At 37.2% G+C, this 72,089-nt stretch overlaps 1 protein-coding gene across 1 annotated transcript; it reads right to left on the minus strand.

The window, feature by feature from the left end:
* Nucleotides 1–16,764: 16,764 nt before the first annotated feature.
* Nucleotides 16,765–55,198, minus strand: LOC310633571 (gamma-aminobutyric acid receptor subunit alpha-1; the record flags this gene model as incomplete). The annotated part of the gene is made up of 10 exons (XM_083351332.1): nt 55,083–55,198; nt 52,721–52,809; nt 48,213–48,325; nt 30,683–30,750; nt 26,356–26,576; nt 25,250–25,332; nt 24,659–24,802; nt 21,354–21,506; nt 18,801–19,003; nt 16,765–17,079 (listed from the first exon to the last, which is right to left on the minus strand). The coding sequence occupies exons 2-10, from the start codon at nt 52,786–52,788 to the stop codon at nt 16,765–16,767; spliced, it is 1,368 nt and encodes a 455-aa protein (XP_083207458.1). The 5' UTR covers nt 52,789–52,809; nt 55,083–55,198.
* Nucleotides 55,199–72,089: the final 16,891 nt, after the last annotated feature.

The following is a 72,089-nucleotide window of genomic DNA, read 5'->3' on the forward strand; positions in this document are numbered from 1 at the left end:
GTTGCCTACCCCTGGGCTAGGGCCACAAAAGAAAAGGAAAAGAAATAGGACACAGAGATAAGAATGGTTAAAAAAAACTACTTCTAGGTTTTGGACCAGGGTTATTAAGTATGTTAATCAAGTAGTACAACCATTGTACCACTTAGAAAGACCTACTGCATTGTATAAGAAGTTTCAACAGATTTTCTTGAAGAAATATTAGGAAAATGTATGTACTATATGTATATGTCTGTGTGTCTGTGTGTATAGGTTGTTAAACGTAGTTGTACCTGCATACATTATATTTTAATGCTTTTAATGCTTTAACTTTGTATATATGGATGTGATTTAAATTTGGACATATATCCACATGCATCTCTTTTTTTAGAAGAGATAGTTGGGAGGGTACAACAGCAAGGGAACTACCCAACTAAAGGATGGTGGTAGCCTGTAGTCTGGATTGAAGCCTTTCCAGACTACTGCCAAGGTGTCTCAGACCACTGTCCTATTTTTTTGCCTATGACAACAATGGCCTATGGGTTAAGTCTTCTCAGTGAAAGCAACTTTCATACAAGGAAGCCTTGCAAACATTAAATTCCACTCTTTTTTCTTTCTTCCTTCTTGTTTACTTATGCTAAACTCCCCAAGACTCTTGGGAAATTTACTGATGAATTAACATCAATAAATATGTGATGCTTTCCCCAAAATTATTGTGTCCTGGATTTTATTCCTAGTTATTACTTATTTACATCCATGCAATAAGGAGTTTGCAGAGAGTGTGAATGTCAGATGGAGAAGCTGATTTAATTTTTTTTTCTTTTTTAAAATCTATTCAGTTTAGGATTGGTTTTTTTTTTCTGTTGCATTTTGAGCAGGAACATGATTCCAGAGGCAAATTCCATTCATTTTAGCTATTGTTACTTTATGGAAATCAATCTTCATAGATCTCAGGTTTTCTTCTTTTCTCCCACAGTAATGAGTTTCAAGTCTCTTTCATTCTCATCCTCACAATGTTTTGCCGCTTGCTCATTACAGCATTTCCTAGTATACCAATAACTAGTGCATCAACTCTGCAGTCCTTTTGCAGATTTCATGTAGCCCTACAAAAACTCTGTCGCATGCATTCACTGTATCCTTCCTTTTTGTTCAGGGTCTTCTCTGCTAGGGTCAAGAGAGACTTCTGTAGCATTCCTTTGCAAAATTTGTCATCCTAAATCAGCACCATATTTTTTCCCTCTCAGCTGAGTTAGAAAAAAGTTAATGAGCTGTCCCCTGGGCCCATCTACCAAGTCAAATTATTTATCCTCAGCTGTTGATTTACTGCTCAGCAACTCAAGGGACTGTGTAGGGATTTTACTTTCCCGGAAGGAGACCTACACTTGGCAGATGTCCTGCTGAATTCAATGGGACCGGCTTCTAAGCAAAGCAGGCAGAGCAAATTGGATTCTGGGCTTAGACAATAAGGTGAACTTAATGACTTTAGATGGCACCAAGCTGGGTCAGTGAAGATGGCAGTTTCTGCCTAAAAGGAGCAGCAGCTTGTGCATTTAATCTGCAACCTTTTGGAAGCTCCCTTGAGGAAGAAGAAGAATGCAGTGAGTGGGACCAGGACATCAAACAGTTGTAGTCATATTATGCATAGCTTAAATATGAGTATTTAGGCTAACATTGTCTCCATGCTGCTTGTATGTTTGAATCCACAACCACGGTTCTGCAGGCAAGTCCCTTGTGGCATGAAGCCACCGCTGAATTCGACCTGGCGTTTTTTTGTTTCCATCCTTTCTGCAACCTTCTTTTTCCCTTACCATCAATAAGATTCTTGGGTATTGGCCTGAAACAGCAGACTTAGAAAAAACAGAACCATTTTAAATTCCATTAGGAATAGAGAGCAGAGGGACAAAAAAGCCTCAAAAATGAACCAGGCTTACCATAAGAAGGGAGATGGGGACAGCTAGCAACCTCTGAAAGCAATTTAAACTACTCTCCCAGGAAAAAAAGAGAGCAGGAAATACGATGAAGGACATTATGTTAATGAAAAGAGAGAAAAGCCTGAAAGAAGTTGGAACTTAAAAAAGATGGAAAGCAAATTTAGAGCCAGCAATAGTGTAGAAAAATAAAACCTGACATGGCTGGAATCTCCCTCAAGAGAACACCCAAGCAAATGCAAAAACCAAAAACCAAAAACCAAAAACCCAACCCTTGGCTGCGTTCCCAGTCCTCTCACCACCAAAGGGAATTGTTAGCCCTCTGGCCGATCAAACAGCTGAATAAATTTACGTTTGTCTATTTCTCAAACAATGCAAGGGGAGGAGATAACTACCTATAATGCTGCAAGGGCATAAGTGGATGATATATTTCTCCGGTGGAATTTAGAGAACCAAGGTGCTCTGAGGTGCTTCTTCAATCCTCACCAGATTAGGACTGCAGATCACCTATGTGAGGCAATCTGAATTATGGAGGAATTCTTGGCAGCCAGGATGTCCAGGGCTTTAGAAGTAAAATCCCCAGAAGAGTGATTAAGAGAACTGAATGTCTTTAGCTTTAAATAAAATGGTGAGTTGAAAAAAGAAGGAACAGAACGTGCTTAGCTTGAAAAGACTTGACTGAATGGTTGACCTGAATGGTTGTACAATCCCCCTCCCCCCAAAAAGACAAGACCCAGAATATAGGGGACACCCAGAATAATGATCTTTAAGATACAGGAAATCAGAGTCTGGTTAAATATTAGGGAAATGAATAATAAGCAGATGAAAATGAAACCAATTAGCTAGAGAGTTCATAGTTTCCCTTTCATTGGACAGGAGGGACTAGAAAGGCAGTTGTGGTGGATGCTTTGACCTGATGACTTAAACAGTTCCTGTCACATTCTAATGTGATAACTTTTTATTGAAATCAGTCAACATAGCTTAATATTGCCCACATCAAATCTCCAAGGCTTCAGCTATGAATACTTCCCAGGCATATGTAAAAATGCCAGAGACCTAGTCTTTGACCTTCAACATGCCATGCATTGGCTTTATCACAACTCTTGAATCTTGAATCTTCCTTGAATTGGTTTAGTGTGGATGAACAGGTGGTCCTTGGCATACGACCACAGTTGAGCCCAAAATTTCTCTTGCTAAGTGAGACAGTTCTTAAGTGAATTTTGCCCCATTTTACAACTTTTCTTGCCACAGTTGTTAAGTAAATACAGTTATTAAGTTAGTAACACCATCATTAAGTGAAGCTGGCTTCCCCGTTGACTTTGCTTGTCAGATGGTTGCAAAAGGTGAACACATGACCCCAGGAGACCACAACCATCATAAATATGGGTCCGTTGTCAAGCATCTGAATTTTGATCATGTGGCCATGGGGATGCTGCAACAGTCGAAAGTGTGAAAAACAGTCATAGGTCACTTTCTTCAGTGCTGTTGTAACTTCAAATGATCACTAAATGAACTGTTGTAAGACAAAGTCTACCTGTAATGAAGCTCTGCCACCCATTGGCATCCAAGTCATTTTCAAATAGCAATAGCTTTTCTGCATCTTTTCATTTGCAACTTGATGGAAATCTTGTAACATTTTCTCAGATAGCCTCCCCTACTGGCCATCCTGATTGGAAAATAAAGTGAGTTGTAATCCACTGTAGTCTAACCTCTTAATGATAATTACATTGAGTTAAATATTTGATTTGTGAGGATTGGGGATCTGAGTTTGATGTGTTTTGGAATGTTTATGTTATTTTTGTTCTAATAATGATTTAGGGAAAGAAGAAAGAAGAGAGGTGTCTATTAATTTTATATTTTGCACCAGTTCCTTTCTATAGTTCAGCTGTGGTTAAAAAAAAGTGGTTGATATTAGCCCATTGAGTCCTTATAAGTTAAATTCTGGGATCTGGCTGTCTCAAAGCTAGACCATTCTGATGCTGACATAGGATGCCTTGAGCAGATTGCTCTTTGCCTGAACCCATTTCAGCATTCAAAACCCTTATGGCACAAACAATTATTATTTCCGTTTAATGTTTTGCCTGTTTCTTGACTCATAACAGTCTTTGGCAATAGTGACAGATAGATAGGTGTGCGTAGAAGGCCTGTAAGATTAATCTAGGGACAAATCATCATGGATAAACATCTATGTAGTCTTGAAGGCATTATTTATGTTCACTGTTCACCACCCTGAGTTCTTAGGGAGAAGGGCGGTATACAAATCAAATAAATAAATAAATAAATAAATAAATAAATAAATAAATAATCAATCAATCAATTAATCAATCAGTGACAATTATGCTGATTCTGCATTTGCTATTTGCTGCTCTGATACATTCCACATAATGCATTTAAAATCTTACTCATGATCATTGTACATTAGGTTATAGCAGGTCATTGCTGCTACTAGCAGGACATTTTCATTATTTTCAATTCACAAGACCTCAAAATCCTGCCAATTCTGTTTTTCCCCATTAAGTAAATTCTCCATTACTTAATTCATTTTAAATTAATTGTAGTATTTATAATGTACCACATATTTCAAAAGAGCCAGTTTGGTGAAGAGGTTAAGGATCAGACTAGAAACTAGAAGATTTTGAGTTCTGGGAAAGGGCAGCCACTGAGGCACTTGACCGGGTTGTACCCTTGCGGCCCCTGACCCGGTGCAGATCCCAGCGAGCTCCATGGTTCTCCGTGGAGCTCCGGGAGATGAAGCGTCGGAAACGGGGCCTAGAGAGCTGTTGGAGGTCTAGCCGATCCGAACCTGACCGGTTGCGGTTAAGAACCTATATTAGGTCTTATCTCGCAGCGATGAGGGTGGCAAGGTGTAATTACTTCTCCACCCTCATCGCGTCCGCAGATAATCGCCCGGCCGCCCTGTTTAGGGTGACTCGCTCACTTCTTAATCAGGAGGTGAGGGAGGATCCCTTGCAGGGTCGTGCCGAGGAATTTAGTCAACATCTGTCGGATAAAATCGCTCGGATTTGGACCGGTTTGGACTCCAGCTGGGCAGAGTCTGGCGATCAGGACACGGACGGTCTTGTCAATGTTATCTGGGAAGAGTTTGATGCTGTGACCCCTGATGAAGTGGACAGGATTATGGGGAGGCTGAGCTCCACCACATGTTTATTGGACCCGTGCCCTTCCTGGCTGGTTTATGCAGCTAGGGAGAGGACACGAGGCTGGCTCCAGGAGGTTATATCTGCTTCTCTGAGTGAGGGTTATTTCCCCACCGTCTTGAAGGAGGCGGTGGTGAGACCTCTCCTCAAGAAGCCTGCCTTGGACCCAGCTGTATTGAACAACTTTCGTCCAGTCTCCAACCTTCGCTTTCTTGCGAAGGTTGTTGAGAGTGTGGTGGCGCATCAGCTCCCTCTGGTCCTGGATGAAGCGGATTATTTGGACCCCTACCAATCGGGTTTCAGGCCCGGGTACAGCACGGAGACGGCATTGGTCGCTCTGGTGAATGATCTCTGGAGGGCTCGGGATAGGGGATATTCCTCTCTCCTAGTCCTATTAGACCTCTCGGTGGCTTTCGATACCATCGACCATGGTATCTTGCTGCGGCGTCTCAGGGGATTGGGAGTGGGAGGCACAGTCCTTCAGTGGTTCTCCTCCTATCTCCTGGGACGCTCGCAGTCGGTGTTGGCAGGGGGGCAGAGATCGGCCCCTAGGTCTCTCGTTTGTGGAGTTCCTCAGGGGTCGGTTCTCTCGCCTCTCCTGTTCAACATCTACATGAAACCGCTGGGTGAGATCATTCGTGGTTTTGGAGTTGGGTATCATCAATACACTGATGATACCCAACTTTTCTTTTCGACCCCAAACCACCCCAGTGATGCCCTCGCTGTGATGTCCCGTTGCCTGGAGGCGGTTCGGGTCTGGATGGGGAGGAACAGACTTCAACTCAACCCTGACAAGACTGAGTGGCTGTACATTCCGGCATCCCGGGACATTCAAAATATTCCATCTCTTTCTATGGGGGGTGAGCTTTTACCCCCCCCCCCCCGTGGATAGGGCTCGCAACTTGGGAGTCCTCCTAGATTCACGGCTTACTCTGGAAGATCATATAGTGGCCGTGACTAGGGGGGCTTTCGCCCAGGTTCGCCTGGTGCGCCAGTTGTGGCCCTATCTGGACCGGGATGCTCTGTGTACGGTCACTCATGCGCTCGTGACCTCTCGCCTTGACTACTGTAATGCTCTCTACATGGGGCTTACCTTGAAGACCACTCGGAGGCTCCAACTGGTACAGAATGCGGCCGCGAGAGTTGTCCTGGGAGTTTCCCGGTACTCCCATGTTACACCTTTGCTCCGCGAGCTGCATTGGCTACCAGTTGTCTTCCGGGTGAGGTTCAAGGTCCTAGTTATGATCTTTAAGTCCTTACATGGCATGGGTCCGGGTTACCTCGGGGACCACCTGCTGCCGGCGTCAACTTCCCTCCGCCCTGTACGTGCCCACAGAGAGGGCCTCCTCAGGGTGCCTCCGGTCAGGGAATGTCGACTGGTGGCCCCCAGGGGGAGGGCCTTCTCTGTGGGCGCTCCGGCATTATGGAACCAACTGCCGGTTGAGCTCCGGATGGCATCTGACCTCCGATCCTTCCGTCGCGGGTTGAAGACCCACTTATTTGAATTAGCTGGTCTGGCCTGATGGGGGAATATGGGTTTTTAAATTGATTTTTAGTATTTATTATTGTTGTTTTAACTGGGCACTGGTTTAATTTCCTTTTAACTTTTGCATTGTTATTTATATATGCCCTGTGAACCGCCCTGAGTCCCTAGGGAGAAGGGCGGTATAGAAATCAAATAAAACTAAACTAAACTAAACTAGTCCTGCCTTAGGTGTGAATCCAGTTGAGTGGCCTTATGCCAATCATTCTCTCTCAGCTCTAGGAGGAAGCAACATTAAGCTACTTCTGAAGTCTTGCCAGGAACACTGCAGGGACTTGTTTAGGCAGTTTCCAGAAGTCATCACTGACTCAAAGACACCAGACAAACAAACCATATTCTTCAAATTGACTAACAATTTTTAAAACTGAAAAAATAAAAATATTAAAGTTATTTAAATAGTTAAATAATAGACAAGCAAGTATCAGAACAGAAAGAGAATTGGATCTCTTTCAAGAAGATGCTATCAAGTCAAGTTCAGTTCTTGATGTCATGTGGACAGACTAGTCACAGTAACAAGAAAGATGCTTGCCATCACCATCTTCTAGGATTCCCCCCTTCTTTTATAAGATATGCCTCTTACTTAAAAATTATATACGGTTTCCTATGTTTTAATATTTTACTTTGCACCACCCAGAGTCCCTCCGTGAGGGAGATGTGTGGTTTATAAATTTGATAAATATGCCTGTAGGATTGCCTGATGATCTTTCATGCAACTAGTATATCAGCCTCCTCAAATCTAGTGAGTTCCATAAGTCCCTTAATTTGCAACCATCCTAGATCACTGGCTTGGAGAAGAATAGTTTCTAGCAATTGCATTTTTGTTAAACTAGATCAGATTAAACAATTAAAAGTTAGAGAGTACATAGATGTAATGATAAACTGACAGGCTTTAATGTAAGGATACCTGACCTTAAGGCTATGTTGTTGTTGTTTTCTGGCAGTATATAGAAACTTGGAAAACTCATGACAAAATGCATTAGCTTCCAGTCTGAACTGAATATACACACACACACACACACACACACACACACACAGAGAGAGAGAGAGAGAGAGAGAGAGAGAGAGAGAGAGAGAGAGAGAGAGAGAGAGAGAGAGAGAGAGTTGTAGTTTGGTGAGAGGCAGGTGATAGATAGATAGATAGATAGATAGATAGATAGATAGATAGATAGATAGATAGATAGATAGATAGATAGATAGACAGACAGACAGACAGACAGACAGACAGACAGACAGACAGACAGACAGACAGACAGACAGACAGACAAACAAACGATAGATAATATACTTATTATGGTGTGCCTAGGAAGCTGCACACACAATTTCTAACTACTTTAGTTAATGTTTCATATTGTTAGCCTAACCCCAGCATCTCCATCCTAGTAGATGCAAGTAAAACTTCAAAAAACTGAAAAAAAGAAACTTGAAAGGAATTATTTGCATGTTTGGGTAATATGAAAACTAAACTTACAATTCTTGATTACCCAGAAGATTTTAAGCATATTCAGATTAATGTTGTGAAGATTCACCTATCCAAATTCCCACTCAGTGTAGATTTTGGTAGGACAAATATGTGACATTCAGGGAGGTCTTGGGTTGTAATTGCATCATTTCCTAGTGAAAAAAATATAGCTGCTACTTTTTGATTTGTTAGGTTTATATGCTTTGAGCAAAAAGTTACATTCATTGAATAATTCTCCCAGTTCAGCTGTGGTTATGTTATAAAGGCACATGAATTTTCATTTCCTATTTGTATTGAACTTCATTTCCAAGCCCATAAGTTTACCTTATCTATCAAGTGAACTTTCTTGGTTAATAGGACAGTAATGATAGTAAAACAAAAGTAATAATTGATAAAACCCTTTGTGAGTTCAGGACATATAGGGATAATAGCTTGTCTGACATTCTTTAGAGCCAATATTTACCTTTATGGCCTCCTGAGACCCATCCATTGTGTAATTCCCATTAAGAGCTGGTAGTAAAACAGCCTGTTGTCTTACTATTTTTCCCATTAAGAACACCAGTAGTTATAAATAGCCTGTCTTACATATAGATGTATAGCAAGCATATGTTTTTAGGACTTTCACTTCTTGATTTATAGGTCACATTCTTTTTTTTTCTTTTTTTAATTCTGTTTTCCTTATTTCCATGTTATTCCACTTCCTTCTTTGCACTAGACATTCCCTAGACGCTCACCCAATCTCTTTTAATCCATTTTTCATTATCAACTTCAACATTATATCTTTTGAGAATAGTATTTTGTCATCCATAATTTGTAAACAAGTATTTCTAGACTTCTGGTGTCTTGGTGAACTAACAAACATCTAGGTCAGACTCTATAAAAACTTTCCTGGCTGGGAAAATATCTATAAGTTTATGGCAGCAATAAGCAAATCATTTATATAATGATTGTCATAGCAGATTTTGAAGAAAAGATCTCTATTCCTTTTACTTTTGAGTTGTTGAACTGAAAATCTCAAATTTTCTAATCTTGACTTCTTCTTTTTTTCATGCTATTATTAATCAGATTCACCATGGATGATTTTAATAATGTTCAAGTCCATTCCTTTCCCAAGCATTTCATTCACTGCTTCTTTTCTGCTTATTTCAAGGCCTGAGTTCCTCATGTATCTCCCCAAACGCCCATTGCCAATTTTCCATAGTAACTACAGATACAAACTCTTGAGTTTCCAGTCCCATTCAGCAGACTAGGGGCAGGAAAAACCGATAATGAAATAATGGAGGAAATTCCTTCATCCTGGATTATAATTTGCATTAATCCATTCTTTGCCCAAAGGGCTTGCTGACAAACATTGAGAGACAGCATTAGAGCTATTCAGTCATATCCCCCCCAAAGAGTTTCAATGCAACCCCATTTACTTCTGACTTCCATTGCTCAGTATTACAGCCATTGATGCCCTTCCACCTACTATTTGGTACCAAGGACTGACAGAGCATCACTTCTGTAGGTTTTGGATTTTGGAGCCCAAGTTCTCTAAAGGCAAAGGCAGAAAATGTGATGGCAGTTGTTACTGGTGGTTCCTGGTGCTGTACATGGAAACCACTTATAACAATTAAGCAAAATAAACAATGTGATGCATAAGAGGAAAGGACGGAATGTGGAGAAGAATAAGGAGGTGTTTCAACAATTAAAAACAAATTAATGTTTTATTTTTAATTATTTTTTTTTTGCCCAGATGCCTGGGAAAATAAATAAATAAACAAATACATACATATGTAAATACGTAAATACATAAATAAATATTTTTTTAAAGAAAAAAAACCACTTCAACTTGCAACAGAGTTATGGCTCCAGCCAGTGTAGGACAAAGAGAGAGAAAATGGCTAAGTTTTCTGTACAGTTAAAGGAAATATTACAAAAGAAAGAAGGTAATTGGATCGGGAGAATTTCAGCTCCTATAAAATACGGAAGGACTATAATTCTCCCTTTAGTCCCTGAAGATAATAGTGTTCTTAATCTTTGGGAAACTTCCTTTTTTGGTGCCCAGGTCAAGACCCACAGAAGCAGGGGAATAGGATGTTGCATAGGATAGCCGAGGGCCTTTGTTTGTTTAGTAGTGAGTGCCTTCATTATTAAACATTTAGAATGTTTGGGGGGGGGACTTTCAGATTTATATGAAAAAAAGCTGCACGGTGTCCAAAGTGTCATGCAACAAATAATCAGAGTTAGAGGAAGGTAAAACTATGTCTACATATCAAATAAAAGATACTTAAATCAGTAGGAGCAGCTAAACTTGATCAGACAAGCAGAAATACTAATTACTACCTTCATTCTAAATTCATTGCCTAGAAGTTACCAAGTATGTTAATTTTGAGATAAATTGTTTACAAGACCATAATCTAAATAATTCTGAAGGAGGGGATGCCGTTCTCATCTGAAGAATTCATTTGTAAGGATAGGAAAGGAATGCTTCATTCATAATGGTTTGTTGGCAACTCAGAAAAGTTGAGGAGTAACAAGGCATTTGCTGTACCAGTATATAAAGAAAAAGGTCAGAAAGAGACACACCAATGAATGCAAGAATGAATCTGAGAGAGAGACTGTCTTGAGGGGAGGAAATTTGAATCAAAGTGCAGGGGAACAGAACTATAAGTCCCAGCAGCTCATAGGGGGAAAAGGAAGAGGCAACCCCTGGAGGACAGACTGGAAAAAGGCAGGGGGGAAAAGGACTGAGAGAGGCAGAGACAGTGTTGTTCTGAGGCAAAAAGAAAACAAACAAAAAATGCTGGTGAGGTGAGGTGACAATCCTAATCAAGAGGTGGAGTTTACAAAAGGCTGTGTTCCTGATCCTGAGTTTCCTGATTTATCACCTCTGGCTAGAGAGGATTATTACCTTAATTAAAGCCCCACAAATTTCGCAATGTCTGTCAATGTCAGGCATATGAGAAGAGGGACAGAAGGACCTAATCATCAGAGGTTCATTCGGGGGGTGAGCACTAGACAGTTAAAGTTGGTAAGATTTTTTTTTTAATAACTCTTCACTTTTCCCATTAATTTCCATATCAGGATATATTCAGGAGTCTGGATGATACATTTTGGATGGGTTTTCCTGGCAGTATGTAAGCCTCCCTCTGAGTCCCAGCCAATGTGTTATGTATTGGGCTTAATTGTAACACCACGTGGTAAGCTGGAGCTAGCTAACAGCTCCCAGAAACTCAGACACCCCGTTTCCAGTGCTGCTATTGGCTGCCCCTAGGTGGCATTGGGTTGCTTTAAACCTATTAGCTGCCGCCTAGGGGCCAGGCTATAAATTGCTGCAGGCTGCAGCTCAGTTCCTCAGTTCAGATCCTGCAAGCAAATAAACAAGACCATTGCTGAACTCACTCGCCTCGTCTTCATTCCTGCGCAACGAACTCACTACACAACACAATGTATCTGCCATCCAATTTTGAAACCAGATAGTTTGGCTAGAGAGATCACACCAACACACCCTGTTTTTTTGCTAGTTTGCTATGAAAATTTACCTTCTTTGGTATACCCACATAGAGGAACTACCCATTTCATAAGCTAATATTTCTGTCCAAGACTACAACTGATAAAGTAGGATAAGCTATTTAAATGAATTTCTTCAATATCTCTAACATACTAAGTTATGCTGCATTTTCTTGGTTTTTGGCAAAGACTATTTTATACATTTGGTCAAAGGACAAAGCAAAATCTATTTTTGTCTGTTTTGTGTAATCCTGGATCATAGTTCCTCTTGATCTTTGATTCTCCCAAAGATGTTTTTTCATGAGGCAACTAGACTTTTCTTTTCTTCACAAGAAAGTCCAGTTGCCTCATGAAAAAGCATCTTTGGGACAACTGTGATCTGGATGACTGAGAACCTACAAAGATCTTTGATGGGTTAAGCTTAGAATCCATCATTGGTTTTATAGGGTGTTCAGTAATCAGCACCATTTCATGCCTACTAGACAACATTATAAAAGGAAAAAAAGTAAAGCGAATTTAGCTCTTCATTGAAAACTCTGTAATCAATAACTATGTTATGAACACACAATCTAGTCTGATGTTTCAAAACTCCCACAGCAGTTCAATCAAATGAGTTTATCACCATCAGTGAAGTTAGTCTGTCTATTTAGATAGGCCTACACCAAGACAAAAATACCACACAATACCTAAAGGCTCTGACATCTTTTAGAAGCTTTTATTTTACCATTTCATTTGAATGGAAGAATTCTCATTTGTAATTGAATGTGCCAAGACAATCCTAGGGTAATATTTCTAATCTCCACCGGAAATCTTAAGAACGCTTATGCCATTCCCTTTTATCACATTAATTTGATATTTGTGAGTGACAAAAATGTATCCTTCCACAGTCATATTTTAGGTTTATAAGCAGTTTTGAGTATTATTTTAAAATCAGTGGGCATTAGGAAAGAAGCAATGATGGTTGTACCCCTGAAAAGAAGGGAAATAGAGATGTGTTGGTGGAAAATTGGGGTGATCTGTAAAAAAAAGACGAAAAAAACCTATATACAAATAAATAGACCAGTTGAGAAGATGTTAACAACTAATGTACAATTGAAACCAGAGACTTTCATTTTGGGATTAATGAACAGCTAGAAAAAAGCCATGGAAATTTAGTTTTTTATATGACAACTGTGGAGATATATGTTCAAAAGTGGAAAAGTTCAACAATAAAGGAATGGTTAGTGAAATGATGGAATTTGCAGAGGTGGCTAAACTGATTTATTTGATTAGGGGGAAAAAGATAAAATATATGTATATGATTGACTGGAAGCCCCTTATAGACTTTGTTTTTGCATGAAACAGCATTTATGACTTAAAGTTTTGATGATCGAAAAATTGAATAATAGAAGAAAGTGAGCTTTTTTGTGAATATATAATTAACTTGTAATTATATCTGCATTTACTGCACATAAAATCAAAAGGTTTTTTCTTTTATCTTTTCATGTTTGGTTTTATCCTTTTCTTTCTCTTTTCTGTTTATTCTGCATTAGTTTGTGTTAGTTTTTATGTTCTCTTTTAAAACTCATAGTAACATTTATATATTAAAAAAAGAAAAAAAACAGGAATCAAATTAGTATCACTTAGATCAGGAGTGTCAAACTGCCAGCCCACAGGCCAGATGCTTGCTTCATGCTGAAAATACTCCCGCCCCAATGCCTGCAATGGAAAAAAGTCACGATAAGTCGCGACACGTCACATGATGTTGCGAGTTTGACACCCCTAGCTTAAATGGACCTTGGAAGTATTGTTCTTTTAAAACAACACCTTTAAAGTGTAAAAATGATAATATATCAGTTATCTACTCTATGAGTGGATCAAAGTTGTAGCTTATTTCATTGTGGTTTGCATTTCATCTAGACAGATACACAGATGGCTTCATTGTAGCTATGTAGGTTCGTAGTTCAGTGCAGGATTTTGGATTAACCACATATAATTTGATAAAAAGGACCAGAAAAAGTACATTCTCAGTTAGTATTGTGGAAGAGTTCTATGTAAGAGAAAAAGATGAAATATAAGGAGATTGATAACTATATTTATGATAAGCCTTCCATTTCTGCTACTGCTTTATTTTTATTAGACCTTGTGAGAATGTTATGTAGTAGATAAGAAAATGTCTTCAAGTCATTCACTGTTATTGGACTGGATTTGAAAGGCCGGAATCAAAGCATCTGAAGGAACACTCACCAGTGCTTTATGCTTTCATTTGGGCTGTTCTCTTCTTGGGTTTACAATGCATTTAATGGTCCATCTCAAGCCATAAAGCATGGGTCATAAATCAAAGGAAACACATCAAACAAAGACTAGGTTGTACAAAAAAATATAATAATGCTTCAAACAATATGTACAAACAGCAGGAGCTGGTTTTTTTCTTCTCACATTTCTTGTCAAATTTTCTCTGACATATATTCTAAAAATCATTCAACCTTTCGTATGTAGCATAGCAAAAGGGACATTGGCTTGCAATGGTCATATATAAACAAAAATAAGCCAAGTAAAACATTCACTTGTGTTACTCGTAGTTTTTGTTTTAAACTTTATTAGTATAATAGAATTACAGTTCAACATAAAATAATGAGATTTTGCTAAACTCTGTAAAGCATTACATGCATCTGCCATAAACAATCTCTGTTATAGATTTAGGTCTTATTGCCACATTGCTGCACTGAAGTGCAATAAACATTCAATGTCATCTTCTTTTAAATTATTCCAGGAGTAAACAAAAACTGACCTCTATAAGAGTGTATCATTATTTTCAAGGAAGACTTACTATTATTACATGGTTTAGCAAAGCATTGTAAAAAAGCTACACAGAGAGTACCTTGTCTTTGATAACTGTGCAATCAGATTTATACAGGATACTGTTCACAGAGACTAACAAACTAAGAGGTGAAATAATGCATCATCGCATAGCAAAATAAAAAAAAAAGCAGACTACTTAAGTAATATTCAACTCTAATGTGCCAAATGCAGGTTGAAAGGAGCCAAATGGATAATTCTGAAGGTCAAATGCCCTTTATGAACACACTAGATTAAACGCCAAAATAACAAGATAAACAAATACTGAAGTGAAATTCATATTTTATTTTGATTGTTTTTCTATACATATATCTACACATAATACCAGAAGATAACACATCCTCTTTAGTAAGCCTCAGTCAGATTAGCTCATCAAATTTAGACAGGACTAAATGGTAGACAATGAAGCATTAGGGTGTTGTTGTTTTTTAAAGTCACCTTTTCGAAAGGAAAAGTAAACTATTTCATTTGTAGATACTAACTGTGCAGCAACCTTTTGATTTATTCAGAAAGAGTATATAAAACATTGCCTGTAACATGTATAGATGTCGATCTCACTATTGTGTTAGCTATTTTGACTGAAGGTCCATACAACTTTGTTTTTAATATGCATTCACTACCATGTATTATGAATTCTGAACCCTTACATTAACACCTCCCCAAATCCATGCTTCAAATCTATTTTTTTTTAAATATCCATCTTGGTAATTTGATTTTTTCCCCCTTTAAAATAATTTTTCAGCAGAAATAAAACTGGGTAGAATTATCTTGGGAATACCAATAACTTGAAAAATGGACATTTTGTATTTAAAGCCCTTACATATTGTTCCTACAAATATATTGCTACAGTAAAAATGAAATGTAATAAGTTTTACTCAGTAAAATGTATTTTCCTGTACATTCGTTTGTGTATGTGTTTTTCTGTATTTAATGCTACATATATTACATCACTTATTGTTAACAGTTATGTTTCAGCAAATATAGCAATAATATACAGATGACGTTTGTCTTAAATATTTTACCATTTTCCTACCAAATATAATTCCACATTTTTGTATTCACGCATTACCTGAGCATACCAGTCATTAGCCTAATAGTATAACTAGATGATAGTTTCAGATTGCAAGCTATTGTACAGATAATCGCTTTACAAATGGAATATATCCTATTCCAAGCTCTCTTCCTTGTCTTTATGTCCCTTTTCTTTCAAATGCCACTGACTTTTCTTAAAAAAAAAAAAGAAGTGCAGGTTCTAAATGTTTCTTTTAAAAATGCAACCTATTAAGAGTCTGGAGAACTAACCCCCACACAGCATAATATGAACATAAAAAAGTAAAAAAAAATGTACAGTCTCATGTAGTATATTTACACGTGTTGTTGAAATAATACATTTTGTCTTTCTTTTTGCCACATGTTTCAACCTAAAATTTTCCGGTGTAATCTCTCTACTTGTTAACTTGAAGATATGGCCCCCAAAGTCCCTAGATAGTTTTGTAAAATAATACATCCAATGTACTTAGAGATTGTTAAATATTGTTTTCCTTCTAAAGCAACCAACCAACCAACCAAAGCCTTAAATTCAAATACAGAAGCACAAAAAGAAGAAACGACCCTGTATTGTTTTTAATCTAACAAAAGAGATTTAGATCTGCACTGAATGTGCCATTGGTTGATATTATTAAGTCAAGTGACCATTTGATGTTTAAAATAAGACAGAAGTGAGAGAGCATATTAAAGCATTCATTATATGAATCAATGTGCTATTCTGTGAGAATATCTACCATTAGGAAATAGACTGTTTTATATGTAAATATGAACATTAATTTGCTTTAAAATTGATGTTTGGGAAATTCAGCAAATAGGAAATCTAAGAAAAATACTATATTTTCTGGAATCCAGCACTTTGGATAGATGCATATCCTATAAAAGAATTCAAATAAGCAGCACTCCAAAAATGGAAACTAGAATACCTTATGTGCAACATGAACATATATAAAGACAGTTTTACCTTTATTTCATTTTGCATAAAAATATTTCTGCTCTGACATGTACAACATCCCTTCTGGGAACTTCCAGCGGTAGGCTATCAACAAATGATTTGGATTTCTTTTACATTTCCCTCCCTTGTTCAAAGTCACGGTTCAGAATCTGGTGTCTACATCACATTATTACAGCCCTAGTATACAGAGTTAATATCTTTTCTATTATATATATGTATATATATATATAATATACTTTTGCTTTATAAAATAAGGACATCTCAATTTCTTTAAGACAGAGGCAATGAAGCAAATGAGAACTGCTGTGTGTTTAGAACCAAAAAGCAATTCCCAGTGCAAAACAGATGGACAACTCTTATGGATGATGGGGCTAGTGTGGAGGGTTTTGGTCCTTAAGCTGGGGCTCTCTATTTAAGTAAGTAGCCCAGTACACCAAATTAAAAATCCCAAAGAGCAGTGGAAACGCTATTCTTGATAGTCGATCAATTTTGCTGACACTGTTAAAAGTTTTCTTGGGTTCGGGTGGCTTTGTTTCAGCTTTCACATCTTTGGGCTCTATCGTTGCACTTTTAGCAATGGTAGCTAGTCCAGGGTCTCTTGCAATATTTGGGGTAAAGCTGGTTGCTGTTACTGGTGCTGTAAAGGAGTTGTTTTTCATAATGAGAGGGTCCTTCACTTTCTTTGGCTAGGAATAAAGAACACAGATTTTAAACGACATATCATTTCACCCATTTAAAATTATTACTGCTCTGGAATGTGAATACTTGGTTCAGCTCAGATGTCCTTCAGATAGCCATGTTTAATCAGAGGTTGGGGTTTTTTTTCCCCTTTTCCAGATATTGCACGTTGTCAAATAGACAAGGAGAAAACAGAATCAGGAATATTCCATAGTTTCTGTTGCAAAACCAGTGCTTGTCACTGGTGCTGTCACGAAAGAGACATTTCATTGTCATAGGCTGTGCTGACAAACTCTGTGAAGGAATGTAGAGTAAAAACTGAGAAGGAATGAGCAATCCATGGGGAGTGGGAGAGACACCAAGAATAGATTGTTCCATCCTGAGAAAGAGGAGAGTAGAAGGAAGAAAACCCAAATGATCCTTCCTTGATTTTGTTTAGTGTCAGAAAGGAACAAAGAAATTTGGATAGGCTTTAAAGATTCTGTCATTCTATCTTGCTACAATGAAGATCTTTCCTGCAGTCCCCGCTGGTGCCTATTTCTTGACTTGGCCTACCATGAATGACTGACAGATGCCATCACACTTGTGTTGGGATCATTTTAGAAGCCAAAGAATAGCCTCACTTCCAAAGCCTTCTTCTGAGGAGGATGTCGTAGGGAGGTCAGACCTCCTATGCTCTAGGTTCTGTCAAGCATTGTCAGATTCAGGGGTCACTTATTTCATTTCTTGCCCTTGCTCTTAGAATTCCTCCTTTCTGCAATTCCTTTTTGTTTTTTTTCAGACTCAAGAGCCTGAATGACACATGCATATATATCACTTCAGGTCCTATGGCATGATGAATCATCATTCAACAACTTGCTGCCGAATGTCCCAATTTTCTCTATTGAAAAGTTTTATTTTTAGATGGCAATAAAGTGGGTGGTATGAAAATTCTTTTTGAGGATTCTGATGAGTGATAGCTGTTTCACATATATTAGCAGTTGCCTGATAATCCCTGAGTAAATAGCATGCATGTGTGATTTTGTCCTTAACAGCGATCTGGAAAACAGCCAAAACCAATGAAATTTCTACATAGATTCAAATATGATTTTAATTATTTAATGAACAAGTGCATTAATAAATTCCTTACTTCTTACTATCTAAAGGGAAATTTTATCATTTGGATTATTTTGAAAGTCATTGATATTTCTTCCATTCTGTTTGTGAAAATACAATTGAAAGTAATTCAGTACAGACAAATCTAAGCCAATAGTTTGAAACCTCAACAGATTTACTTTTAAATGAACTTGTATACAACAGATTGCAAATTTGAAGACTTTTGTTCAGTAGGTTACTATTAATATAATCATGTAGCATTGCATAATAGTTTGTTTAGCAGGTTTGTGCTTGTGAAATCCACTAGGCGCATCAGACCATGAGATACACTGCATAGGAAGATTAAAACTACTTTTATTGAGATTGCTATAGTAACAGCATTTTGAAAATCTGATTATGCTGCACTGCTTCATTCTTATAGTTCATGGAATTAGGAAGTGCCTGAGCTGTTTCTGAATGTTATTAGAGCATTCTGGATTTAGAAAATACTTTGGCTTCTTTTGTCCAAGCAACAGGTGTCCCCCCATATTTCTGTCAAGGTGATCTTCTTTACTCTCAACATGTTGTCCATAGCATATGAAGTAATAGCAACAAGCAACCATTTCAAATACAAATAAAATATATGTCTTATTACCTTTTCAGGAACTACACTCTTGCCATCCCATGCATAACCTCTCTTTGTAAAGTAGTTCACTGTGGCAAATTCAATCAGAGCCGAGAAGACAAATGCATAGCACACGGCTATGAACCAATCCATAGCTGTAGCGTAAGCTACCTTGGGAAGAGAATTCCGTGCACTTATGCTCAAGGTGGTCATTGTTAGCACAGTTGTCACACCTGGGGAAAAAAAAACAAGAATATTTCCAAATTTTCCATTTTGTTGCTACCTTTGCTTCAAGAAAGTTTTTTTTCTTGTCTTTGCAGATCTCTGCAGTTTTCTTGACAAACATTTTCAAAAGTGGTTTGTCATTGCTTCCTTCTTAGGGCCCAAATAAAATGACTGGCCCAAGGCAGGCATAGTACTCATGGTTTTCTAGTTTCTGGCCTGATGCCTTAACCAACCTTAACCAAACTGGCTCTCTTTGTTTTCCTGAGCCTGCTAAAAGTAACTGAATGATTATGTCAGAAGGAACCTGAGATATACTGTAAATTCAATCAAATATTCCAATCAATGGTAAGACATATCTTTCTGGTTCCAAAACCCTATTTTAATAAGCCTGGGGAAATTGAGATAATTCAGATTCCATTCACTGATAGAAAACAATAGATATTGAAAGTTGTAGTCTACATGGGTCCACACTAGATTCTAATTTTTCATTTGATGGTATCTCCTGTAGGTATGTAGACTTGAAGATTCAGAACTTAAGAGTAGAGGTAGACTCTCACTGGTTCTAGATAATAAGGTGTATATCAAGGGACTCTGGTAGTTGTGACTCAAACAGAGGAACAAGTTGCTTGTTCTCATCTTAGACTAATCTACAATTATCTTTCTATGCCATATTTTCCATTCTGACTGAAAACCAATAACGGGGGTGGGAGGGTGAATTAAAATTGCACCCAGAAGGAAATAAAACTGAGTGAAATGGGAGATCGGGCAATTCATTGGACAGGGTGAGATAGTCTACAAGTGATCATATTGTACTCAACATTTGGGAAAGTATTAAGGCTTTACTTTACTACTTGTTTATAGCTGATGGTGTGTCATTTTGTTTATACCTCTTAGATGGGTTTGATTTGACAGAAAACCAATTGTTTGAGATGAATTAAAGTTACAATGTGATTTGCTCTGGCATAATAATCTTAAAGAGAAATGGAAGGCACTTACTGTTAACTAGCTCATTTCTGAAACCTATCTTGAGTTCTCCAGCTGGCTTTTGCCACTGTTCACCTCAGATTCAAAAGCTATTAATGTTGAATGAGTTAGATATGAGGAAAGATGCCACTGTGATAATATATTTTGCATGTGCTATAGCACTGTTCATCACCTGCTGTTGAACAGTTTTCTTTTAACTAGCCACTGAGCTTTTACCAAGAGTAAAAAGTCTGCATCTTTCTACCATTGCCTTAAATCACTAACCACCGGTTACCTTGACAACTGCAGACATCTCATGTACTAAATATCTGCTAGAGTATATTTTCACTGTGTCAATTGTTAGCCAAAAGCTACAGCAATCAAAAATATCTTGCACTACCCATATTCAGATGCATTGTAGAAAATAATCTGATCTTTTCCATTTTCCATCAGTTTTGTTCTGGAATGGCTCAGACTGCATAAAGACCCCTACCACCACTACCCCCCCAAATTTAAGACTCTACTCAGAAGAAGGATTTTAAATTATTTTAATTTAGTTATATAATTGTGATGTCCAACCACTCTCACAATAGTAAGCTATTTGATCAAACTCTACTTTCTATCTCTCTAGTTTCATGTGCTTACATAAAATATTTGAAGCATTCTTATTGGGTAACTTACAAGGAAAAAATTCAACTCCACCCGAATTCCAAAATGGAAGGCCAATGAATCAAATGCCACAAAACAGAGAGCTGAGGGAGAGATGAATTGAATGAACTCTGTCCAAATTAGTGAGGGGTGAATTTTGGCACCCAAAGTCTTAATGTAACACTTTTAGGAAACCAAGGGCTGTAGTAGATAAGATAATAATGCAAACAATAGGTAGTATCATGTCACATTCAAGTTTCACAGCCAGAACGTACCTCAAATGTAAATGAGCTATCTCTGTAATTATGTACTTGTAGAGTATGAATTTGGCAATTCATAGACTAAAACTGGCCATAGACTGGTTTAATTGCTTTTTGTAATCTTACTGCTAATGAAGTTGACACACAGATTTTACCAAGAATCATTCAGACAAGCCAAAATTAAATCCAGATAGGCATAGAAGAAATTTTGTTAAGAAGAAAGTTAAACTTTGGGATTGAAATAAAGCCTGTGTGAAATGGCAATGAGTTTCTCCAGAAAGCACGGGTTCACACTTTGTGTGTTCTACCTGATCTCCACCTGACACTAGGTTCACAGTTGATGGATATGATGCAGAATACCTCACTGAGACAAAATACTGCTGCCATGGGCACCTCAAGTCTGATAATTTAATCAAAGAGTATTAATGCTACATACATTAATGCTTTTGAACAATTCAAGCATATTTGTGTAATGTAAGACACTCACCAAACACAGTTCTTGCTGGAACTGATTCTCTGTTAAGCCAGAAAGATACCTGGGATAGAATTACTGTCATTATGCATGGCAGGTATGTTTGAATGACAAAATACCCAATTTTTCTCTTCAGATGGAAATGGGTAGTCATCACAACGTATTCCCCTGGATAAGAGAGAAAAAAAGCCAAGGAAATTTCTTAGGATATAAATAAGGGAAAGGTGAGGGAGAATTCCTTGGAAGTCTTCCATCAGAAATACAGTATTGCTTTAAATTATTATTTCCAAAGCACTAACCTAGAACATCAAGAATGATTCCATATTCTAGTTTTGTATTTTAGAAGGAAGTAGTTAGTATTTTATAAAAATAGAAAAATCCCCTCTTCTTGGCACTCACAATCCTTACCTTTGATTCTAAAATATCTTTAGTTGCACACATAACATGGTCACCTGTGGCAAGATGGGTGGCAAATAAATTTAATAATAATAATAATAATAATAATAATAATAATAATAATAATAATAATAATAATAATAATAGCTGAACAAATATTTTCCCTCAGTTCAATGGATTTGGACCCATTTTTACCCATTTTTACCCATTTTGACTCCTTTCTTCTGCATGTGATTTATTTGACCTCAGTAGTACAGTGTGCTACTCACTGCATTTGCCCATTATGACATTTAGAGGTAAAGAATACTTCCCAATCATCTATTCTTTTTTTCAGTCCATATCATGGATTCCATGTCTACTTGCTAGTCATCAGAATGAACACAGCTCATCTTCCTTGTAGCAGCAGGTATGCTTCAAGCAATGGTTTTAAAGGATTAGCTTTCTTTCTTTGCAGAGCTCCTGTTTGAATGGTTTTGTGCAGCTTTAATCATGATCAGACCATCTCATACATTAGTTTCATAATTGCATGCTTACAGAGCTTGGCACAGAACAATCTGCAGTAAGGATGAATGGGCTGACTTCATTTAATGAGATGCAATTTATCTAAAGCTACTTTTGATCCCATTCTCTTTCTGCTCACTGTGCCGCTTTTAGATTTCTTGTTTTTTGTTTGTTTGTTTTATAAATCAAGGAAAAGTGTTCAGTTAAACATTGGTGGTGGCTGTTCACTGGCTTTTGTGGAATGAATGATTTCAAGAAATTAAAAGCTTCCCATTTTTACTTTTATCTTCTATGACTATTAGTTTAAAATTTAATATCTTGAAAAAAATCAAATTCCTTAGGGTACTAATAATATGGCATTACATTTAGCACTGACAAAACAGAAACAAAACAAATGTTAGTTGAAAAGGAGAAGCAAGAAGGCTTGAAATCAAATAAAAGTGTTCTTCCAAAATTAGAACTGACATATGAAACAGTCCTGGGGATTTGAAAAATCTAATTTCAATCCACTTCTATTCAAGTCTTAGCTGAAGATGAAGAATGTTGTCATCACCATTCTTTTGATGCTGGCAATGATGATGATGATGGTTTAGCCCATCCTTCTTTGGGAACTTTGCAATGAATATGATGGTCTCCTCTCTTTTTATGCCCACAGCCACAGTCTTGTAAAGTAGGCTAGGTTGAGATGTAATACATTGCTCAAAGTCATCTAGTGAACTCTGTATTGAGGGGAAAAAACTGGATATGGATCTCCCTCAGCCTAGTCCAAAATTTTAACTATTTCAGTGTTGGACTAATGCAAATATCCTGATGAAACTTTAAGTTTTGTTCAATATTTGGTGGCTTGGAAAGTTAGCATAATAGAATCTGTTTGCTAACATTTGCTTATAATGCTTGAGCATAATCCTAAAGAGGAATTCATGGTACTGTCTGAACTTGATTATTTGTTTGTGGACATTTTGTTTCCCAGCTAGTGCCATAATATCATCATTGTCATAATCCTAAACTCATTCCAATTCCCCAACCATACATTTTTGTCAACTTATGGACACAGTGTTAGGTAAGAGCTTTCTGAAATAGACACTGCTAAGTCTTCAGGTAAGCAAACTACAAGCAGGTTCTTATATCCTGCCTTAGGAACCATTACTTATAAATCCATACAATGCAGCCATTTTATCACAATTTCAACAAACTGTACTACCAATCTTGCATCACAAAAGAGGTCTCACCAGCAAAATGGGAAAATGTCCATCTAAGTAAATAAATTCCTGCTCAGTTTTCATTCATTTCAGTGACATTAGATGGATAATATTTTGTCCAGCTTCCACTGCAGAGTGCAGCAAATCCTGTTGAAGTGTTCCACTTTTCATTTTGTAAACTTTCTGAGAAATCTGATCCAGACTGTCCTTCTTACAATTTTGTTTTTACTATATAAAATTTGTTAGCTGACTTTATAAAACATCAACTACTTAAGTATTTAAGCAATTTTCAATAAATTTTTGAGGTTAGTTCTACAAATTGCTTCAGTTCAACAATATATGAGAGAGGAAAATGTTATGTACATGTAGGGAGGATATGGACTTACTATAGTGGCTATACAGTTTTATTATAGTAAAATAGAATAATATTCCTTTCTAGAATAGAAACAAAAAAGTGTAGAATATAACATTTTTGAAATTTATGTTGTTACCAAAGAGGCTTCAGAGAATCAGTTTATTAGATATCCATATAGATCTATATTCCAGACATTATCATGTGTCAAGGTCCATGTCCATACTATGCCAATATCTCAAAAGCCTACATATATTTTTGTACCTTCAAAGGATTAAGACATCTATCTCCTTGAAAAGCTTTTGGTTTTTTGGAAGGAGCGGCCATTGGTTAAGTTTGAATTGCTAAATATTCAGTCTGAGCAACATCTTGCCTATTACCCCAGTCCCACTGTGTTATTCTTTTCAGACTCTTCCTTTTTTGAGTTATGAGAAAATAATAAACTAATTTATTGCCTTGAAAAATCCAGGGTCTGTATAGCTACAAACAATATGTGTTGAGCTTTACTGTTCATAGAGGAAATCAAGCTGAGCAAGATGTAATGATGTGATGAACTCCTGTTTGTTTGCTGGGTTTAATGAGATCCAAACCTGGGGTGAACACTATTTGAGAACAGGCAATTGTTTGTTTTGTTTTTCAGAGGCACTGCAAAGCTAAGATACATTTAAATAAAGTACGTTCAGTGTGACAGACATAATTTTTAGAACGCAGATATTTAAAGAGCAAATTAGGAATTGTTTGCTTTTTTAAAAAAAATGAAAGAGAAGATGGGCCTTTAAAAGAACACCATACTCATCTAAGACATAATATTTTTGAGATAAACCTCTGTGATACAAGCAATGGACATGTAGCAGCACTGGGATTTTACCCACCTGTGCTGGAGTGCACAATTCCGGAATCCACTGTTTGTCCCATGAGATCATATTGATTCAGTCGAGACCCATCTTCAGCAACTACAACAGAGCGTGCAGGTTCACGGGTCCATTCATACATCACCTCAGATTTTGTGTAAGCATCTAGTTGGTTAAAAAAAAATCATTTCCAACGTTTCTTTAATATCCCTGGTCATGTCAATCTGGATAAATGCTTTTTTCCCCTACATTGTTGCTATATAAAACAGTTCATCCCTATTTCCTGTGTGCGGTTCAGAATGACAGAAAACAATTGAGATAGCGTACAGATTGACAGTCAATCAATCTTGGAAGTAAATCCTATATTTTCTGAATGCATTAATAAAGTCACTAAAGATATGCTTTCTGTAATAAGATGTAGCCACGGATAAGCAGAATTGAGGGATTTGTATGTGTACTATCACAGTGTCCTCTACAACATGTCCATGTTAAATATTGTATAATGTTTACCCATGTAGAACATCTTTATCTAAAAAAAAATGCAATAGCTGGAAAGTATCATAGCTATCACAGAAGAGAGAAGCTGGAAAATAATTATCAAAGTCAACTTACAGCTTCCAAATTTCAATGGGCAAGCGTGTGCATCCATGGGAAAGTCTTCTAAATGCATTGGGCATTCTGCTCTCACTGTAAGTCTGCAAACAGGGGAAAAAGCATTAGAACAGATTTAGAATATAAAGTGGCTTTGATGAAAATGGTAATAGAAGGTACCTTATTTTATTGCATTTGGTTAAGAAATTGTATCAAATAATTAGGTGCAGCAAGGTTAACCAGAAAATTTGGTTCAGTTGGTTTAAAAGCCCAGGTTTTGTTTTTTTTTTGTTCTAGACAAGAATTCATTAAAAGAAATCTCAAAGTTTATGTTACTTTTTGCCCTAAATATCAGATACTTATTCCAGTATCCACATCCACTCCTATTTATGAAACAGGTAATTGCAATGTGTAATTCAAAAGTGTTTCTCTGTGATGCATAATATGCAAGAGATTTATGCAAGAGTTATTTTATGTGTTCCCAATTTTCACCATTTCAGCATAGAGGATACTTTTTTATAGAGCCATTATGTGAAATGTCTTAAACCAAACTTCATCTAATTTCTGAGTCTCACAGATACACAACACAAGATATTCCTTTTTTTTCTATTCCACAGTAGGTACCTTGTTTGATATTGGCCAAGAAGACCGGAAATGTCTCCTATTCTTGTTCCATCCAATGCTTTATTATAAAAGGAGCACAAAATTTATCATTTCCCCCCCTTGAAATCAGTATGGTGAAACAAAGTCCCACTTTCCAACTGCAAATAATAGGTTGATAATGCATAATTGCTTACATTACACAAACCACCACTCCATTAGATTGAATTGTAACAGGAGTCTAATCTCCAAATTTGTTAAAATAAAATATGGTGTTGTTGCTATCCCAATGAATGTAGTAAGCTCAGAGAGAAAATGAAAAGATGATACAAATTAGAAGAAAAAATACTGAAAACAGATGCATTCCATTGATTCCTTTAGAGATGTACATATTTTACTATCCAATGCAAATCTTGGAAAAATCTATAACTCATTAAATCAAAACAAACAAACAAAAACCCCACCTATCCTGAAAAGTATGTAGGTTTTTTTTTTCATAAATAAAATACCACATCCCTTCCTCCTACCTCATTGTGTAAAGCAGTGTCCCATCTTCTGTAATTCGCAAAAGTTTGTTAGGCATAGTCATGTTGTGAGCTACTGATTTTTTTCCATTGTGGAAAAATGTATCTGGTGTCCATATTTTGCTAGCCATTAAATTATTCAGTCGAAGTACTTGCATCGGTCCTTTGAACTTCAGCCTTTCATCTCTCCAGCTTTGTCGGAAAAATACATCTATTGTATATTCCTAAAATTAGAGAATTGTGAGCTTTGAAAATACTTCATTTATGAATAGTATCATTGAAGAGAACAAGGCTTTCTGAACAATACTGAGCTTTAACAAGTTCATACTGTACATCTGTGTTTTGTCATTTGTCAAAGTCATAAAACAGAAGTATGAATGAGGGTAGCCCTTTCTTCTAAAAAAAAATAGATTCCTAAAACATCCAACAAATTTTGGTTAGCACAATTATGTCTTGTACTTTACAATAAAATGATTTTTTTAAAAAAATTTGATCAGCTTGCAAAAGTCAACCCTATTTTAAGACAGAATTCTCAAGCTTTCGGTCACAACCCCAGGGAATCACAAGCAAAACTGAGAAAGATTCAAGTTTGAACAGGGCTTCTTCATTTGGGACAAAGAAGAAATCTGGAAGAGTTGGAAGAGTTTTCTTCAGTTAGAAGAAAGAGGAAAGGCACAGATAAAACATAATTTGATAGTTTCCATCTTTGCAGAGGTCTGGAACAAATTCTGGCTGGGTTTCCACACTCAAAGCTGGATCAAAACGTGTTCCCAGTGTATCTTGATAAGCCAGCAGCCAGCTTGTCCAAGCCAAATTAAGGTAAAAGCCCAATGGCTTACATATGCAAAGCTGGATCATTGGCTGCACTTGTCCCTGTAGTGCTCAGATCGCTGGCAGCAAATTCAGGATTTTCTGAAATTGCCACTATAAAGAACCAGCAGAAATTCTAAATGAATAAGAAACGTTGTCTCCGAACTAAAACTTGCTTTCCAGGACTAATGCAAAACTAAGCCAGCTCATCTTATTAAATATAATTTTAAACTTGACGTTTGTTTTTCATTTTCCAATTTAAAGGCTTAATTTTGTAAATTTTTATAGTTCAATCATTGTTTTATTTGATATATAGATTAGAATTTAATTATTACACATAAATAGCATGCTTTATCTGGCTATTTCTTGCTTATTTCTAAGTGTAGTGAACGATTTAAAAAAAAAAACTTTCCCTAAGTAATAGGGAAAATTATTTTATCACTGTAGGGAGTCAGTTCATTTGCCTTCATTTGTGGAGTCAGTTCACCACAAAGTATGATAATTCCGGAAATAAGTGAAGACCTTACCAACAGTCAACAGCGAGAGAGACTATGAGGAGGTTGGGGGGGGGGCGAAATGGAAGAGAAAGCAGACATAGACAATCATGAGATAGTAGGCAAACTGGTTGACAGCTTTTTGTATAAACACAACTTAAGGCCAGGTGGGGAAAAAATGGGTAGAAGCATTTCAAATAATCCATGCTAATTGTTAATTAACTCACTATATATGAAGAATGGAAAAAAATCTTCTTACAGTTTCCAAGGTTCCCAATCAAGCTGTGAAGATACCGTACTGAAAGCTAGGCAGGTCTATTGCCTACTCCTGTATGACAAATTGCTAATTCTTTCCTCCTCTTTCTGAGAGCACATACAGTATCTATGCAGTTTGGAAAGTCTATGCAAATTGATTTGAAAAGAAGATGACTGGGCTGCTTATGTCATGTGAACTGTAAAATATGGTTTGTGTAGCCATTTACATAAATGGCAGCACTCCATTTGCTGCTAAGGCTTGGGTGATACCCACTTTTCTCCTCAAGCCATTTGATTCAGAAAGTAATTTAATCACATATCTGTCAGCAGAGTTCACTGACTGTACTGCAGTTTAGACTAAAAGCATCTGCATCGAAGTACCTTGCTGCTGATTGGGAGCACCATGCATAGTCTAACCTTATAGCAACATTATAATAGGGTCTTAAAACCAGGACTACAAATAAGGTATTAGATGGGCAACCAAGGAAGGATTTCTATCCCTCTGCTTGCTAAAATTCACATTACAAATTCACCTGAAAGTTTCCAGGCCCTTTTTCTGAAGATTTTTTTGCTGTGCAACAGTATATAATTTTACAATGGCTATTAATGAGTTCCAGAAAGTTCTACCGTAGATGAGGAGTTTGACTTTTAGTTCAAAAGCTTTGAGAGCTAGTTTTGTGAAAATGCCATTTCTCAAGAAAGAAGGGACAGAGGTATTTCTAGCTGCAGTATCTGTGAAGCCAAATATTCTCTTGAAAATTCCCATTTCTCCTGTAAAATGCTGTCATTACACCATAAATCCCAGCTTATTGTTTTTACAGACTGCTTTAAATTTCATGGCATAACTACAAAGTAGGAGAAAAACAATATTGTTACTGAGAAAGCTTATCTTTTTCTTGTTCCTTTGAGTCCTTCTTAAATCAGGCTGTGTAAGAAAGTTGGAGCCTTCATTACATTATATATTTTGTAATACTCCTCATGAGGTGAGTGTGTGTGTGTTTGTTTGTGTGTGTTATGTTCCTTTATTTGCTGAGAATTTTGTTGGGTTTAAGTCCATTGCTTAGTATTGTTACACACACATGGACCTTACAAATACTTTAGATCCTTTAGATTAATAAAGTTATATACATATATAAGATTATTTAGAAATAGAGATAGATTATATAGAGATAGATATCATCATCATCATTTTAGCCATTTAGCTATCCACTGCAGGATGAAGGCCTCTTTCGCATGTTTCCAACTAATAGTCCTAAGTTTTCTTTTGCTAATCTCTCTCTCTCTCTCTCTCTCTCTCTCTCTCTCTCTCTCTCTCTCTCTCTCTCTCTCTCTGTGTGTGTGTGTGTGTGTGTGTAGAGAGAGAGAGAGATGATAGATAGATAGATAGATAGATAGATAGATAGATAGATAGATAGATAGATAGATAGATAGATAGATAGATAGAATCAAGACTGTATTGGTTGGAAACATGGGGAAGAGGCTTTCATCCTGCAGTGGATAGACAATGGCTAGAATGATGATGATATAGATATAGAAATAGATAATGGAGATAATAGAGATAGAGAGAGATATATGAAATTAATCTAAAGGATATGGATGCTCTATCTGCCTGTAATAATCCTTTAGCTATGGAGTTAAACCAAGAAGATTAACGGAACATAATAAATTCACAGAAAGATATATGTAAGATAATGGCTAAGTTGTCATAGTGGACATAAAATTTCATCAATGAAAAATAAGACATTTTATTACTGAGGAAATGCACAGTTACAACAGACATGCCAGTTTAACTTGGAGAGCTGCTATAGTTTTGGGGAATAGGGCCATAGAAGAGAATATATTATTCGTAGCTCAGGATTGAACTATGGTTCAATCCTTGGTGCCCTATGAGCTTGATAGTTTGTTTGCAGATGTTTCATTATCTAACTAGGTAATATCCTCACTGCTAGTGAGTGTGGGGTTGGTTCCATTTATATCCAGTAGCTTGCCCTACCAGTTTTGGTAGGGAAATGGTGTTATTTTTTTCTATTAATTGTTTGAGTATAGTGTTTCCTAGCCTCAGCAACTTCAAAATGTATGAATTTCAACTCCCAGAATTCTCCAGCCAGTTAAAAAAAACACTGTTTTTGTGTGTGTTTGTGTGTGTATATAATAAATCCAGGTTATAAAGAAATGCTTTTGCTAACTTTATTGGGTTCTTTTAAATCTTTCATTTATTTTACTACTAATAAATCTTATATAATAATGTTTGTTCATCAGTAGCCAGAATGTAGGAGAATTCCTTTGGACTCAAATGTGCTTCCTTGGGGCTTTGTTCCAGCAGATAATATATAATGAAATTCCTCAGAATCAGTCCTAAGCTGGAGCTTTTATGCATCACAATTTATTGCCAAGCTTTTAACAACCTGAACAGTCAAGCCTGACCTCAAAATTACAAAATGTTTACAGGGAGGAAAAAAGAAAGAAAGAAAAAAGCTGATTTAGGCTTCAAATGGCCCATTCTCATGTGAGGTGTTTCCCTTCCATTTGCTGCTCCTAGGCCATGGAACGAGCCAAATATTATAAATGTTTCAAAAGAATTGAATCATTAAACTGAATCATTAAACTCAGTATACTCAGAAACTGTCAATTGCAAGGCTGCAAAACTGCTGGAGATGTGGAAAGATTTTTGGACAAGAGCAGTGATAGATACATTCAGAATTCCACACATTCCACATTCTTGAAGGCTAAACAATTCTTAACATACTAGAAGGTAGTAGAGCATTACTTACCATATCATGATCTGAAACAGGACCAAAGCTGGTAACAAAGATGTCAGTCTTCACTGCAGTTACACGCTCTGATGAAGCAGGAAATTGGGACAGTGAATGCCTATCATTAACTTTCTTTAAATTCAAGCAACATATTCTCTTGTCCCAGCAGAAAACACATTTATTTTTATTAAAGATACTAACAGGAGGTGATAACTTTGTATTAGATGCTTTACGTGTACAATCTCCGGGCTGTCCATCTAGACTTATGAAAGACTTGTAAAACCCTGCAGAGAGCTGTTACTAAGCTACCACATGTATATAATACAGAACTAGAGAGACCAACAGTTTGATGCAGCTATTGATGTTCATAGTTCACCCACATCAATATTTAATCAGTTAAGCTTAAATCCATAAAATCATCTGCAAGCTACTTTTCTGTATTGTACACATTTCTTCTCGGAGGAAATCCTATTTTAAAAAAAAAACATTCTCAGAAGGAACCTTCAAAGCTTTGTACAGGTCATCCTATGATCACAATTAAGACCCAAATTCCTCTTGCTAAATGAGGTGGTTCTTAAGTGAGTTGCACTTCATTTTGTGACCTTCTTTTACTACATTTCATAAGCAAAAACACTGCAGTTGTTGGGTGAATCACATGATTCTTAAGTGAATCTGGCTTCCCCCATTGATTTTGATTGCTGGAAACTGGTCGGAAAGGTTACAAATGGTGAGCGTGTGACCTCGGGATAGCGCAACCATCATAAAGATATGCCAGTTGCCAAGCACCCAAATTTTGATCATATAACCAGTGGGAATGCTGCAACAGTCATAAGTGTGAAAAACATTCATAGGTGACTTTTTTCACTGCTGTTGTAACTTTGAATGGTCATTAAATGAATCATTGTAACTCAAGGACTACATGTGTCCTCTAAGTCTAAAACAAAGGTCAGTGGAATGTATATAATTCTTTCCCTATAACACTCTTGGAAGAAAAAGTAAACAAACAGCCATATCATAGTTACAGTCTGGTTAGGATGGCCATGTTAATGCACCAATAATTCAGTATGCTATTATATAAAGTGAAAACTTGAGAAAATAAGGACTTCAATATCTGTCTAAACATTAAAGAAAGATGCCAATGTACCATCGCCAACAGTGACGGTAATATATTGTTTCTGTTTTACTTTATTGCTCTCAGGACCAAACATAAGAATGATGCTGAAAAGGCACTGTGATGGTAGAATCTCTTAATTAGCCATCCAATAAAATTGTTATGGTCTAATCAAATCTCTCTTTGAGGTCATTAGAGGAAGGGGATTCTTAAAATTAAATTAGGTTGTGATCAGTGGTGGGATTCAGCCAGTTCGCACCACTTTGGCAGAACGGGTAGCTATTTTTTTTGTTACCCAGGCCCAGAACAGACTTCCAGAAGTGGCATCCACACAGAGAACCAGTTGTTCACATATCTGAATCCCACCACTGGTTGTGATGTAATTCTAAAGACTGACACAATGAGAACGAACCTGTTATTGCAAGCCTAAGGTGATTCCCCAAAGAAATATATTCATCCTGAAAAAAAACGAATCTTTTCTTAGTCTAGCAACCAGTACCAGAACTTAAAGTCTACAAGATTTCAGTGCAAGCTGGTTAGACTACAAACTGAGCCAGCAATGGGTATTTTCCTTTTCAGGGGGAAAATGTTTCAGGTAGGGTGAATTGAAGCAGAGAAACAGGAAGGAAAGTGTTTCTAATGCTTATTCTCCATTTACAATGCTTTTTACTGAAATAATAATGATAATAATAATAAACCCTAATTAAAGGGGAAAAAAACCTAGGGCTTTCTGAATTTAGCTAAAAAGATTCTGGTATAGCCATAGAGTTAATTTTCAGATGGAACATGGAACAGGTTCTCATTATGTCTAGTGTGTTGTTATTCAAGTTATAAACGAAAATTTCTTAAGTCTAGTGAAAAACACTATGACTATGGTCTATTCTGAAAATAATGAAAGCCTGGAAAAAGAAAAATGTTTGATAATTTGCTATATTTTTTTATTATGTTGGAGGTGTTGGAAAGTTTCTGATTATTTCAAAATAGAGCTGGATGTCATCCCAAGTAAAGGAGAGATGGGATTGTAATAGGGAATCAATCTGCTAGGATCGTTGAATGAAAATTGCTGTAAACTAGCTGTAATGGTTGAAAAGGGTGTTATGAAAGATTAACTGTTGCTACTGATTTATCCTCGCTGTCTTTTCACATTCTTAATGAAGCTGAAATTCAACTATACCCACTACCCATGTATTTGCATGCAGAATCCCCATCTAACCACCACATCTCACCATGATGCTGAAAATAAAAATCTTTATGTCTTTTTATTTCTCTACTGTACTGGATTTCACACTAGAGCCCTTCTGAAGCTGAAGAAATGCTCTGGCATGGAGAACTGGAAGCAGCAGCCGTGGTTCCATGCCATATTTCAAATATTACTTTTTATAACCTTCCAATAATGTAGATTAAAAGTAAAATGAAACAGGTATTATTGAGTTGCAACTGGCCATCTTGTAGCTAGATCATCCATAAATTTCTTCAAATTTTTTTAAGAAAAGACTGGACAGCCATTTGCCTGAAATGGTATAAGGTTTCCTGCCTGAGCAGGGGGTTAGACTAGAAGACCTCCAAGGTCCCTTCCAACTTCTTCTTCTTCTTCTTCTTCTTCTTCTTCTTCTTCTTCTTCTTCTTCTTCTTCTTCTTCTTCTTCTTCTTCTTCTTCTTCTTCTTCTTCTTATTATTATTATTATTATTATTATTATTATTATTATTATTATTATTATTATTATTATTATTATTATTTCCATTGTGTACAACCACATTCACTTCCTGGAAGCTACATATGTATCATCAACTTCGATGTGGATTACATTTCTGTCTCATTTTGTAAAGGAATTTCCTTCCTTTAACCAACTCCAAATCTATCACTTTCCTTAAAAACTTATTTTTTTAAATCCAATTGTTCTTTTTTAGTTTATAATTTCTTTTTTAAAATTGTATTTAATTAGATTTTATATAAGGCAATTCATTTTCAAACAAATATACAAAAATAAAACTGAGCAACACACTATTCAAAAAAAGGAAAAAACCCAATACAATATCACTAATAAAACTTATCGAAATAAAAAATACTTATAATTAAAATATATCCCAAGTGCACCCAATTTATAAATCTTCAAAAGATGAAACAGCTTTCAAGATTCACCCAGCCTGGCCAATATATTTTTTTTTTCCAAAGGGAAAGATAATGTGACATTTTCTGATTGACAGAAAATCAATATTTCTCAAAAAAGTGCTAGGTCACACATCTCTAAAATCAAATCCTTTATATCTGTCTGGAGCTATACTATTTTTCCCATCTCCTAAGAATTATTCCTTTTGTATTCCTAAAACATGAATAACCTTTGTTCAGAACATGTTAACTTCCATGAAGAAGATATATAATGTAATGCAATCAGTGGTGGGATTCAAATATGTGAACAACCGGTTCTCTGTGTGGATGCCACTTCCGGAAGTTTTATTTTTATTTTTTTATTTTTATTACATTTATATCCCGCCCTTCTCCGAAGACTCAGGGCGGCTTACAAGCTTAGCAGTAGCCTTCATTCTATGTATATGCCTGCTTGTTAGGGCTTTCACACACACCCCAAGCGGCATTATTACAAAGTCAGCTTAATTGCCCCCAACAATCTGGGTCCTCATTTTACCTACCTCGGAAGGATGGAAGGCTGAGTCAACCTTGAGCCTGGTGGGACTCGAACCTGCACTAATTGCAGGCAGCTGGTGTTACTTAAGGAGGCATTAGCCCACTGCTCCACCAAGGCTCCACCAAGTTCATTCTGAGCCTGGGCAACAAAATATTAGCTACCGGTTCTGCCGAAGTGGTGCGAACCAGCTGAATCCCACCACTGAATGCAATACATATTACTTTAAAAATCCAAGTTTCCCCAATATTTTCCTTCACTTATTATACAACATTATACAAAAGAGGTATGTAGAAAAACGTTAGAACTTTCTAATTTCTGATTTATACTCTTGGGCTAAAATGTCATAATAGTGAGGCAGTGGCAGGGAGGTGTTTGTTTGTGGTTTGTTTGTTAAGGCACACATTGCCCACTAGTTTTATCTGCATTGGTTCCTTCTCTTTCTCCTCTTGCCTTGCCCATCCAGGATGAATGCAACCAACTCTTTTCCTCTTGTTCTTCTCTGCTCCCACTTCCTTTTCCTTTCTGAATGCAAAGTTTATAGTTCCTGGGATAAATCAACTGAGATAGTTTTTAACTTCTGCTATTGTGGCATTTCAATCTAACTCTAATTGTAGCTCTGTTGATTTCAGCTACAATGTACAATACTCTTTGTTTTTGATATTTTTTTTTAATACTGCAACGTTATTTTTTTGAAAAAGCAGAATTTCTTGCTTATGTGTACTGTACAAGGGAGTGCACATAAGCCCCAACATGTGCAGGTTAACTGCACTAAGAGACTGAAGAATGGGTGGGGTTTCCATAAACAAATGCTTTCCCCTGCTTCAGGAGAGTTGCTTGCTACTTCTCGATCCTAAGATCATCTCTAGACCAACCTGCACGAGACAATAATACTTTGCTTTTTTTATATCTGATTGTTGCTTCACATACCCAAGGCAGCTCAAAGAGGAAGAGTAGACTGAGAACAACCCATTGACAGCTTCCTGTTATCCTCCAGAGAACAAATGATAGGGTTCTCTTTACTCCTGCTCAATGAACTCATGAATTGGAAAAACCAGTTTTGTATCCAAATGTTTCGAAAAAGAAGATTAATTAAGTTAGAGCATAGTGGTGAGATTCAGGTTCAAGTCCCCACTCAACCCTAATCGACACTTGAGTCACTCTAGGACAAATTTGGGGTTATTTCTTCCAGCCTAAACTCATTCAGATGTGTGAGGAAGAATAGCAGGATGTTAATTTCCTGTAATTGGTCAAAGTTGGAATTGTTGCCAATAGGTAAAAATCCCTTCATTAATTCATATAAGTTAATTATAAGTTCCTTATCTGCAATGAATATATTAACTATCTTGGGGTTTTTATTTTACAGATAATTTAAATGTGAACAAAATATATTAGGAAACCTCTTTGGATCTTGATAGATAGTAGTCTTTAAATTTTACACTTTAGGCAAGGTTAACCCTCTTAAAATAAATGTGTGTTCCTAGAATGTGATACATTTGTAATGGAATTGCTATACACATAATTACAAACTATTTTCAAAATTTTAATACAATGTGTGATATTTTATGGGGATTTTAAAGATACTTTTTAAAAAGATGCAGATATAACAGAATAACAGAGTTGGAAGGGATCTTGAAGGTCTTCTAGTCCAATACCCTGCTTAAGTGGGAGACCCTATGCCATTCAGACAAGTGACTGTCCAGTCTCTTCTTAAAAGTGATGGAGCACCCACAATTTCTAAAAACAAGCCATTCCACTGGTTAATTGCTCTCACTGTTAGAAATTTCTCCTTAGTTCTAGGTTGCTTCTCGCCTTGATTAGTTTCCATCCATTGTTTTCACACTCTATTAAAGGGGATGGGTAAGATTTTGTTTTCCAGATCTTGAATACAACATTTTGGATACTTATTGGCTAATTCCAAATTATGGACAACTTGACTTACTGGAGATTTTCTGTCCTGGAATCTTGTAGCATGTCTATAATAGTGTTAGTCAGATGGATTGTATTGGGATCAAAACATAAGGGACTTCAAATGGTTCCTCTCACTAGGATAGATTACAGTATTTAAAGGAAATGGCATTTTGATTCCTTTTTCATGCTGAACTGATGCAATATGGTTAGCAAAACCTCAGATTTAATTTAAAAAACTATGTAGGGAAATGTTGGTTTAAGTCAGGAACTGAATTCAGTGGAATAAAGAATAAAGGATTTCTATATTTGGATGAGCTATAGCATCAATTCAACACATCTTAGATATGTCCTATTCAATAAAAATAATTTCAAAATTATTGGTTTCCCTTGTATTAGACTAACAGCTTGAGTAAAAGATAATGTTGTTAAGGAAGCAACAAGATCAATTCTTTCAAACACATTTGAATTGTATCCTACAGATATGCCATTTGGGGATTATATATTAATATATGGAATATAATATATGCTATACGTTAATTTAAAATTGAGACATTTTCAGATAAATATATTCTTTTGCATTACTGCATATCATTCTCTTTCTTACCCGTTTTATTTTAGTATGTCCTTCTGTCTTTTTAACTGATATGGCCTCTCCATGTATGGCACTGAACTTCTTTGTGAGATTGTAATCAATAGTTCATGAATATGTCCTTTCTTTAATCAATCTTCAACCTTCTTTATTATAGATAAATGTATATGTTGATCTTTTCAACATGTTTTTGTTCCATATTTGCTGACACGAAGCTGTAACCACTTTAATTGATTCTTCTACTGAAACTTTCAGTTGGTAGTTTATTTAAAACCTGCCTTTATATCATTTCAACCAAAAAATTAATCTAACACATTTACCTCGGAAAACAGTATTCAATAAATTTAATATTGATATATCAGTATCATAATTTAAAGAGCACACCGCAACAACAAAGCAACCATATACATCCTAAATACATCGATCTCAATCCCTGTGTGACTGCTTAAATAGTAAAATTTTTACTATTTTTTTCAAACATTAATGATCAGAGTGCATGATTACATTGCAGTAATTCCATTTCATTATTTCTGGAGGGAACTGATTGTACAAGAGGGGGGCTCTGGCAGAGAATGCTTGCTTGTAAGATCTCTCGGCAATATCATGTGTGGCATGGAAACTCTTAGTATTGTTTCTATGCCAACACATCACATTTTTTTCTTGCCGTAAGTAGTCCCGTGGATATGCAGTCCTAAACTCTGTAAGACTTTCTAAGCTATTACTAGCCATTTAATTATACCTGGACAAAAATAGTTTATCAATGCAGTTTTCTAAAACATGTCTATAAAATGACAATATTGGATTTTCCTAATATGGCCTCATTAGGTTCCAAATCAACTATTGTAACTTACTGGGGTTTGGGGTTTTAATATGAATTTTAACCAATATATCACATCAGGCATAATTATTTAATGTTTTTTAACTTTTGTATTTTGTATTTTGATATTTATTGCCCTGTACACCGCCCTGAGTCCTTCGGGAGAAGGGCGGTATAAAAATTTAATAAATATAAATATAAATATAAATATATAAATATAAATATATAAATATAAATATTCCAATATTAGGGCAGCTGCATTCTACACTTGCAGAAGTTTCTGGGTGATGTGCAGGGGGCAGTTCATATGAGGTAAATTACAGTAGTTGATTTGGAAGCTGATGAGGCCATATTTTGCCAGCATCTGGTGGCTACCTATTTTATATCTTGTCAACTGATAGTTATAACTAATGTTCTACAGGATGTGGCCCTTGTATACATCCCATCTATGCCAACATTTCTCCTCATTCTAGTGTCTCATTAGCATTTTCTACTTTCCTTTAACCTAACCTGCCTTTATTTCATTTTTTTCTATGATTACACTTGAACATTCCTACCATAGGAGAGATTTTTTGGTGATTTTTCTGAACCTCTTAGCAAGATTAGTCATGTATTTTTTTCTTTGTTAGGTTGCTCTGTTTATTGACATTCTTGATTGTGTCATCCTTTCTTGTTTTTTTCTTGTTTGATGTGGAAAGCCTGCACTGATTTGTTATTTTTTCTTTCTAGTTGCCCAAGGCTTTCATTCTCCGTGTATATTTGATTATCATGATAAGTTGTTCCAAAAGCCACTTGGATCTTTTTCTCTTTAACATTTTCTGCATCAGTTTTCACAGTGTCTACTATAGCTCCCTTAGTTCCAAAGGTGTCCCCTTATAAATAGATTAAGCATACTAAATCTGTTCCTTGGCTTGATCATATATTCTGACAGTACATCTTCTGCATCATCTTCATATTACAATGAGACAAACAAATACGAGTGATCAAGAAACCTTTAAGCTAATGTGTAAGTCCAAAGCCAGAAAATATGGCCTAGTGTATTATGATTCCTATCATTATATATTTATGAGGTCAACTTAAGAGTTAAAGTAAAGAAAAACAGTCTCTCTCCATAGCAAAATCAGTTCCAAATTTTATAAATATAGTTCTTTGGAGGAATGCATCTGATCTCAAGAGTTGACTAAATGAAGATTATGTTGAGGCAACTTTCTCTTTAGTAATGCCAACACAATGGAACCATTTATTTGAAATCTGGACTTGCAACAGCTTTTAATAGGTTGACAACATTAATCTGTCTATCTGCATATTGTAGCTCATTTTTGTAACTATTATAACCTATGTTAAAACATATAACTTTGTAATGTAGAGCACTCATAAATGTCAGATAATTTCCTCCTACAACTTCCATCTCATCTGTAGAATGTATCTCTAGCCTTGCCAAACAAAACTATCTAAAGGTTAAATATAGCTTGTGGTAAAATTAATTTCACCCTAAATAAGTACAGCTGCTGATTCTGAATTGCAATTATTTCAACTCAGGGGGAAAAGTCCTAAAACATGAAACTTCCCCTTAGTCATGTACATAAATTATTTAAGAGAAAAACTTAGTAATGGGGGACACATCACCATCAACCACAAAAGCAGCCATATTGTACAACTCTTTGTATCATCCATTCACTGGGACATCTGAGCTGTTTCTGTGTGGTTAAGGATGGATTAACTATTGGAGACCCAAGTTCTAGCTCTCCCTTAGGAGGCTGAGTAACTTCAGGCTAATCTCTTTAACCTGTTGTGATTCAGGGTCAGCCTGTGGGTTCGGCAGTTGGGTCGGATGATTCAGAGGAGGAGGAGGGGGGTGTTGGAGAGGTTGCTGAGGGTGTTGGAGAGCTTGCTGATGAGAGCCCTCAGCCAGGCCCCTCCCACCTGGTTATGACACAGACCCAGCTGTGTGAGCCTTACAGCGTGGATGAAGATGACCCACAGCTGGCCCTGTTCAAGGACGCCCGAAGCAGGAGGTAGTCAATCAGGAGTAAACAGAGGAAGGCAATGGGGCACCTTGGAAGGAGGCAAAGAGAAGCCATGCCCTGAACTGTTTAAAAGGGGAATGCGTGGGAGGGCTGGTTTGCTGAAGGCAACCGTTTGAATAGCTCCTGTTTCATGGTTCATGTCTTCTTTTTGCTCTGTTTGCTTCTGTGTCCATAAATTTGGCAGGCTTAGTTCCAGCCTCTTGCCTTCTTGTAAAGGGGTTGTCCCTGCCTTATCTTCAGGGGCGGTAGTAGGCTGGTACAGAACATAACCCAGCTTTAGACTGAGAACTTGAAAAACATCTATTTGCCATATTCGGCATCAGCCGTAGCTTCCAAATGATCTTCAAGTGTAGCCCAATAGCAGCACATTGTAATAATCCACCCAAGATGTGACAAAGGCTTCAGTGGCATGAGGAGAGCCTCCTGATCAAGAACAGTCACAACCAGCACAATAGCTGAAGTTGTCCAAATGCTTTCTTGACCACAGCTGCCAGCTATTCCTCAAGCAGGAGCTGAGGGTTCACAAAGACCCATGGATTGGACATCAGTAATCAGATTAATATGCTGCCTTAACATAACAGGATTTACAACATTTTTTGCAGTATGCAGGTTAAATTGCAGCAATATAATAAAATGAGACAATAATACAAAAGAATAGCAACAGAAAATGAGAAAGAAGAAAGGGGGGGAAGATTACCAAGAACAAAACATCCAACCCCAGGTCACAGTTTTCTAGAACCCTTCCCAGGGCTTTCTTTAAAAGCCAGATTTTCACAAGTATAACCCTAAAGTGTAATTAAAATTGAAAAGGTGGCACTGATTTAAAAGGGACAAGAGTAAAACTGGAGAAGGGGGGGGAGTGCAGCTTCTTGAGATGTAACCAAATGAATCTCCTTCATTCAAACAAAAAAAGTATGGACAATTCCTTTCAGGGCTGGCTAAATAAATGTGGTACAAAAATTGATTTCTGTCATCAATAAATATAAAGTATTTAGAGCAGTATGTCAAATTGGTAGCACAACTTAGCCCAAGCTATGCACTCTTCAAATACATGGATCTCAATAGCTCCCAGTATTCCCTACCCACCATAATCATAGCTGAGAATTGGGGAGCTGAAATTTATAAGCTTGGATGATGTCTAGTTTGTGGAAGACCGAGATAACAAAGACAGGAGCATCAAAATCTAGAATTCTTATTAAAATATACAGGAACAAACCCTAATAAAAAACCCCTAAGTGTTTGCACAGGAGATCTGTTTCACTGCAATGATTCAGTGTAGCTGTTAGCCTTACAGCTTGTAGAAAACAAGTGGCATGTGTTGTTATGTTTGTTTTTTGTTTGTTTTAAATAATTCCTTTTCATCTATTTTGCACAGCCATCTACCTTCCCCTCTTCCAAATCACAACAAAGTTCCCATCATGAATCAGCAATCTATAAAATTTTGTTTTTATATAAGATATTTCACTTAGCATAAATCGAAAAGCAAAGATAATAAAAGAATACTCAGGTAGAAATAAGTCTGCCCACATTATTGTGATTGAATACATATTATTCTCCTTCAATCGAGTAGAATATTACACATGAAAGGTAAAAGTCTAAATGTCTTGCCGTGGAAGAAATAGAAGCAATCTACAACACTTTTTACCTCGGCAGCATCCCAAATATATTCCTGAAATTAGAGGACACTCCAGAATGGGTTGGAATATAGGACAAAGGAAAGAAAGAGCAAATTGCCTTTCATTAGCAGAATATTGCTTAGCATATTGTTCCATATAACCCAGATAGCAAAGCTGCCATATAAATGAACTTTAGAATGTTCAACGTCTTTATTGGATGATAAGATAAGATAAGATAATCTTTATTGTCATTTTTTTACCGTGGGCACAACGGCACACATCAAAAATGAAATTTAGTTGCCCGCTCTCAAAGTGAAACACATACATGACACACACCTAAAACATACTATATACAACATATGTATAGACCCACACCCCTACATATACATAACAACAAAATATTATTGTTTGGGATCTGGACTGCTAGTAAAACAAAAACATGTAGCATTTTACTCTAGACTAATGCAGAAGAAGGTTATTTGGCTTCTGCATTCATCTACGTAGTAAAAATAAGATTATCTTGGAAGGTGCCTTATTACCTGTCCCTGAATTAAGATATTGCAAAATATTACAGCAGGAACTCATATTGCAAATTGATTGAATCAGGAACCTTTGGTGGTGAATATGTATCTCCCTGTGGTAAATTGAAGGATCTGAATTTCTGCTTATATTGATAGTAAACAGGAACAGAACTACTTGAACCCAACACCCTTTGCCATTCTAATCACTACAGACTTTCACTTTATTAAACATTTCCCTTAGAATATATCCTTACCATCTTACCTGATACACAATTACTTAAAGTTACATAATGTTTGATTAAATATAAGTTAATAATCTAAATTATTCATTTTTTTAAAAAAAAAACCTGTAATTTGGTAAATGGACAATAGGGCTAATATATCTGTATTACTAAGGAGGGATAAAAATATTCATAAGATTGATCTAATCTTTTAGGTATTTTGCTAACTAAAAAAAACGAGACTAGATGTAATAGATTCCTTACCTAAAGTTTTGTTCAAAATTCTTTTCTTTTTTAAATTTTTTAGGCAATGATATTCCAGACATTTTAAAGTAGGATTAGTCTAAGTAAAATGCATTTTAGTTTTCTAATACTTTGCTGCAATAAATATGAATGGTTATAATATACATTGAATTATTTTCTTATGTTGTCCCACTTTATAATTTTCAGGAAAGATTATATTAGAATTATTTATCAAATCCTGTTATATATATTTTTTCCCAATTCCTCGATTTTTAAGCAAAATGTGTAACTAAATGGATGATGCAGCTCTCCATTAATGCAGTTAAACATAAATCAATATGATGCATTTCTAATGAGAAAGTTAATACCAGATATTTATGCATTTATTAGTCAATGATGGCTTGTTAAAACAGATTAAAATGGAATTCAGTGAGTTCCAATCCCAAATCTTCTTATACTTTTATTCAAAATTTCAGAAAGAGGATTTCTGTCTTATATAAGGTCTTTGTATAATATTTAAAAAGTGGATTATAAATGTGGTATATATTTTTCTCAAATATTCTGCTCTTGATAAGAAGACCATCTTGAGCTTAAAAATAATCTTGAATTTAAAAACAATTTATTTCCATTTTTCATAAAATTGATCGACAAAAATCTATTAAGACATAGAATTCATATCAATAATCAAGACTCTAATTCCTGTTACTATATTCTTAATCTGATCCAATTTATCCACATATTTTCATTTTGGGTGAACAAGGAATGAGAATCAAGAACCGGAAATTGTTTCCACTTTGTGTTTAGAATTTGGGAAAATATTTATTAATTTCCTAATGAAAGGAAGAATGGTATTGCCCCAACAGACTGACAACCTGCTAATAAAACTACTTGTTAAGATTTAAGATTCTAACTAATCTGAGTTAATAATTCAAAGTTTAGATGTCTAAGTAACCATCTTTTTGTTTGCTTCTTCCTTTCCTTTCACTGTGTGTTTTACCTAATTCTAGTTTGATTTTCCTTCAATAATTATGCATAAATGATGAAATAATCATTTGCCACAAATAAATCAAGTAATAGGAAGGGCACTGGAAGTGTTTAGTTTAAGAACAGAAGTTTAGGACAAATAATCATTTTAATCATAAACAGTAACGCTGAATTTCAGTAAATGTCACTGTTGTCTGTTCAGTAATAGCCCTACAATCGTTGAACTTATATTATTTCAATTGTCTACAAACTGATTTAAGTTTTCTAATCTGGGATATTTGTTTAATGAGATGTAAATTAGACAAAAAAGGATTTCATTTTAATCTATTCCAGCATTCTGCATATTTTAGTATAACTAGAACCAAAATAAAACCCTACAGTCATTACAAAACCCTCAGTTTCCTAGGTGCCAGAGAGTGACCTTCAACCTACTGGTTCATTCTTGATTCTAGCTGCCAGACTGATCCTCAATGTAAATTTGAAGCAGTTTAAGATGAAAAAGAAAAACAGAATTTGAATTCAATTAAGGGTCAAAAGAATTCCACTGGCTATCTCTCCCACCTGCAGATGCCTGCACACCAAATCTGCTCTAATCACCTGTCCTGACATGTGCACACAGAAGTAGACAAGTCCACAAAGAAAATGGATCATAGCAACAGCAGCAGCATTTAGACTTACAGGCTGCTTCATAGTGCTTTACAGCCCTCTGTAAGTGGTTTACAGAGTCAGCATATCATGCTATGGTTTCTCATGCTATCCAGTAAGAAAAGGGAAAGAATGTAGATATTAGGGCAAAGTAGGGAACACTCCCATTTGGATGAGCACTGAAGCCAAAAGCTCTATGTACATGCCCAGGTGCAGCCAGCCAGCCAAAACTTTTGAAGCACTGAGCTTTTCAAAGGAGATAGTGCTTTGAGGCTGCTTTGCCCATGCTAAGATGCTTTGTGAAGCCTCTCTTTCTAAAGCTGTGAGGAGATGCAGTCTATGTCTCAATTTCAAAGAGCTGAATCAATCCAAAACAGGTGGAATTGTTTATCTCTTAAAACTTCTGAGAAAAAGTTGAAGTACAGTGGCTGATCTAAGAAAGCTGCTGAGGACATCAGAAACTTTTCCAACCTTGGAATTTTTGCCAGATTTGGAAAGGCCAATCTCAAAGACAGAGCTACTGAGCTATGACTTGATCCAATCTCATCTCTTTAAAATATCTGCTTTGCCTGAAACAATTGTAAACTGAAGTCTGTGAAATTTCCTGGCTTTCTGTAAATGTGATCAATCAGGGCTTACTATCAAGGTCTAATCTACACTTGATCTAACTCATATATTCTCTTATTCTTTATTATTTTAGGGAGCTGGGGCTTACTAGGAGCCATTTATTCCTAGTATATACAAGAATCATAATTAAAAGGTGTATGTTTATGCTTTAGTGGCCATGATAATCTGGAAAATTGAAAAAAAAATCATCCCTCCTATGGATTATTCTAGGTTGCTACCAGATACATGTTTAGTTAGAAGTGACCAGCAGTGAAGATATAATCCATGAAATATGTATTGAACAACACCCTTATCTTACTGTATTCTCATTTGAAATTATTACACTTTTTTCAAACCATAAGGATAAGAAATTTTTTGAAAATGTAATAAAAACCCACAGGGTGCTCCTGCCTAAATCAAACTATTTTAGCATATCATCAAACGTGTACAATGCATCTCTAAGAATCTTGTGAATTTGCAGACATCAGTAAGGCACCAATAGTGCATTCGAAGAGACTGAAAATGTTCTGCATACCACCTAATTCTTTTCAGTCTATGTGGTTCTGCTTTGATCCATCATATATTCTACTTTTTACAGACTTTCTGTAGCAAAAAGAGATTTTATATAAATGCCAGGTGAGCAAAACCTCTACAAATGACCACCATTGGTGGAGATGCTGATGCAAGTGTTAGAAACAGGTGCTAATTAATGTGTGATAACCTTGAATAAGGAACCAAATATTTGTACTATAATTAGATACTCTGATCTCAGCCATGTAGAGAAAATAAATCTTAGGCATGGAAGCCAGAAAGTACAAAGAATTCCAAATCATCCTAGCTATAATAGGATGCCCTTGGGCTTATTTGGTTGTCCATAGTGTATAGTTACCAACCAGTACCTATCGGGGCCCTTTGATTTTCAGCCCTACATTCAGAGCTACATCCAAATCCCAGCTTGAATAGCCCTAAAGCATTTGAATAATATGACATAAAATATCCATCCTGAGACACAACATTTACATAAATTTCTTTATTCTTCTTAAATGAGATGACTTTATTTGGAACTGAGAAATATTTATTTTTGAACTAATCCCACAGATTGGCAGAAGAAATATTGTTATTTTAAGTCAACAAAATAATTGTTGGTAATCTTACATTTTACTGACATTCAAAATTCAAGAGATTTGTTACCTTCTAGAGTTTCCATCAGTAGAATGAACGGTGAACACTGCTTAACTAAACAATCTACCAGAAACAATTTGATCAAATATCATTTTCTAAATAGATTGCAGAAAGTGATAAAAGGCACTGGATATTTAGTTAACTACAGAACGCTTTGATGACTTTTGGTTACTATTAAATGTTTCAGTTGGTCAAATTTTTAGATTTCTATGAAGGATGCATAGTTGAGAGTAGAAAGCACTTTTTAATATTTTAATTCTTAGTGGATGCTTCAGGATCTAGACAGAACATATTGTTCCTCTGAAATGAGGGCTGCACAAGCAATTATTATTTTTATTTTGCTTTTGGCAAAATCAGAAACTAATGAACAATACCTTAAACAGGTACAGTTTGAGTAAGAAACACACTTTGCATCCAGACTGTGCCCTCTATGAACAGAGCGGTTTCTTTAGTGTATGTAAGTGACCAACATCTAGTAAAAGTTCTTATGAGAAGAAGAGGAAAAAGTTTGCCTTCAGATCCCCTAATACCATGGATTCCCTTCATCCCCTACATTGTTCCTCAATTTTCAATTATTCTTTTTTAAAAAAAACTTTTCAGGATAGGCAATGTACTCCAAACAAAAAGTTAGAAAAAAAATGTCCGTGATCTGGTATCTGCTTGCAGGACCTTTGCATACAAGCTATTTCCCCCCCAGGAATTATAGTTCCTAAAGCAGAGACAGACATCACAACTCTGTACTCAATTTCCTCCATTTTCACATATATGGTTTTCCTAGTTATAGATTTCTTGTTGCCTTGAATATCAATGAGATCATGAAATATTAGTGTCAAGTCCTGCAACAAACCTAGCTGACACCATCTTTGTCATTCGTTCTCAGTTCCCACATAAAGGGGGGGGGGAGAGAATCAGGTTGCTTTTACTTTTGTTAGACTAAACATAGAATGATCCTGTGGGAACCAAGGTCATTCTCTCCAGACTCTGAAGGTATTCTATTACGCTACTATTAGTTTCAGCTGAAATTCACATTTCTGGCTGCTGTATAAAATAGCAATCAAAACTGCAAACAGCACTGTTATTGGCTTATATTTAGTGTGACAAAGCTTGACTATTCCAGCCATGTCTAGCAAAAATCTCATGCTTCCACTCCATCTTTGATCCTAAACACACACATGCTAAAAATAAGAAAAATAAAATAAAATCTGCCCCTAAATATTAGAGGAAACTGGAGAACTCCAATAGAAAATGTAATTTGAACGTTAATAGTAATAATGCCTACAACCAGATAAGATATTAACTGTCATGAACTATAAGTCTTTGTTATTGATTAATCTAAATTTCAATTTTATTTTACTTTACTCTATGCTCAGGAATGTGTACATACACAACTAACAGTAGGCAACCTTTTGCAAGCATCATACCCTTCCATAATATACATATTTTGAAGAATGGTTAAACAAATGTGGACTAAGTTGGGCAATACGAATAAGTACATATTTGAGAGTAAGTGCACTCTACTTCACACACAGATCTCAGGAGTACAAGCTAAGGAGCTATTAGTAAGAATCAGAACTGAATGAATTGTTATTATATCTCTTCTTGAGCTTTTTACCTCAGATTCCCTTGATTTGAACAGATACTGCTTAAACCAAACTGTGTGGAGGACTAGCAGCCAATCAGACACTTTTATATGAAAATATCCTTCTTCTTCTTCTTTTTAACCAGAGGTTTGACTGTGATCATAGACACCATTTTCAGCTTAATTTAACTACAGTAAGTCAGAGATGAAAGGTGAATCACATTTAATGGAAAATACTTGAATGATGTCACGCAATATAAGTAATGAAACACCAATTTTCTTTTCTTTTCTTTTTTGGTTTTGATTGAAACATTATTTCTAGATTCAATGCATGTTATAATAATGAAAAACCAATGCATTTTTATTCAGAATTAGAAGGGGCCCTGAAAAACACCTTTCTTCAGCTTTGCATCATAGAATATGGTGTGTTTCCAAGATAAAGGTAAACTGTTTCCCCTGTCGAGTCGTAGGGGCAGCACTCATCTCCATTTCTTAACTGAGGGAGCTAGTGTTGTTTGAAGACACTTCCATGGCCATATGGCCAGCATGACTATATGCCAAGGCAGACAGAATGCTAGTATCTTCCCACTGAAGTGGTACCTATTTATCTACTCACATTTGCATGCTTTTGAGCTGCTAGGTAGGCAAGTAGTAGGAGGATACCCTGTCACATGACACTCAGGTCTCAAACTGGGCTTTCCATCTGACAAGCTCAGTGTCTTTAACCATCTTCATCATTTAGTAATTTAGTAATTATACCATTTTATACGTCTATGAAACAAAATGGCTAAAATGCATAAAAGCATTTTAAACAACATTGTTCTTATGGATTTTTCAAAAATTGCAACAATACATACCTCCCAATCCTGGTCTTAGACGGTTATCATAACCATCAAGTAAACGATCCAGAATTCGGGTGAATATAGTTGTGTTGTCCTTTATTTCATCTTGTAAGGAAGTTTGTCCATAGCTGAAAAGAAAACCACCATGTTATATGATGATCAATGCCCAAAATAAAGATACTCATGCTATTACCTTAAGTAATTAGTCCACCAACAAACTTGTCCAATTATAATTCTGAAACTTACTTGATCTTTCTTCTACTGATTAATAGATATGGAAGCTCTTCCATCAACCTGGATTATGGGAGTATTATACAGTTCTTTCTCCTTTCACTTTTGAAGTATTCATATTCTTTCAAAACCTCATGTCAATCCTAGATAATAAATTACACTGGGGTTTTTTTATTGTTCAGCCCATCTTTTATGTATTTCTGATTTATAAATGAGTGCTTTGCAAGTATAACAGAGCATCTTCCCATTATCTACCCAATCCTAAAATAATTTAGTATCCTTGCCTACAAGAAAAATACACTGAACATTATGAGCAGTAACAGATCCACATTGTTTATATACTGATAAAGTCCATAGTCCCTATTGTGGGGAAAAATGCAATGATTTTATTATGTTTATTAAAATGCATTTCCTTTTTAATCTAAATACTTTGGACTATTTTGATACTTGAATTGGTTTAGGAAAGCAAAACTAATTCATTTCCTGGTGAATAGAAAATTCCATTTTAGGGTGACAGAGATATTTTCCCCATTCTTTCCAGATTTTATAACAATAACCCAGGGAACTGTGTCCATGTTCTTTTTTCAGTAGTGATTGTAGTATGATTCTTAGTGGCAGTTAATATTCCTGAATGTATATATTGCATATGTGCATATGCATGTCCATTCTGTGTGTAGCAAAATATTTTCATATCCATAGCAAATAATTTCCAGGCATTTGTAATAGCCATGAGCTGAATTTTGGTCTCATCCTCAGGTCTCTATTGTTTTTTTTTATTAAGACTGTCCTATATTTTCTTTTCTACAGTAAATTACACTGTTTTCTACTAATTATCTATCACAGTTGTTTCAGAGCCAAATCCTGGAGCCCTTCCTCTGCCCTTTAACCAAGGAAGATCCCATTTGTAAAATGTGATGTTTTCCAATGTAAACTCAGCAGGACTTAGCCCTTGAACATCCAGTTACTTCCTTCTTCATCATTTTGTCACATAGCTTATTACTGAATCAGCCTTCCTTGAATACCTGATGTGATATGATTAACAAACATGGTTTGGTGAAAAATCTCTTCCAGGCTATGGAGCTTCATAAATGTTAATCCAGAAAATATCACTTTTAAGCAATGAATTATGCAATCTTAAAAAATAAGCTTCCCTAAATAAGTCTGAGTGCTGTGTCTAACCAGTAGTCATAATAGTTAAAAGCAATTTTTATAATAAATATACATACAGTACATGTTGTGTGTGTTCTATAAATTTGAATGTTAATCCCCAGATTAGAAAGCAAATTTTATTCATATTTTGTTCATATTTTTACAATAATTTGCATGCCTTTAGCCTAATCTATTATTAGCAATAACATTTAATTGATTGTCTATTAATAATACCTCATCTCTAGAGGACAATATGTTACATGTCTGTTTTAAGTGTAAATTGGTAAGCTGATGGATATTTCTTCTTTTGATAGTAGAGAACTTTCTATATATATTTTAAATTTAAATTTAGAACCAGAACGAGCTATCTTATACTATTTGGTTAAAAAGAAACAAGTGCCTTCATACATTCAAGATGGAATTCACTTCCATGTTGCATCATCTGTCAACTGCTTGTTTTTAGCGGGTGGGTGGGTGGGTAGCAATTGAAAGTTATTTTCACTTCAGAAAACTAACCATAAGTCATTAACAGCTAAGACTGGCAGAAAGTACCAAGCTTGCAATTCCATGTATTTAATTTTTTTCTTTTCCTAAGCGCACAAATAACCAAAAGAACAAATAGAAGATAAAATTGCAGATATTATAAAATTAGTTTTAAAGGTTCAGAGGCATTAATATAAACTTACATATTAGAATATCATCCCAGTTTGAGGTCCTCTGATAATACCAGTCAGTATTGAAATCAGATAGTTGTAATTATCAACTGTACAACCATTTTGTAAGACAAAATATTCCCTTGTATTTTCACACAGACATTCAATCAAATAAAGTGCAGTCAAACTCTTGCTGAAATATAATGAAATCCTACTCTTTTTGTAATGTGTGAAATGGAATCATTTCTAATTTTTCTGTGTATCAAATTTTAGTACAAGTTTGCACTATCTAAATGCAAGCTGGAGTGTCTTCTCAGACTATCATTATCTTTAATACCAACACAATTCATTGAAAATCAGCCTGACTCTTAGAGGTCAAATTGAATTTAAGCTGGGTTTAACCATGGATACCACTCCAAAAGCCACACATTTCATGATGTCCCAATAAAACCAATTGGAGGTTCCCTGAACAGTGAAGGCCTTCAACAGCATTGAATTCAGTGGGAAAGCCTATATTTTTACATACATATACATATTGAAAAGGCAAGTGTGAATCTGATATACCAGTAACAAAATAGAGATGTGATTAATTTAGGAATGGGATTTTAACTATATCAGAATTATCAGGTTCCAAATAAATGAATGTGCTACTATTAATTTAAAAAAAAAACCCAACTATATTCATATATCCATTTAATTTACAATAAAGTGCTCATGGTCAAATATTTATGTGTTCATGTGAGCATTCACATGTTTTGCTAGTATTTAATACCTTGACATTAATATCATGATCCAAATAATAATAATACAATATGAAATATTGTCCAGATTTTTAACTTTTACTTAGCTTTGAGGAAGGAAGGAAGGAAGGAAGGAAGGAAGGAAGGAAGGAAGGAAGGAAGGAAGGAAGGAAGGAAGGAAGGAAGGAAGGAAAGAAGGAAGGAAGGAAGGAAGGAAGGAAGGAAGGAAGGAAGGAAGGAAGGAAGGAAGAAGGGTCTTCTAGATACTTTGAATAACACTGGTGGATATTTCAATACTTGTAAATTTTTCCCTTGCTATTGATTTCTTAGTGGTTAGAAATCACACGCGAGTAAAGATTGGACAAATCTGTTATCTAAAAAATGATTCTTGTTTAATGTAGAGTTTAAGCAACTTGAAGAAAAATATCATTTATCATGTTTGTGTTTCACAGTAAAAAAAAGTATAATAAAACACTGTACACTGACTCCATCTACAGGTCATTATAATAGTAACACCTCATACAATTTTTCAAAAACAGGGAAATGCTTCTTGATTTTCTGGTCCAAATCTTAGTTCTGGGTGAAACATGCAAGTCAGCACGTGGCATGGGAAAAATGATAAAGAAACAGACTTTCTGTTCTCTCTTCTTTTCAAGAGATCAGCTTTTTCTTCTTTCATCACTGATCTGCTATATAAAGTATCACATTCATATATCATTTTATGTTCTTTTCTTCTAGAAAACATGTAAAACTAAACTAGATTGTCTCTGACACTCAGATTCTTTTTACAAATATATATTAGTTATAATAAGGTTAATTTAAATTACTCTCCTGAACAACGGATATGGAATAAGGCAATTGCCAGTGCACATATATTGGTATTTGTAATTTAAAGGAAAATATGTATTTTTTCATTCATTAGTTCTATTGCTAATAGAAATGCAGTCTATATAGATAGATTTCAGCATAAGAAGACTTTCCATTTAACCTTCAGGCAGGGTTCAGGCAGGTGAAGTGAATTTCACTTGGGTTTTTTTTTTACTTTTTTCAGGGACTGTTGTAATTTTTAATTGTTTTTAACTTTTGTATTTCTTGTTTTAAATTACCCTGTAAACCGCCCTGAGTCCTTCGGGAAAGGGCGGTATATAAATCCAATTAAATTAAAAACTAATGTTAATGACAATCTTACCAATGAACTTACTGCTTGTAGGCTGCATCCTTATCATGCAAACTGTTTGCTGAAATGAAATGTTCAGTTCATAGGTATAATAACCAGACCTTATTATTATAATCTTTATCTCTCCTGAAGTCTACCTTCATGAGGAAAAGCCAGTCTTCAAAGTCTGGCATCCTGATCTCATTCCTTCAGTGAAAGCACAAGATGATAGGAGCAGAAAAAATCCTATGTAAAATGCTATATGCAGCATAACTGCTGGCAAACTTTATCTGCAAAGAGGACTATTCCCTTTATGGCTACATTGAAATCATTAATCTATTTGTAGTTTGGATCAAATAGCTTTTGCTAAACTCTTTCTCAACAACAGTTCCACCTAAGATGTTTTGCAGTCAAGCTTTAGTTTTATTTTAATTTCTTCCTATTTTGGCTTAGGTGGGGTTTAGGCAGAATCAACCTTTCCCCCCCCAAAAAAAAATCAGTATGCATGAATCAAACCTTTTTCCATACTTGCTTTTGAGCAATGATAAAAGACAACCCAAACTAATTTTTAAAAAGTAAAACTCTTTTTCCCACCTTTTTCCAGATAAGGTGCTCATAAGAAGAACCCAGGCCCAAAAGCGGTCATAAAGAAGATGCATCATTTTGCTAGTAGATTATGGAAGCTGAAAACAAGAGAAAACCAGAAGTAAGCATTCTTTGCTTTGACAAATTATTTGAAAATACAACAGGTTTAAAAGAACTTGTGATGGTTTTCCTTAAAAGCAAGGAGTTATCTCACAGTGGTATGACTTTCAGAGGGAAAAGTCCCTTCCAGGTATACTCATGTATTTCATTTTCTTGAAAGTGGGGTCATCCCTGAGTTAGTTTCATAGACAAAGGTTAAATCATTTTATTTATTTATTTTCAAGAGTCTTGGAATTCAAGTGTCTTTATTATATATATTTTTTTCATTCCTAAGAAAGAATTACTGTTAAGTTCACCATTTGTACAGCCATTTTGCAATAACACGGAACTTAGAACCTATTTTAGTTTTAATGAGTCAGATCCCACCCGCTTGATTATCTCAGGAAAAAGAGAGGAAAGATCTTCTCCTAAAGTCCTTGAAAGCTCTAGAAGGTCCTGAAAAAGGACAGAACTTTCTTCTGGAGAGAGATCCAAGCATGTGCCCATTTAGCAAGCTAGTTGAACAACAGCATACATTTCAAAAGCTGAAAAAAGTACATAATTTCAATGCTTTCTTTGACTAGTATTAGTCCCATTAATCCCCCAAAGCATATGAAATGAATATGAAATAATGATGGAGATTGTTGCATCCACATTGCCTTCAAACCTTTTCCTTCCTTCCTTCCTTCCTTCCTTCCTTCCTTCCTTCCTTCCTTCCTTCCTTCCTTCCTGCTTGCCTGTCTGCCTGCCTGCCTGCCTGCCTTCCTTCTAGATATCCTGTTGCAAAATATTCCATATGGCACCTTTTCACTCTATGACTGAGTTCAGTTCAGTTCCAGTTACTGTAAGATGTTTTCTAAAAGCAAACCTGCCCTATGTTTCCCATCACCTCTCCTTGCAAACTTAACTGGTAATTTTGCAAGGCAGCCTGACTGTTGTAATTCTGTTTATAGCTCAGGCTTAGCTGCTTGCTCCTTGCTCCCTACTTACTACTGAAATCCACTTTGGTTGCACTGTTTCTATCAGGTATGTTCTTCCTCCTCCTCCCTCCTCCCTCCTTCGTCCAAGGCTCCTTAACAGCCCTGAAACTGACTACAGTTTAGGAGAGAAGCAGAATTCCAGAAAATATAACCACCATCGCAAAAAAAAGAGGCAGAGAAGAAAAACTAAGAGGATGGTCCTTGTATATAAAATGTCTGAAACCTACAGTGAAAGGCAGGAGGGCAAGGTGAACAAAAATGATGACAGGTGTTCAGGTGGAGTGTAATAGATGGAGGTGCACAATGCTGCTTCTCTTGGGGGAAAAAGAAGAAGAGTGTTGCATCTCTAGGAGAGATGAGAAAAGCTCCCACTTCTTTTCAGCCTGAACTTTTGCACTGAACCTCCTCTAGCAAGTCATTTCAGAGATACCGGCAGATGGCAAGATGTTTGGTTTTTTTTTTACTCTACATTTCTCCCATACCGCCATCCTTAAAATAATTAATGGGGATGGGTGGGGGGAGTGAGATACATTGCTATCGTTGCTTGTAGATGAGAGGGGAAAGTGGGAAATCGCCAAGTGCGAAAATTTAAACCACAAACAAACAAGTCGACTAACAAACCAATCCGCTTCTGATCCTTTCCCTGCCACTGCATTCTGAGCACCCTGATTTCGGAATAGTTGAAATAAAAGAGCATAAGGGAAATCCCAGCCTATCTCTTCTTCCCCACTATGGGCACATCCCTTCAAACCTGGAGCCATCATTCGAGAGGCATTTCTGCCTCGAGTGATTTTTGCCTGCTTCAGAGCCAGAGATGGAGACTTGATGGAAAAGGGGAGGGGGGATGGTGGTATTTATGGATTTTGCAGCCAGCATAACAACTTTGTTCTCCTCTCCCGGAGAAAAGTCATCCATTGCCCCCAATCCCTCCAGCTCTGGTTGGAAACGTCTGAAATAATCCCTGTTAATCCCAGGGTCCCCGTTTTAGCCTTCTCTCTCTCTCTCTCTCTCTCACTCTCTCCCCCCGCCCATCACTCCCCCTCCCCTCGATTCTGATCAATTGCCCATCCACCGCTGCGGATTTTCACCCGGGGTCGGGGGGATGGGGGAATGTAAGGGGGAGAAAGCTGGGGCCAGCATTCCGACGAGGTACCTGCGAGGGAAGAAGGCAGCAGTAGGAGCCCCCTCCGTCCATAAATGCTCCGCCTGTGAAAAAGGGAGCGGGCTGGCAAAGGGGAAGGGGAAGGGAGGGAGCCTGGAGAAAAAAAAAGGGAGGCTAGAGCAATACTCACCTCGCGACCCTCTGGGCACGGCGTCGCCGATGCAGCGGGAAAGTCTGCCCGAGAGGCTTCGCCAAGAAGCCAGGGCGGCGAGGAGGGAAAAGGGCGCTTTAGAGCACTGAGTCTCCGCGGCTCTTCTCAGTCATTCAGGAGCTCTTAGCCATCATGGACTCTGCCGCCGCCGCCGCCGCCGCCGTTGCCGCCGTTGCCGCTTTGCTCTTCGATTTTTAACACCCAGATTCCCTTTCCGTAGGATTCGGCTCGCAGCTCTACAACAAAAAGCTTTGCACTTTACCAAGACAGTAGTAGTACGTCCCGGGGTAAACCGGATGTGAAATAGGCTGTGACTTCATGCCAGAGAGATTTTATTTTAGAAAGGAAGGTGGTACCAAGCTCTCATCTAGAGACCAATCCGCCCATATTTTTTTTTTCCTCCAAAATATGCAGCACAATTTAACTTCAGCGCTTCTCGCCCTGATCTCTTTCTCTCCCTGGCTGCATGCTCAAAGCCTTTCTACGCTCTGCATCACGATGGCTGTTGCTGTTGTGGTGCTTACTGTGGCAGAAAGGAAGGGAAATATTTTGGAGACCAGATGGAGGAGAGAAACTACACTTACAATCTTCAGAGAGTTGCCACCGAAAACTGGTGCGGAATAATGATAACCGTCACTAACCACCACCCTCACCACTCATCCGCCCCATTCTGCCTCCCTCCTTATTCAGGCTTTGGATAAATATTCTCCCAGATTATAAATACACAGGGTACCTAGAAGAGATTAAAGATCTCTCCCTTCCTCCCTCTCTCTCTCTCCCTCCCTCTCCCTCTCCCTTGCACCCATTCTGTATGTTTTGTGATTTCATTGGAAAAGTCTTGTGCAGCCAGAGGGGCACTGGGCGGGACTGAGGCTTCAAGAAAGATCTGTTCAAGGCAGAAAATGCTTATGCCACTCCACATCTTTGGTTACTCTTAATTGGCAGGTAACATTTGCCTAAAATGATCTTTACAATATTGTGGAGATAGGCAAGCTCTATTGGGAAGGGGGCATATTTTGACAAGGATGTGTGTGTGTGTGTGCCAGTTCTGTTTCTGAATGAACAGTTCACTTTGCCAAATGGTGCAGGAGAATAAGTAATAAAGGCAGCATTAAAAAAAACAACCACTATCCTTTAATATCAGTTGGAATGAAAGTCCTTTACCAGCTAAGCATCCTTTTAATGCCCTTCATGTTCAAGGAAGATGTTTTACTCTTCACAGTGCCCAGCACAATAAGAAAATCAATTGGACAATAACACACTATTAGGCCTTAAATGCTGGACTTTCTCTAAGTATACGTATATCTTCCTATAGCTATAGTGCCTTCCTCCTCCTCTTCCTTACCACTCATCTGTGGAATTCAGCTGCTCATTTTATGAATGGATACATTTCTAAAAGCAAAAAACAGCTGATTAACAATGGAGCTCTCCATGGTACTGGAAAGCCTAAAGGGAAGGAGGTACTCTTTTCCAGGCAGCGCCTAACCCTAGTGAACAGAATGGGGGGAATGCTTTTTTGCACAGAATGCAAATCTCCCAAAAAGCTAATAACTAGGAATTCCTAAGAAAAATTGCTTTACTGGATATAGTGGTCTGTTATGAAATATGTGGGCATTGGAAAAGAGATTATAGAATTGTCCTGAGTTGAAAATAAAAATCATTGGCAATAATTCATATGAATAAGAAAGCAATACACAAGGATAGATAAAGAGAATGAGTGAGTTAAAATGGGGGCTTTTTACTAAGACTCTGAAAGATTTGGGGGAGTCACAGTCATTCCCCTTCATTCTTTCTCACCATACTATGTGTCAATGTCATTTCCTCCCTCTCTGGAAAGAAAATTGCATCATTTTTTAACTAAACCTCCCATATTCTGCAAATATTCAGAACCTTTTCCGATGCTGAGATTTTGTAGTTCAATAATTTCTCAAAGCCATTATCAGGATTTATATCTGTATGAAAAAGTTGATGAAGATGTTACCCTCTTGAGTGGACTTTTTGTTAGCAATTTCCAAACTATCAGGGTATACCTATTATCTTGGGAGGGTGACAGCAGCAGAAATATAGTGTCTTCTCTGAAGCATGAAATGAGGATAGTAGTAAAATATAGATGTATGGGGTTTTTCTTTATAAGCCAATCTTTAACGTTGCCCATAAGTTAATTACACCTAAGGAAAAGAAGAACAAACCAACAAACCAACACTTCTTCCCTTGCAGTTGTTATAAACCTCTGCATGTCAGGCAATTGTTATAGAGGAAAGCCTACTCAATCTACAGAAACTTTTCCCTGTAATTTAAAATGCTTGAATATTGGCATTCTAAACTCATAGAGGATGCCTTACTAAAAGAGGATATATTCCACAGATAGTTGTCTACTTGTGTAAAGGGCAAAAAGAATAGCAATTGAGTTCATCCCTGTATCTCCTCCTACCGGCTTGTGAAATTTATGCCAAAAAAAAAAAAAATAGAGGTATTGGGAAAGAACCCTGCCCTTCTAACAATATTAATACCAGAAACTCATGGAGCAATCTCATGCCCAAGTCAAAGCTCCAATACAGTGGCCATTAGGACTAGTCTAGTGGCTTTCCAGATGTAAATCAAGAGAAGAGATGTACCATTAAAGACACCTTCTCTGGGTATAGATTTCCCAGTTGTGTGTTGTTGTTTTTTTGCCTATTGAAAGTTGTGGGAGTAAATAACTTATATTCCTGCTGTTTGAAGAAGTGGTTTGTTAAATAAGACCATTTCTGACATTCAGTGCTGACCCAGTATATCCCAAGTAAGACATAAAGGCAAAAGCCTCTTCCAGTCCCAAGTACCATTTGCCTTTGATTTTGGTGGAAATATACAAGTTGTCATGATTAAGAACCACCGATAGCTCTATACTCCATTAATTTATTTAGTCCCCTTTTGAAGCCATCTCTGTTGATAGCCATCATCAAATCTAATTCCACTGTTAAACACTATGTTATATAAAGAAGCAATTTATTTTATTATCTCTGAATCTCCCCTCAATTAGCTTTGATGAATGATTCAAATTCTAATATTGGGAGATAAAAACTTACCTTTGTCCACATTTTTCATACTACATGATTTTATATTATGCCTTTTCTTACCCTTCTAAGTGAAAAATCTGTTTCTCCCTAAGGTAACACAAACTAAAAATCCCATGTTGGTCATGTTTGCTTTCTTCTGTATTTTTTTTATAGGTGACTATTCTAAAGTGACCAGGAAAGTGCTCAGTATTTTAAAGACAATCACGATATAGTCATTTAAGAGAAATTATTATAGTTTTATATCCAGTTCTTTTTGTAATCATTCATTCTTGATCAAGATGGAAATTTGGGAGATTTTTGATGAAGGTCTTTTGAATAAGAGAAGGACAGATTTTTCACTAGCTGTTCCCAAATGTTTTGATCTCTATCCAGAGTGATATGGGTACTTTGATCTTTAGTGGCAGTAGATAAGTCAGGAGTCTTTTAAATACTCTCTTTATCTTTTTCATATTTTGTTATGTTATTTTGAATGTTAGATTGATTTTGAAAGAAGCCCATAGAGCTAGCTTTCCAGTGAACATATTTTTATCATACAGAGCTTTGTGTTGTTTGAATTAAAGTATTTATTGGTTTACTTGTGTTATATAGAAAATAGCCATATCGACGGCAAACATATGCCGTTGCTTGAGATAAAATTCTCCTAAACTTAGTGGAACTTTTGAATGAAAAAATCAAATGACTACAAAAATGATTACAAGGTTGCTAGTTCTTTAAAAGGAAGCCTTCTTGTTATTGGGCATTATTAGATCTAATTCAGTACTGTACATGAGAACTAATGACACAATACTTGTCATTAGTAAAATATATGCGCCTAAAAAGGCAGCTTATTTTAACTCTTTTTTAGCATGTAAAAAATGTGATCTTCTCCATTGAATGTCCTTGAAAATTTTAGAGTGCAATCCTAATGTATTAAAATCTCCTGCAATTATGTTATAGATTTGAACAGCACATGACTAGTACATATAGTAAATGGCAAATTATAAGTGGCCTCTGTCAAGCAAACTTGTAACCTCATTTCCTCTCTGTCCAGCCAAAATGCAATTTTCTAAAAAGCACTGTATCCCAGTTTTAACTTATCCCACATAAATGCACACATATACAAAGAGAGAGGGGGGGAGAGGGAGAGAAAGAGAGATATACGTGTTTTAAAGGTAGTTTCATATGTCACCTTGACCTTAATTTCAAATACATTTAAGAGATTTTGACTGAATAATACTTTAGAATGGATTCCATCATCCTATTTTCCAAGTCACTGAGAAAGATTCAATTTCATTTCTTCCCTGAAATACAGTAGGCATGAGCAAAGACATATATAAAAGATAGTAGCATCCTGAGTATGTGTCAATACACCTCACATACTTTCTAAATGTGAGCAGTAGAATGTTGGTTTCCTAGACATTTTCTAGATTGCACAGAATGGAATGAGCATGTTTGAAATAAAACTGGATGTTGATTGTGCTTGAAGTGGAATGGTCAAAATGTACCCAAACTGATTACGTAGTACTGGCTTTACTATTAGCATGGAAATGGGATGGCAATGACTGAGGTTGGTAACCTAATCTGCCCTTCCTCTATCTTACTAAAAATCATTATCTGAAAGCCTCAGTTGATCCAAGCCATGATGGGCATAGGAGGTCAATATTTATAGACTCAACAACTGACAACTGTTAACAAGGGGTGGTGCAGTGGCTCAGTGGTTAAGACGCTACCTAGGTTTGAGACCCGAATGTTGTGCAACAGGCTGAATTGAGAAATCTAGGTAGATTTAGGTTAAATTATGAATAAAATGGCTAAAATTTATGTCAGAAAATAGGAATTAGCATCATCTAGTTGATTTTAGTATATATGATATTATGAATCTGTAGCTTGGAAATAACATGCTATTTGCCAGTGAAGGGTAATAAAGAAATTTTAAGAAAAAATGGGCCCTATTCTAAATAAAGATAATCTGGGAAGGGCAGGGTCTAGGAAATAGTGAAATGGATTTATGGGTGGCTGGGAGCATACATATGTGTGACAAAATGAGAGAGTAAAGGAGAAAGTGATTGGCCATTCAGAAGCACAATAATGAGGCATATGGTGACCAGTGAAAAGGTTTGTTTATGCCTATAGTTTAATCATGGATCTAGTCATGTGTACACATGTAGAAAGGAATGAATAAAAAAGCATGATTGATTTCACTGATTGTGATGAAAGAGAATTAATGGATAATACAAGAGCAAGAAGAGATTCCAAATGCGGGACAAACTATTATTTTGATAATGTCAAGATAATGAAGAAAAGGAAACAGAAGTCAGTTGGGAATGAAACCAATTAGAGTGAAAAAAGAGTCTGCAAAAAGAGAAAAATATGAGTCCTCTATTAAAACATATCACAAGGTAGTTTCTTCTCAATAGAATAAATAAAATATGATGCTATCTGGATTATTGTGGTTCCACATGAAAGTAAGAATCAGATATTGTAGTTACAAGATGGTATTGGAAGAACCACACTTGACTTTTGAAGAAGTATTATTCAATATGCTGAATGAATGAGATCTGATGGGGAAAAATATCTGCTAGGTAGCATGAATGGATGGGTGGGAATGACATGAAAGAATATAGAAAACTGATTAGCCTGTCCATGACAGGATCCACTAGATCAGGGCTTTTCAACCAGTGGTACGGGCACCACCTGTGGTACATTGGCACCTGGCAGGTGGTACACGGCCATCCTAGAAAAGTGGTAGCGGGGGAGGGGAATGAGCTGAACCGGTGGCAGCAGAGCACAAGCCTGAGCGAGAGACGGCTGGAGCTGCAGGGCTGTCAGGGCTCAGTGGACGTGCCAGGATCAGCACCAGGCTCCAGCTGGAGCTCAGCGCTGATCCTGGCACCTCTGCCCAGCCCAGAAGAAGCACCAATCAGCTGGAATGTTGCAGCATCTCCAGGGTCTTGTGATTTACATTCAGATGCTTGACAACTGATTCATATTTACGATGGTCACAGTGTGCCAGGGTCATGTGAAGTGACCAAAACCTGCTGCAACCACCCAGCAGACCGGGGGAATAAAAACCAAACACCCCCCACCCCACCCCCACTGTCAATCCTCAACAGAAATGTTCACAACAATGAAAACCTTGGAAAGAAGGAAGAGCGCTGTGGGGCGGGCAGGCAGGTGTCTTGTTCGGCTGTGGCTTGGGGGACACTTTTTTCACAGCCATTGTAACTTTGAACAGTCACTAAGTGAACTGTTAGTAAGTCGAGGACTACCTGTACTCCATCGTTTTTTTTTTTTTTTGGTTATCAAGTTTTTGGTCGTACTCGGATGTTGCCATATCTTAAAAGTGGTACAATAGGTGAAAAGGTTGAAAAGCCCTGCACTAGATCACCCCTAAGAGATGACCATACAGCTTCTGTTTGAAGATTAGCAAAGGAGAATTTCTATTCCACTGACTGACAGATCAAGCAATCAGGAAGTTCTTCATGACAACTAGCCCAAAACTACTCCCTTGTAAATTTAATTGATTGTTTTTAGTCCTGCCTGCCCCTGGTGCAATAGAAATTAAGTCCACTCCTTGTTTTGTGTGTGTGACAACCTTTCAGAATTTTAAAACAGCCACTGTATCATTGTTTAGACATCTCATCTATAAGGTAAAGATCCTTTAACCATTCCTCAAGTGCTCAATTTCAGGACCCTCACCATCTTAGCACACCTCCTATGAACCTGTTACAGTTTGTCATTCTCCATTTATAACTGGTACACACAACTAGGCACTCTATTGTAAATGAAGTTTGTTTAAGACATAGTAGAAAAGCTTCCTGGGAGCTATTAATTAATCTAAAAGTACAGAATGGGACAACTTGCCATGGCCAACAAGCCGTAGCCAACTGAATAGAATAAAACTGGAAGGGACCTTGGAGGTCTTCCAGTCCAGTCCCCTGCTCAAGCAGGTGAACCTATACCATCTCAGACAGGTGATTGTCTAGTCTCTTCTTAAAAATTTCCAGTGATAGAGCGCCAACAATTTCTGGGGGTAAGCTGTTCCACTGGTTGATTTTCCTCACTGTCAGGAAGTTTCTCTTTAATTCCAGGTTGCTTCTATCCTTGACTAGTTTCCAACCATTGTTTCTTATCTTTCCCTCTGGTGCTTGGCGAACAATGTGAGCCTTTCTGCCTTGTGGCAGCCCCTCAGATACTGGAACACTTCTATCTTGTCTACCCTATTTCTTATTTTCTTTCGACTAGCCTAACCCAAGTCCCGCAACTGTACTTTGTATGTTTTAGCCTCCAGGCCTTTGATCATCTTAGTTGCTCTTCCCTGAATTTTTTCCAAACTCTCAACATCTGGCCACAGGACAACTTGCCATGGGACAACTCATTGTGGGACAATCCAACAAATACAAAAATTAACTTAATTTCAACAAAACCATGGCCAATAATAATAAAACAAGAAAGTCAATCCAGAAATACAAGAGTTACAAAACATGGTCAGCAATGAAAACCTGGTCACCAATAATAAAAAAATAACTAAATGAAATTATTAACACAGGATTGAATAGTCCCAAGGTGAATTGTCCCGTGGTGAGTTGGAACCATGAGTGGGCTGCAGTGACTTGTTCCCCCCCCCCGCAAATAACATTTGTTTTTAACTGGTAACTGACATAGCTATGTCATGTTTACTGACAAACCAAGCCTTCCCCATCCTATGTATACTTGGGCCTTTCATTTTTTTTTCATTAAGATGCAGAACAACTTCCCAGTTGTGTCATCTGAAAACTGATGAAGTCCCCCCTTTGGGGGACTTTTCCCTGCAGAGTCTGAGATCTTTGCAAGAAAAAAAAAATAGAAAAATTTGCAGAAAATAATTGAAGCTATATTGTGATAATTTTTAATCTTCAAGCATGCAACAAAATTCATTATCAAAGGACTTTGATGAGGGCAGAGCTGATAGACCTTTCAAATTTGAAACCATTCATTTTAGAAGCTAAAAGCAGTATGAAGACTGTGAATTAGAGGAATACTACTATAATATGTTCATCCATAGCTATAAGGAATTTGTTTGGGAGAGCTTGTCTAATTGAAAATCTACCAAAACTTCTGCAACTGAGGAATAAATACTGTTGTACATGCCAAAAATTATAACGTAACATATTTTGAGCTGACAGTTGAAAAACAACACTTTTTCTCCAGTACCTAGGCCAGGAGTGGGTGAAACTGAAGATCAATCTGGTCCATTCTAGCCCATAACTACCGTGAAACCTCTAAAAAATTTGCTCACTATTACTTTTCTGGAGATATTTCTCTTCCTTTTGTTTTCAAGTAAATTTGTTAATATGTGTTGAATTCTATAAACTTAAGTTGTCACAACCTTCCTTGGTTGAGATTTGGTACATTGAGAATGTCTTATAGCCAAAGAAACAGTTGAGTTATATTCTGTGGCCCAAGAAATGGGGTCCCTATTAGGTGAAATTGGCAACCTCTCTCCACAATACTTCATGATAATAAAGCATCAAAATGATTAAATCGTGTCTTTTCCCCAAAATTTAGAATGGGAATAGAAGTGAAAGATTCAACCCTACTTATTGCCCTAATAGCTTAATATTGCTGTTTTGGTGAACTCTTAAAGGATGAATTTGAGCAGGTAGCCTTCCACAATGCTATTATTCCTACTGTTAAAATTTCACACCTTCTCCAAATGCCCCCATATCATCCTGAAAATTGTGATTTTAGTCCTCTTTTAGTCAATTCTTAGGATGACATAACCGCATCATTTGATGACTTCCAAAACTTCTTTGGAGGAGCATGATGCTGAGTTGTGATTTGGACACATGCTTGCCCTAAGAAATCTAGCAGGTGGTATCTCTATTCTCCAACCACAAAAGAGTATGTTGGGATAGTCAAATGAACTACTACACCAGTTCATGCAAAGATGCAAATTGCCATTTCCAATGATACAAAGGAATATTTCATCATCCAGCAGAGAGTTGTCCAGAAAGTAAATGCATATTCAAATCAGGGCCATAAAACTAATAAATGTAGGGGAGACAGCTACCTTGAATCTCATAGAAATGGAATTCCAGCTCAACTCTCCTCTGATGCCCACTCTCTGCCCATGCTTTCAAAAAAGGTAATTAAGATACAGGATACCATATCTGGTCTGCAAAATTCCAGCTTACCACTAGATGGCAGCAAAGAGTTAGAATTATCATTATCACTTTGTTATTATGTCAAATGGTAACTCAAGTGCAAGGTCCCAATACTCTTAATAGAAAAAGAGTGATGCAAAAGGAATTAGGGAATATGTAGCAGGAGTGCTGCTGTGAGCATTTCCCCTTACCCTGTTGCTTCTAATTCACCCTCTCCTCTTCCTTCCCAATTGTAAAGGAATAAAGGGGAGAGAAAGTAGATATGCAATGCTGAGGGTGCCAAACTTTGGATGACCATTTAATAGTAGCAAAGAGATTCAGATAAGTCTGCATCTCCTTTTGCAGCACAGATAACTTATTTGTCAAGACCCAGAAAGCTCTGTTTATGTTCCTGGGCCAAACTTTTGTAGCTGTTACTATAAAGTTGAGGTGGAATTGCCCATTTTCTCAAGGAAGGGTTGAGGCTTTTCTATACATGCTTTACCTTGGTCTCTCCTCTCCCAGGCCTCACAGATGCTACTGCTTACAACCTAATCCACATAAGGGAGGGTTAAGCAATAACCTTTAAACCCTAACAAATTATGGCAAGCCAGTCAAACTCTGATCTGCAGTTATCATTAAATATATTGCAGATCTGTCTTTCAGCCAAACCAATCAACCGCTATTCATTTCAACAAGCATTATAGGCTGCATTTTTTGTATCAGCAGACTTCAAAAAACAACAACATTTTGCACTAAATTGGAACTGAAATAGTAAGAGAAGGAACATTGTTTGCAGCAATGTTTGGGAGAGAAAAATAGGTTTGTCTCCATTAACAGATTGGATTTCTTCATTGACAGCTCTAAATATGTGGAAAAGAGGGATATTATCTCTTCCATGTGTATGTGTGTGTTTTCATGAATCTATAGATTCTTCCAAGCCATGTTCTGTTTTGGCTATATTATGTGTGTACCCAAATGCATTGTCCCAAATTGTTGCCATGTTGTTCCAGTACTATACTGAACAGTAAAATATTCTACCAAATTTCTCCTCTTTTCTGGATTTGTGGGGACAACATTTCTGAACATTTTATGGTCAGTCAATATACTCCCCATTTCTGCCTGATTTGTGTAGAAGGTTTCTCTTTAGACTTCTTTTGTTGACAGTTATTTGTATTTCTACTAAGTCTGACATTGCTTCAAGCCCAAATCTTAAGTGTAGGGTAATAAACAAATTCTTCAATGCTAGTATAACAAGATATCATTGTCATAAACCACATCACTGTAACAGACAACCAAATTACAGTACTGCTGTACAATGGCAGGGTGAATTCAGAATCACAGGGTTGGAAGAGACTATTGAGTCTAGTCCTTTGTTCAGGTTGGAATTCAAATGACACATAATATTGTGGGGCAATTCTGTTTTCCATATAACAGCATCCTCTCCTCTATCCAGCTTTGCTCAGTGATGGAGAACTTACACGCATCAGATAATAACCTTTAACATTTTTCATGGGTTAGATAAATGAGGCAAAACATTTGGGAGAAAATGCATCTTTAAAAAATTTGTTAGACGATCACATGCATCTTAGTTTTCCTCATTTCAACTAATTATGGAAATGTATTGCAATTCTTCAGCAAGCAAGCGGGGCCACATAAAAGCAACTTAGGGATTGCATGCAGGTTAGGAGCTGCTTGGTTACCCATTCCTGATTTAATGCATATGCAATGCATAAATAGGTAGAGGAACATGCATTAATAACAGTATCATTTGTAAACTTGTCAGATAGGCATAATGACTGATTCAAGAAGAAAGCAGTTTAACATCAAGAAAAATTGGATATGACCTACAATTTCACACCTTCATTATTTAGTCAATGCATAAAAATGCAAAGAAAATGTCCACAATTCTTTGCTAAAGTATTAATATTATTCTATTTTAATATGAAACCTTTGTGCTTTCTATCTGGATAGATATGTCCACTGGTATAATACAATGTGTGCTTTATGAATGCCAAACAGTTAGTTGTAGATTAAGTGCCCAAATGATGACATAAATCCCAGAGTAATTCTGCCTACTCTGTCATAGCATGGCTATCACAGTTGTTGGTGTCACTGCAGTGCTAAATGTTCCTAATCACAGCACGCAGATAATATTTATATTAGATTGTGAATGAGATTTCATTTTTCCTTTCAAAGTCACCTTTCTGATGAAATGGTCCTGGAGGAATTCTGGAACAAATACATACCTGCTTTCATGAATCCTGGATAGATTTATTATTGTTGTTTTTATTATTATTATTATTATTATTATTATTATTATTATTGTTGTTGTTGTTGTTGTTGTTGTTGTTGTTGTTGTTGTTGTTGTTGTTGTTGTTGTTGTTGTTGTTAATCTATATCCATAGAAAGCTTCAAAAAGTCATTAGTTTACCTCATGTGATTAACTGATCTGAATGACAATGATGATATTTTGCATTTATATGCTGTTTTAAAAGCCCTTTCTATTCGTTAGCTTAGACGTCCTAAGTGCAACAACAGTTTGACGGTAACTCTCTTCAAGCACTTCTCAACTGTCAGTGGAAAGGATAGAAAGGAATATTTTAATTATATCCCCAACAGTCTGCTGTGCCACGTGCTTCATGTGTGCTAACCCTGAACTTGCCAGATGCTTCAGATGCTTTGGAAGATGGCAGCTAGACAGCAGGAATTTATCATGACTGGTTTAAAAGCGCTGTGCTACTTGTCAGTTGTTGTATGAGCTTAGTTAAAATGGCTGGCTTTAACCTATAAAGTTATGAATGACTTAAAAGCTCAAAAATTACTTAGCTCAGAAGAAGACTAGTGTCAATGCTGTGACAATTCAGAAACTATAGCCATTTTACCTTTTGCTTTCCTTGTGCTTTTTTCTGTTATTTGGGATTCTCAGATGTAGAAGTGGGGAAGGGGGGAATGCTTGAGCGTTTTCTGTTAGCCATAACATTTGCAGCCGGGTGAGGACCATAGTCAATGTTACATAAAGTTTTGGCGGGTTAAAAAGCTGGAAGGAGAGCCCGTGTTTTAGAATAATTGGTGAATGTGATTTATGACACATTATGGGGTGGGAATTGCAACTTGTTACTTTGTATCAGAGGGAGGGTTCAACTATGTAAGTGCCCATACTTTGTTTCCTGAATAAAATGTTCTTTGAGGAATAAATCTTCGCCTTGAAGTTCTTTTAAAAGGTTTCATCTATCAGAACCATGACAACTAGCATGACAGGGACTTGTGGAGAAGTTTTCATGACAGATTGGAACAGTTACTTCTCTGACATCGGACACATCTCACTATTTAACAAGAATGGGGGGGTCAACCTATTTTCCAAAGCACCTGAGGTAGTAACAGATGGAAGCTTATCAAGGAGAGAAGCAACCTAGAACTAAGGAAAAAATCCTGTCAGTGAGAACAATTAAGCAGTGAAACAGCTTGCCTCCAGGAGTTGTGGGTGTTCCATTACTGGAGCTTTTTAAGATGATATTGACAGCCATTTGTTTGGAATATTATGGTGTCTCCTCTTCTAGCTGGACTATAAGATCTCCAAGGTCCCTTTCAATTCTGAATCTATTCTCTACTGAATAAATCTGAATCTACTCTCATTGAATGTTTCATCTCAAATCAACTACAAAGTTGTTTTATTTTTAAAAAGCAAATAATTTTAGGTTTCCTGCACTATTCAGCAAAATTTAAGTAGCCCTACTCTGATTTATTATGAATTAAACAGGGAGCTCTGATTTGGTGAAATTTGTTATTTTCTCAAATAGTAAAATCAGGCCCAAATTAAATCTTATAGTCAGCATGTGTCTTTCCAAAAAGAAGCACAGAACAAAAGAACATAACATATTTTTTCCAACAATTCTAGAGAAACAGATGCCTAACCACATTATAAAAAGAAGAGTACTCTATTTTTTTTGCTCTGAATGGCCAGTTCCATTGATTGTACGGTTGCATGATTGGTACTACATCTGGTAGTTAAGGCAACGTTGTGATCCAAATGAGATGACATGATTTCTAAAATACAACAAACTGGGTGATTTTTACAAGTCAAATCAGAAGCATACTGAAAACTATCCATAAGATGAGACCAATGCAAATTGCAACTCTAGTTTGGTGATCCACTTAGATGCAGATAAAATATTTTCATATATGAAATGACAATCTCCAAACTTGTGAAGCTGTGGCATTTTCCCTCTAAATATCTGGCAGATGCTGATGAGATACCTGCTTCCTTTTCTGAAGGCAAAGAAAAAGAGCAAAGAAAAAGGGAACTATTATTAAAGGATTTGGTACTAGCCATTTTAACGCAAACCCTTATGGAATAGTCTATTGCATAAACCTTAAAGATTAGTTTGTTCCTATCATATCAAAATGGATGGTTCCTGAAAATAATTCCTATATGTAATCAATTATACATGTCATGGATATGTCTGAAATGACATCAGAATGACATTGTCTTACTTTATGACAATGGAAAGTCTGGAAAGATCTATAGTTTCTCTCAAGACAGCTAAGGAAGGGTAAAAGACAATAATAGTGGAAGATCTCTATCATCCTGCTTTCTGCTCTGACAGGGAAAACTGCTGTTGCTATCAAGGCTATGATTAAATAGTACTGACTTCTGAGGAAGTGAACATTCAGCACACAACACAAAGCAAAGCAAACAAAAAAGGGAAGCCTGGGATACTGTGGAAAAGGGAGATGTTAATGGTACATGTTGCTAAGAGGAGGAGGAGGAGGAGGAGGAGGAGGAGGAGGAGGAGGAGGAGGAGGAGGAGGAGGAGGAGGAGGAGGAGGAACTTAATATGAACTTTAGAGGAAGTGAAAGGAGAAAAGTTTCGCAAGATGAAATTTCCCAAATATCAGCAAGAGTGAGAAAGGTGCCTGAGAAGAAAATAATTCTGCAATTATGTGCTTTGGAAATTGGGCAAGAGGAATACTATATTTTACAGTGAGACATAAACAGTAAAACTGCAATGTCGCGTGGTTGAACGGAGAGACAGACACTTGAGCTGGGTAGTATTTCTTTATTGAGTCAGGAATGAAGCTGGAGCAAAGGGGTTACCTGGCGTCTCTTTATACCTGCCCAGGTGAATGGTGACCAATAGATTTAAACCTGGGCTTCCCGCCAGTGCAGGTGGCCAATGGATTTAAACCCTGGCTTCCCGCCAGAGCTGACCATGCCCTGGGGCTGTCAACGACTCGCTCTATTCAGGCTTTCCCGCCAAAACGGTTATAGCCTGGAGCTGTCCAGCCCCCTGCTGTGCTGACATTTCCGTGTATGCTTTAAAGGCATACACTACACCCCTTCCCCCATAGTGAGGAATTACCCCCTGTCATTCTGTCTCCATAACTATATACACTTATTTACACTATACACAAAATTTACAAATACAAGAGTTTACAGTTGTTAATCCTTGGTTGCTTTTCCACCCCCCTAAGAACGCACATAGTCCGCGAGGTAGCTTGGAGCCTTGTGTGGCCTGCTTGATCTTCTTGGGACTGGTTCCCCTGGTGGTGTAGTGCTATGTCTAGGCTCTCTTCCTTGTTGTGAATGTTGTGGTGGATTGTGGTGTGTGTGTGTGTGTGTTGTGGTGCCTGGGCTTTGTGTTCTGCTGGGTTCTGGTGACTGCCTGGTTTCTCTGTCAGTCTCCTGCCTGGGGTGGGGTTGCCACTGTGCCCCTCTGGTAACCCTCCTGGGTGTCTGCATCTGTGTTTGTGTTGGCTCTTCCTCCTCCGCCCCCAGTGTGTCCTCTATAACCCTTTCAGGAGCCCTTTTCCTCAGCTGATCCAGGTGCCTTTTCCAAAGGAGTCCCCCCTCCACCCTTACTCTGTAGGAAAGGGGTCCTGTTTGTTCTAATATCTCCCCTGGCACCCATGGATGACCTGTGCTATAGTTCCTAGCCCAGATGGGGTCTCCTGTGTTGAAGCTTGTTTTGATGTTGGGGGTTCCGGCGTCTGCTGCTACCCTGTCTGGGTGAAGCCTGTCCAATGTTGTTATAAGGCGTCTGCCCCATCTGAGTTCTGCTGGACTTTTGCCTGTGGCGGTGCAGGGTGTTGCATGTTGGTGTAGGAGGAATGTGGCTAGTCTTTGCTTCCAATTTCCCTGTACTATGCGCTTGAGGGCATCCTTTGTTGTCCGCACGAATCGTTCTGCCAATCCGTTACTGGCAGGGTGGAAGCAAGCCGAGGTGGCGTGCCTAATCCCCAAGGTCCTCAGGAACACCTGGAAATCTGAGGAGGTAAATTGTGTTCCATTATCTGACACGATTACATCAGGCAGACCATGTGTAGCAAACATCCCCCTCAATGCTTGAATGGTTCCTGCTGAGGTCATGTTGCCCACGGGCACCACCTCCAGCCATTTAGAATGGCTGTCTACTGCTACCAGAAATGTGTGACCTTGGAATGGGCTTGCATAGTCTATATGCACTCTGGACCATGGTGAGTGTGTTTCCTCCCACTTGTGGACTGGTGCATGTGGTTGTTCTGGCCATGTCCTCTGGCATGTGTAACACCCCACTACTAGTTCTTCTATCTCCTTGTCCAACCCTGGCCACCACAGGTAGCTCCTTGCCAGGGCCTTCATTCTTACTATTCCTGGGTGGCCTTCATGTAATGACTGGAGGACTCTTTCTCTGAGCCTCGTGGGGATGATGACTCTACTTCCCCACAATAGGCATCCCTTGTGTGTGGACAGTTCATGCCTTCTGGAGAAGTAAGCAATGAACTCTTGCCCTGGTGATTTGTCCTGCCACCCACTGCTCACCCATGATTGTACCCTGCTCAGAACCTTGTCCTTGGAGGTCTCTGTGGCTATGTCCCTTGCGTTGAGGGGGCATTCTGGCAGTTCCTGTATTGCCAGTATTTGGACAGCCGGTGCTGGGTCTAGCTCAGTGTCCCTTAGGGGAAGTCTGCTGAGGCCATCGGCGTGCCCCATCTCTTTGCCCGGTCTGTGTACCAGGTTGCATGAGTAAGCAGACAGGAATATGGACCAGCGTAACATCTGGGGTGACAGGATCTGTGGTGTCTGCTTCTCTGTTGTAAATAACCCTAATAATGGCTTATGGTCTGTATAAATTAGAAATTCCCTACCATAAAGGTAGTCATGAAATTTATTTACCCCTGCAACCACTGCCAGTGCCTCCTTGTATATCTGGGCATAGTTCCGCTCAGCAGCTGACAGGGTCCTGGAGTAGTAGGCGATGGGGGCCTGAGTTCCATCCTCTCTTAAATAGCTGAGAAATGCCCCAATCCCATAAGGGGATGCATCACAAGCAAGGCAGCTTGGCTGGTCCTCCCTGAAGTGGGTGACTGTGGCATTGCCTGCTAACAGGTTCTTCAGTGTTTTGAATGCGTTAGCGTGTTTGTCAGTCCAGTCCCAGGATGCTTGCTTGTCAAGCAACCTGTGTAGGGGTTCTGCAATTGTAGCCTTGTGTGGCAGGAATGTGTGGTAAAAGTTGAGGAGGCCCAGGAATGCCTGCAACTCAGACTTGTTTTTGGGAGTAGGGGCTTCTTTGATTTCCCTGACTTTGGATGCAGATGGGTGGATGCCTTGAGCATCAATCCTAAACCCCAGGAACTCTGTCTCAGTTACCCCAATCTTGCATTTCTCCCTTTTGAGCTTTAACCCTGCACCCCTGAACCTCTCAAGTACTGCCTTCAATCGGGCTGCCAGTACGTCCTCGGAGCTGGCTGCGATCAGGACGTCATCGAAATAGGGGCAAACCCCTGGTATTCCCTTGAGGGTCCTTTCCATCACCTCCTGGAATATTCCAGGAGCCACGCTGACC

The sequence above is a fragment of the Vipera ursinii genome (genome assembly GCF_947247035.1).
Source record: "Vipera ursinii genome assembly, chromosome: 2".
Classification (NCBI taxonomy): domain Eukaryota; kingdom Metazoa; phylum Chordata; class Lepidosauria; order Squamata; family Viperidae; genus Vipera; species Vipera ursinii.